Source organism: Artemia franciscana, chromosome 15, assembly GCF_032884065.1.
Source record: "Artemia franciscana chromosome 15, ASM3288406v1, whole genome shotgun sequence".
Taxonomy (NCBI): domain Eukaryota; kingdom Metazoa; phylum Arthropoda; class Branchiopoda; order Anostraca; family Artemiidae; genus Artemia; species Artemia franciscana.
In genome coordinates, this window is record NC_088877.1 from 15,222,113 (window position 1) to 15,294,201 (window position 72,089).

Below are 72,089 nucleotides of genomic sequence, written 5' to 3' on the forward strand. Positions count from 1 at the left end.
AATATCCTCCCACGTAGTCCCTTTCTCTCAGCCCCCAACCAAAAATCATCCTGAAAAGGTCTGTACACTTCCAAATAATCATTACTGTGTGTAAACGCTGGTCAAAGTTCGTAACTTGCAGTTCCTCCCCTGGGGACTGTTGGGGATTAAGCGAGCCCCAAAGACATAGTTATTGTGTTTTTCGACTATGTTGAACAAAATAGCTATCTAAAATTTTGATCCGTTGACTTTGGGAAAAATATGAGTGTGGCAGGGGGCCTAGGTGCCCTCCAATTTATTTACTCACTTAAAAAGGGCACTAGAGCTTTTAATTTCCGTTCGAATGAACCCTATCATGACATTCTAGGACCACTTGGTCGATAGGATCACCCCTGGAAAAAAAAACAAACAAACAAATAAACACGCACTCGTGATCGGTCTTCAAGCAAAAAATCTTATGACTTTTAGGGGCTGTTTCCGCCTATATTCCAAAACAAGGCAAATTTTCTCAGGCTTGTAACTTTTGATGAGTAAGACTAAAAACTTATATATTTATAATCAGCATAAAAATCTGATTCCTTTGATATATCCATTGGTATCAAAATTCCGTTTTTTAGAGTTTTGTTTACTATTGAGCCGGGTCGCTCCTTACTGCAGTTCTTTACCACGAACTGTTTGACAATCGAAAAAAAAAATTAGTTTTTTCCACTGAGAATAAGGAGTAACATCAAACCTTAAAACTATCGGAAGTTATAACGTACATGAGGGGGGCTACTCCTCCTCAATATCTCGCTCTTTACGTTAAAGTTTATTTTAGAACATCTAAAAAAGTTCACTGTTCTAATTAAACGGCCTTTGTGTTTCAGGATTAGTTCTCTGAAGATTTGGACAATAAGTCAAATTTCTAGCTTAAAAAGTTAGGTATTGAGGAGGAAGAGGTCCCCCTCACATACGTAATAGTTTTTGTTCGTTATTAGTTTTGATATAAGTTTGATATCAGCCTCTTTCTCCATTGAGAATTCTATCTTTCCATGGAAAATCCCTCCATGGAAAGTTATTCCCAAGCAAAATACCCCACTAAGAAAGTTTCTGACATACAGATCCATTCTAGCTGAAAATCCCCCCCCCCTTATTGACGGTTCCGGGGAAAAAAGCTTTCTTAGTGCACTTTTATTTGAAAAGACTTTTTTTAAAATCATACCAGAAATCCCCTCCTCCGTGGAAAAGCTTTTCCGCAAAAACCCCATCCCCCTGGTAGAATGTTTTGCAGATAAGTTGCTCTGGATAATTTATTTTTTAGAAAACTCCCAAAGGAGAATTTCTCCCATGAAAAATCCCTGTCTCCTACCAAAAGATACTCTAGACAGCTCCAACCCATTAAAATTACTCCCCCCCGACAATTCTCCTTATTATCTCCACATGTAAAGTAACAAAGAGAAAGAGAAAGTACTCTACAAAGAGAAAGTAAGACTAATAAAAATAAATTCTTATTGGTATTCTGGCAAATTCCCCCAGCGTAATACTTTTCCTGGAAATTTCATCCCCCAGAAATTTACCTACCCATAGAAGTTCTCTCCATTGAAATTCATCCATGAAATAAATCCCCACCCACAGAAAATGTATGCGTACCTCCCAATAACAAATACTATACATAAATAATGGGCAAGTTTTAGAAAAAAAACCTTTTCTCAGGTGATTCGGGGGGTCAAGTTAGCTCCAAAAGCATAATTATTGAGCCTTTCAATTGTTTTGAACAAAACAGTCACCTTAAAATTTTGATCAGGCGACTTTCAGGATAAATGTTGGTGGGAGAGGGGCTAATAGCCCCCTAATTCTTTATCACTTAAAAAATGGCACTAGAAATTTTTATTTCCGTTTGATTAAGCTCTTTCCCGATATTCTAGGACTATTGGTTCAACGTGGTCACCTCTGGGGAAAAAAAAAAACAAAAAACAAATAAACACACCTCCGTGATTCTTTCTGAACGTGATCTTAGAACACTGAACAGCAATAAAAGAAGACAAATACAGAAAAGAGAATAATGAGGACCTATTTTTTTCCCCAAGACAGTGAACAAACAAAACCTATTTGAATATTTCGGGCCTATATCTAAGGGACGTCTTCAGCAAAGAAAATAATAAACAATAACACACTTACAATAAAAGTTCTTGGTTAAAAATTCATTTTTTAAAATAGCCTAGGTGTCATTACTTCTTAACGAAAAGTTCAGCCGAGACTGTGTGATGAAAGCTAACATTTTACAAGCTAAAAAGGCTCAATCATTTCACTAACTGTATTAATTAAAAATTGGAATAATTTCTTATTGCGATGTTTGCCTTCTCTGCAGCTAATCTTGTAGTTTTTTTGGGATTGGGCTTGTTTTTGTTGGTTCCTATTTTTGTTATATTTTGAATTAGATTATTTGCTATAATTAATTTTGTGTACATAGTGTTGAGTGTTTTCACTTAAACACTTAAACAAGGCATAATTTTCACTTAAACACTTTACGAGAGTCACGGTTCACGCATAAATTACTGCTAAAAACGTTAAAATATATACTAAAGACAAAAGACACAGAAGACATGTAATTTCATCTGAACGAAAATCACTCGGAAATTTTCTGTCCCAGAATTTGTCAACTGATGATTTTTTGCAGATTGTTAGGATGGAACGGAATTTATTACTCCATGATTTCCGTATGTCAAAAGAGAGACTCACTAATAAGTTTGCAAGGTCTCAAATGGTCAACCCAGTTTACAATCCACCGATAAGTCCTGGAACAGCGATTGTACAAATTTCATCTAAAAAACTTAGCTATGTTGAAGAAAAAGTCCTAGAATAGGAGCCAAAATTCTCGTTTTTACCGAGACAGGTTCCAGTTGTAGACTTAATAGCACCTTTAGAGTCCTCTCTCCGAAAAATATAGTGCTCTTGTTTCAAACCAAATTACAGTAAGATCTTGTTTGATTAACGCTCTTTACAACACTTTATTACAGCTTCCTAATTCTCCAAATAACGCAATGGAAAAACCAAATGACACAAAAGTTTTCAACAAACTCCGCAGTGATTCCTCAATAATAATCACTAAAGCCGATAAAAACAACTCCTTTTTAATTATGAATAAAACTGATTATGATAGTAAAAACCAGTCACATTTAAATGATACAAACACTTATGTTAAATCAACCCATGACCAGGCTGATCAATTTGCTCAAAAAGTTATAAAAGAATTAAAAACTCCGAAACAAAATGGCAGAATCAATCCACAGTTGTACAATAAAATTCCCCCTCTCGGGGTTTTCTGCTCAAATTCTTATGGATTACCAAAATTGCACAAAGAAGGCATCCCTCTAAGACCTATTGTAGCTAGTACAAAATCACCTGTCTCAAACATTAGAAAATGGTTATGCACTGCATTTAAACCATTGCTTCAATCCCAAAAATCTTATATAAAAAAATTCAGTTGATCTTGTAGAAAAATTGAAACAAATAGACATTTCTGAAAAATCCATATCAAGCAGGTTTAGCATTTTTTTCCATGCATACTAGTATTGATGTTTCAAAATCTGAGCAATTATTACAAAAGAAACTTGAAAACAATTATCATCTAATCGAAGAGTCAGCGATAGGTCTAGACAATTATGTTATCATGCATTTGGTTAAATTTTGTAAGAAATATTCCATACACTTCCAGTTTCGAGATTCATATTACAATCAGGTAAGGGGCCTTCTTATGGGAGCACCTTTATCAGGCCTACTCGCAAATATTTTCGTCAAGCATCTTGAAAATTGGGCATTGGATTCGTATTTACTTAATCATGTGTTTTGGGGACGTTTCATGGACGACGTAATTTCAGTTTGGAATTTTGGCGAAAATGAACTTAAAGGTTTCTTAGAAAATTTAAATACTTATGATAGAAGCCTGGAATTCACTCAAGAGACCGAAACAGATGGAAAAATACCTTTTCTAGAAGTATTGATAATGGGTAGTGTGAAGAAACTTGATTTTACGGTTTACAAAAAACCTTCGCATAATAATATATCCCTTCACTTCAAATCTAACCATCCTCCACAGGTTAAAAGAGGCTTGGTAATATATCTTATGGAAAGAGTACTTAATATCTGTTCAGAGCCGTTTCAAACAGTTCGTGGTAACGAACTGTTGTAAGGAGCGACCCAGCTCAATAGTAAACGAAACTCTAAAAAACGGAATTTTGATGCTAAAACATACATCAAAAGAATCGAATTTTCATGTTGATTTTAAATATATAAGTTTCATCAAATTTAGTCTTTTTCATCAAAAGTTACGAGCCTGAGAAAATTTGCCTTATTTTGGAAAATAGGGAGAAACACCCCCTGAAAGTCAAAGAATCTTAACAAAAATCACATAATCGCATCCAGTGTATCAGAGAACCCTATAGCAAAAGTTTCAAGCTCCTATCTACAAAAATGTGGAATTTCGTATTTTTTGCCAGAAGACAGATCACGGGTGCGTGTTTATTTATTTTTTTTTTTTCCGAGGGGTCATCTTATCGACCAAGTGGTCCTAGAATGTCGCAAGATGGCTCATTCTAACGGAAATGAAAACTTCTAGTGCCCTTTTTAAGTGACCAAAAAATTGGAGGGCACCTAGGCCCCCTCCCACGCTCATTTTTTCCCTAAGTCAACGGATCAAAATTTTGAGATGGTTTTTTTCTTCCGCTTAGTCGAAAACTATATTAACTATGCCTTTGGGTATGACTTACTCCCCCACAGTCCCTGGGGGAGGGGCTGCAAATTACAAACTTTGACCAGTGTTTATACAGTGTTTATACAGTAATGGTTATTGGGAAGTGTACAGACGTTTTCAGGGGGATTTTTTTGGTTTGGGGGTGGGCTTGAGGGGAGGGGGCTATGTGGGAGGATCTTTCTTTGGAGGAATATGTCATGGGGAAGAGAAATTCAATGAAAAAGGTGCAGGATTTTCTAGTATTACTATAAAAAAAAACAATGAAAAAATAAACATTGAAAAAGTTTTTTCAATTGAAAGTAAGGAGTATCATTAAAACTTAAAACGAACAGAGATTATTACCCATACGAGGGGCTCTAAGAATACTTTAGCATAAAGAGCGATGTATTTAGGAGGAGATAAATACCTCGCTCTTTATGCTTAAAGTATCTTTAGTAATTTCAACTATTTATTCTACGGCCTTTCTGATTCAGGGGTCATTCTTAAAGAATTGGGACAAAACTTGAAATTTAGTGTAAAGAGCGAGGTATTAACAGGGGGAAAACCCCCCTCATATACATAATAAAAAGGTAAGAATATAAAAGTTTGTTATGTAAGTTAATTCTTAAGTTATGTATATTTTTTATTAATACAAAATTTAGTTAAAAATTAAAAGTTCTAGTAGCCTTTTTAAGTAACCAAAACATTGTAGAGCAACTAGGCTTCCATCTCCACCCCTTATTTCTCAAAATTGTCTGATAAAAACTAAGAGAAAGCCATTTAGCCAAAAAAAAGTATTAATATGCAAATTTCATTTTTATAATTTATGTGCGGAGAGCCAAAATCAAACAAGAATTAATTCAAAAACGTTCAGAAATTAAATAAAAAAAAACTATTTTTTTTTAACTGAAAGTAAGGAGCGACATTAAAACTTAAAACGAACAGAAATTACTCCATAAATGAAATGGGTTGTCACCTCCGCAATCCCTCGCTCTTTACGCTAAAGTTTGACTCTTTGCCACAATTCTACTTTTTAAAACAATTAAAAACTTTAGCGTAAAGAGCGAGGGATTGCGGAGGTGACAACCCATTTCATATACGGAGTAATTTCTGTTCGTTTTAAGTTTTAATGTTTCTTTTTACTTTCAGTTAAAAAAAGTTTTTTTTTATTTAATAATGGAAGAACCGAGCGTGCTGAACCTGAAAGAACCTCAACACAACTATTCCATTTTATTTCAAAATCAAAAGACTCGTTCGAGGCCTTCGGCCTCGACCTCGTTGATTGAAAAAGCATTAAAATCTATAAATAGCTCCATATCTTTCAATTCAGCTTTAAGCAATCATATTTTGGATAATCCAAATCATTATGTTCTATTTGACGAAACAATTCTAATTAGCAATGATCTAGGAATCAAACAAACTGTCCGCGAGGCAATCGAAATCAAACGAAACTTAAATAATAATACATCCATAAATAGAGACTTGGGTGAATACACACTCAACCTTAGGTACACAAAATTAATAATGGAAAATAATCTAATTCAAAATAAAACAAAAATAGGAACCAATAAAAACAAGCCCAATCCCAAAAGAACTACAAGATTAGCTGCAGAGAAGGCAAACATCACAATAAGAAATTATTCAAGTTTTTAATAGATACAGTTAGTGAAATGAATGAACCTTTTTAGCTTGAAAATGTTAACTTTTATCACACAGTCTTGGATGAACTTTTCGTTAAGAAGTAATGATGCCAAGGCTAATTTTTTTTTTTAAAGAACGGATTTTTAACCGAAAACTTTTATTGTAAGTGTTTTATTGTTTATTATTTTCTTTGCTGAAGACGGCCCTTAGATATAGGGCCGAAATATTCAAATACATAGGGCCGATTTATTCTCTATCGATGTAACACGATTGGTCACTGCACTTGAATTCGTCTTCATCTCCAAAACATTGTGCTGGAGTGCCTAAATATTCGTATTTATGGACTAGACCATTTTTGGAATTCAAATTATATTCTCAGCATTTTATCTCTGACAATCAGCGATGACGCTACCATCGGAATTACTCGTCAAATTCACCACGGGTCCAAATATTCAGCTTCAATACGGTTACGTTTACCTCTGCCTTTCTTTCCTGTAGTAATGGTATGAAAATAAGACTATTTGCCTACCTTTATATGGGATTTTTAACCCACGCTAGTTCACAGCGTGCAATGTACATATGCCGTTAGAAGGGGGCGGCTAACACCCAAATCAGGAACTTTTCTTAAAAATAAAATCGCCAGAAAATACAGGATGCAAGAAACTCCTTCTTATCCAATTATCAGTTAAATTTATTTCACGTTACCACGAGTATTTACAGAGTCTAAAACTACATTGCACTCGCTGCGTTAGGTTAAATACAGTCAAACAAGTTCACTCATTGACTGCTGAATGAGAACTTGAAGGAGTATTTCGACTCATATAGTTAGTTTTAAGTGCTTACTTACATGGAGCCTTATTAAAGTTCATATCAAACTGTTCGTGGTAACGTAATTAGTAATAGTAATTAGTAATGGTTAGTGGGAAGTGTACAGGCGTTTCAGGAGGATTTTTTGGTTGGGGGAGGGGCTGAGAAGAGGGGGATATACTGGGGGAACTTACCATTGAGGAATTTGTCATGGGGGAAGAAAATTTCCATGAAGGGAGCGCAGGATTTACTAGCATTATTAAAAAAAATGAAAAAATAAATATGAAAAAGTGTTTTTCAGCTGGAAGTAAGGCGCAGAATTAAAAATTAAAACGAACAGAATTTATTACCAATATGAGGGGCTCACCTCCTCCTAATACCTCGCTCTTTACGCTAAAGTATTTTTAGTAATGTCAACTATTTATTCTACGGCTTTTGTGATTCAGGGGTCATTCTTAATGAATTGTGACAAAATTTAAGATTTAAAGTAAAGAGAAAGGTACTGACGAGGGGGCGAAACTTCTCATATATGTAATAAAAACATGAGAATAAAAAGTTCCTTACGTAAGCTAGTTTATAAGTTATGTATATCTTTTACTTATAAAAAGATTAGTAAAAAATTAAAAGTTCTAGTTGCCTTTTTAATTAACCAAAAAATTCGCGGTCAACTAGGCTTCCTCCCCCGCTCTTTTTTCTCAAAATCATTCGATCAAAATTATGAGATAGCCATTTAGCCAAAAAAAAAAATAAATTGCAAATTTCGTTTTAATTATTCCTCTGCGGAGAGCCGAAATCAAAACATGTATTGATTCAAAAACGTGCAGAAATTAAATAAAAAAAAACAAGTTTTTCAACTGAAAGTAAGGAGCAACACTAAAACTTAAAACGAACAGAAATTACTTCGTCTATGAAAGGGGCTGCTTCCTCATCAACACCCCGCTCTTTACGCTAAAGTTTTTTACTGTTTTAAAAAGAAGAGTTGAGAGAAAGAGTCAAACTTTAGCGTAAAGAGTGGGGCGTTGATGAGGAAGCAGGCAACTAGGGACTTTCCTTCACCCCTCTTTCTCACAATATCGTCCAATCAAGACTTTGAGAAAGCCATTTAGCCGAAAAAAAGTATTTATTCTACGGTCTTTGTGATTCGGGGGTCATTCTTAAAGATTTGATATAAAATTCAAGCTTTAGTGCAAAGAGCGAGGTATTGACGAAATTTAAATTTCGTTTTATTTATTCACGTGCGGTGGGCCAAAACCAAAACATGTATTAATTCAAAAAAGTTCAGAAATTAAATAAAAAAAAACTTTTATTTAAGTTAAATAAAAAGTTTTTTTTTAACTGCAAGTAAGGAGCGACTTTAAAACTTAAAACGAAAAGAAATTATTCCGTATTTGAAAGGGGTTGTCCCCTCCTCAACGCCTCGCTCCTTACGCTAAAGTGTTTTTATTTTTTTAAACAGCAGAGTGGTGACAAAGAGTCAAACTTTAAAGTAAAGAGCGGGGTAAAAAGGGCTTTTTAAGTAAAAACGTCAGAAATTAAATAAAAAAACTAGTTTTTTTTAACTGAAAGTAAGGAGCGACATTCAAAGTTAAAACGAACAGAAATTACTCCGTGTATGAAAGGGGCTGTTCCCTTCTTTACGCCCTGCTAAAGTTTTTTACTGTTTAATAAAGTAGAATTGAGAGAAAGAGTCAAATTTTAGCGTATAGAAGAGGGCGTTGAGAAGGGAATAGCCCCTTTCATACAAGGAGTAATTTCTGTTCGTTTTAATTTTTAATGTCGCTTCTTACTTTCAGTTAAAAAAATAGTTTTTATTTTATTTAGTTGAATAAAAAAACAAGTTTTTTCAACTGGAATTAAAGAGGAACATTAAAACTTAAAATGAACAGAAACTATTACATATATGAAGGGGTAGCTCCTCTTCAACACCTCTCTCTTTATGCTAAAGTTCTTTTAGTACTTAACCAACTTCTTATTGTTTTAATTAAAGGAGCACTGCGTTTCATGTAAATAATTTCTAAGACCGAACTATCCTTTCGCCGTTATTCAGAAAGTGTCATTGCCTACTATTTTAGTTTTGTGTTTTGTTTTAGGTTTTGTTTTTTTTATCAGTTTTATTCTGTACTGAGGACGGTCAAGCGAAGGTCTTGACCGAAATATATGCATAATTTTTAAATTTTTTCACTGGCTGTTTATAGTCCTTATTTTCTTCCTTCCTTCAAAATTTTATGTTTTATTTTGTTTCAGGAGTCGTTCTTAAAGAGTTGAGATGGTCAAAATTTAGTGTAAAGAGCGAGATGTTGAGTAAAAGTTACAAAATGGCCATGTCAAAATTTTGATAAAATGATCTCGAGAAATAGGGCATCGGTGGGGGTCTAGTTGCACTCCAATCTTTTTGGTCTCTTACAAAGAGCACTAGAACTTTTACTTTCCGTTGTAATGAGCCCTCTACCTATATTCTAATACCACTGAGTCGATGAAATCACCCCTGAGAAAAAAAACAAATAAACAAAAATCCATGATGTTTTTCTGGAAAAAAAAGACATATTTTCCAGATAGGAACTTGAAATCTGGATTTTATGGATTCTATAATAGTACTTTCTGGCCCCTTTGAGTTTTTACTTTGATTTTTTTGAAAAACTTCTTTTACAGAAAGTTTTTTTAAATTAATTTCTCTTCGTTTCTGGTTCCCATAGTTTCAAATCTTTCAATATTCTTCATTTCATAATCAAATTTCTTTCTCAAAATTAAAGTATCAAAACTACCATCAAAGTAACAAAATCATAGGAAAAAGTTTTTAATAGCTCTAAAAAAATGATTTTTAACAAAAAGTTTGGCGGAATTTCACTTAAGTAAATAAAAAATCCAATTTTTCTGTTGAAATTATGACTTACTGTCAAGTTCCAACAAACTATTAAGATTTATGTACTTTTCAGAAGACAAAATTTAATTTTCAATGTAAATAGGTTATATAAATCAACATGGTTTGGACTTTAATAGTAGTTTCAGTTTTCTTGTATATTATTTTAAATTTGACTATAGGACGTTCAGTATAAATTCATTTCAAAAGTTCAAATAATAGCAGAAAAACGCAGATGCCAATTGAATTTCGAGTTTGAAAAGATAATATAAAAATAAGAAACTATATTTTCACATTGAAATAAGTTGAACTTACTCGTCTGCAAAATGAACACATACATTTAAGTATAAAAATTATCTTTTAACTTTTACGATCTCTCTTTTTTTAAATACATTTTTTGTGAGTTGGTGCAGGTAAAAGTTACTTAAGATGCTAACCTAGCCTTAACTTTAGTAGTGGTTAAAGTATATCGTTTTCTAAATTTAATTTGTTCCAATTGATAGCGAAAATCCTTTTGTGGGACCAATTTTTGTTTTTGCGATGAACGTCATTTTTGTAACGAAACCCAAAAAGCAATAAAAAAAAGGATTTGCCATAAATTTGTTGCTTGTGCTGAATAACCAAGTAGACAAATATATCAGAGGAAATAAGAAGCATGTAAGGGTATTTCAGTTCTTTGCGTACACGTCGTCGTAAAGAAACCAAAACAATCCCAAAAAAGGAAATTTTCCAAAATAGTACACATTTCAACTGGACACAAAAATACTACACTTTAATCGCAAGAATAGTATTTCTAAAACTTACTAAAATTTAATTCTAGTTTGCTGCATGATTAATTAAAAAATAGGACATTACCCCAATGAGTTTTGTCAAACAGTTTATAGCGTTAAACTGTAATTTTATTTGTTTCATTCAACATCATTATTAAATATAATTCATGCCGGCTTGTCGCGGTTACAAACAAAGCACAAATATGCTTGAAAAACGCAACCAGCTCACAACTACTTAATTATATGACTAAATAAATCATCATTGAAATAAACTCAAATGAATAAAAATAAAAAATAAATATAAAAAATAATTACAGAATAATCAACAAAAAAAAATCGAAAGAGACAATAACACTTAAATTGTCCTCTCTCGTAATCCAGTCCCACATCCCACACTCACCAACTCCCCGCAAGGAGAGGCTTCTTTAACCGGTTTTTAATTGTGGCACACTTTCTGCTTCCCAAATGGAGTCTGGAAAGGTGTTCTAGACCACCGGACCCGTGTGCTTTGCCATATGGCTAGAACGAACTGTACTTCTTGGCGACTCTTAAAAAGAGAAATAGAGCTTTCAATTTCCAATCATATGAGCCTCCACCAAAGTTTATACAGTCGCCCCTTCCATGAAAACCTATTTGGTAACAGTAGGGAATTGGCATAAATATAGCCCATTACTAAGGGGCTGGAGGTGACGTCATCCCTGGAGGATCAGATATTTTAGCTTTGGACTATTTTTAACAGAATGGCTTTCTCAAAGATTGATGCGATACGTATGGGAGAAAAGGATACAAGGGGATGGGCAGGTTACCCTCCGATCACTTTGAATCCTAAGTAAGAGTTACAACCCTTTTCATTTCCAGTCAAATAAGCTTTCCTCAAAGTTATAAAACCATAATTCTATAAGAAACTTATTTACGTTAGCGGTGGGCAATTACCGCAACTTATAACCTTTGCCCTGGGGGCTGGGAGGAGTCAAACCCGAAGATACCGTTACAATGTCTTTGGACTTTTTTAAACAAAATGGTTGTCTCAAAATTTTGATTGGATCAATTTCGACAAAAAGGATAAAAGGGATTTTCGGGCTGGTTACCCTCCGGGACCTTTCGACTTTTAAATAGCGAGCTAAAATTTTGAATTTTCAGTCAGGTGAGCCTCCTTCAAAGTTTATATGAACACCCGTTCCATAAAAACCTGATATTTCACCGGATCGCGGCTTAAGAACCCTGACCCCCGGGTTTTGGGTGGTTTTGCTAATCCTGGAGGCATTGTCCCATTATCTTTGGACCATTTCATACATGATATTCATTCTCACGAGTTTTATCAGATGCATATGGAGAAAAGAAAGTATGGAGAAGGGGCTAGTTAATTTTTGATAACTTTTGACTTCTGCAAAGAAACTAGAACTTTCAATTTCAAATCAAATGATCCTGCTACAAAGTTTATACGAACAGCCTTCTTAAAACACCTTAGACATCGCGGACCATAACTTGCAACACTTTTCCTCGGGACCTCGGATTCAGAGTCAATCTTGCAATCATTGTTATCTAATCTTTGGACTATTTTGAACAAAATAACAATCTCAAAAATTTGATATGATGCCTTTGGGGAAAAGAAGGCAATGAAGAGAGGGGGGCCCCTGAAATCACTTTTTCTCTTAAAAAGGCAAATAATTAAAAAGAGCTAATAATTCCTGATCGAATGAGCCCACTTCAAAGTTTGTACAACCGCCCTTTCCATATGAAGTACCTCTTGGGAAAAGATAGTAAATAAATAATAATGAAACATTGAGACTTTGGGGTTTAGATACAGGCAACGGTATAACGTCGCCTCTCATTATTATTCGTTTTTGATATCAATTATTTGTTGATAAGGACTTTTGCTAATTTGCTCTTAGATTATTATTTGATTTTATTGGTGCTCGAATTTGCTCATGATATAGATTCTCAATTTTTATTTCGAAGTTTCTTTTATGGAAATACCTTTTTTTAAATTGATCAGAGAAAGCGTTCTAGGATGGTCTGTAGAATTTATTAGGATGATCTGCAAGAACTCTGGAATGACCAAGGTCATTAAGTTGAAAATTTCAGGGGTTTTACGAGGAGAATAAACTAAAAGACAATATGTATATATAAGTGCTTAAAAGGATGTATCTGAAGTATCTTGAGAGCTCATATTGGCAAGAAGATGAAAATTTATTAGAATGTTAAAGGGGATATTCAACTCAACCGAAAACCACTACCTACATCCATATTGTCAAAATAGCCTATCCACAACACCAGAGGAGTGGCTAACGGTATTCAATTGAAACTTTAGGGAATGGTTAGGTGGACTTTGGATTAATTCAGAGGCATCATATATATCAAGATTTTCAAAACGGAACATCTTCAATATCCTTGAAACATTTAAAAGTATTAAGCTGAAACTTTCAGAGAATGATGAGGAAAACTTTCAGAGAATGGTGAGGAGAATGATTTTTATAATGATTTTATTTTATTCTATGTTTTCTCAGTGTTTTAAACTATTACAGCATACTTTTACAAACGCGCATGGTTTTCAAATATAACCCAAATGACACAATTCACTTTGAAAAAGTTTAAAGTTAGACGAAGGAATAAGTAGCCAAACTCTTGTTTGTGGTAACTTTGTTGACTTGGGTGTTGAATTTTGTCTTGATTATTCATTTTGTTTCTACTCCTTTCAAGGTATTAAATAAAAAAAGAACAACTTCTTTTAGCTGAAAGTAAGGAGCGACATTGAAACTTAAAACGAGCAAAAATTATTCCATATATGAAAGGGACTCTTCCCTTCTTAACGCCTCGCCCTTTAGGATATAGTTTTGTAATGTTTTAAAAAGTAGAGTTTTGAGAAAGAGTCAAACTGAACGTTTTTGAACTAATGAAGCTTTTGATTTCGGTTCACCGTACATGAACAATTAAAACGAAATTTGCATATTAGTTTTGCTTTTTTTTGGCTAAATGACTTTCTCAAAGTTTTGATCGGACAATTTTGAGAAAAAAGGACACGGGAGGGAGCCTATTTATCCTTCATTTATTTTTTGATTACTTAAAAAGGCCACTAGTACTTTTAATTTTATTCACGAACGTTTTACCAGTATTAAATGTACGTAACTTACAAAGTAACTTAGATAACGAACTTCTATATTTTTCATTTTTATTACGCATATGAAGAGGGTTCACCCCCTCCTCAATACCTCGCTCTTTACACTAAAGCTCTTTAAGAATGACCTTTGAATCACAAATACCGTTAAATTAGAACAAACAACTCTTTTGAAATTACTTAAAATACTGTAGCGTAAAGAGCGAGGTATTGAGGAGGGAACAAAATCCTTCATATGCGTTATAATTTTGGTTCGTTTTAAGTTTTAATGTTGCTCCTTACTTTCAGTAACAATTTTTTTTATTATTTAATTTCTCATTGTTATTTTAAATAATGCTGGAAAATTCAGCACCCCCTTCATGGAAATTCTCTTCTCCCATGATAAATTCCTCCATGGAAAGATTCTCTCACGTAACCCCTCCTCCCCCCCCCGCCCCACAAGAAAAAACGGAAAACGTCAGTTTACTTTCCAATAACCAGTACTATTTGTAAACAATGGGCCCTTCCCCCGGGTACTGTTGGAAATCGTCCTCAAAGATATAATTATTAGATTTTTCGACTACGCTGAACAAAATGGCTATATTAAATTTTTCATCCGGTGACTTTGGGGAAAAATGAGCATGGGAGGGGACCTAGTTGTCCTTCAAAATTTTGGTTTCTTAAAAGAGCACAATAACTTTTAGTTTCTGTTAGAATGAGCCCTCTCGTGACATTCTAGGACCACTAGGGTTGATACGATCTTTCTGAAACAAAAAAAAAACACGACGCGCATCCGTGATCTTCCTCCTGGCAAAGAATACAAAATTCCACATTTCTGCAGATAGGAGCTTGAAACCTCTAGAGAAGTTTCTCTGATACACTGAATCTGAGGGTGTTATTTTCCTTAAGGCTCTTGAATTTTAGGGGGTGTCTCGCCCTTTTTTTGAAAATAAGGCAAATTTTCTCAACGATCAAATTTTCTTGATCGTTAAGATTAAACTTGATGAAAGTTATATATTTAAAAACAGCATACAAATTTCAATTATTTTGATGTATATATTGGTGTCAAAATTCGGTTTTTTTAGAGTTTCGGTTACTGTTGAGCCGAGACGCTCCTTACTACAGTTTGGTAGGCCACTACCAACTGTTTGATATCGATCCATCTGTATCAGTGTCTGCTATCTTTATCTGATGATTTATTTTAGTTTCTGTTATTTTCTATTCATTCGATTTACAATTTGAATTATTTTTGGATTTTATTTTTGCTCGTCTTAGATTTTAATGTAACATTATATTTTTCTTCGAAAAGTGACTTTTTTTTTTAACAAATAGCAGCTAAAGTCGAACGAAGACCAAGGGATAAAATGATGGAAGAATGTCAAGCTCAACATAACATAAATATTTCGTTTATTAGTTAATTTCTGTTTGGTCGGAGCGTTTCTCTGGGCGGAGTTATGTCATATAATTCAGTTCTTGTTTGAGACTATATATTAGGCCCTAGCTGCTTGTCCGCAATCAAAAGGAGAATTACTATCAGATAGTGAAAATGTATGTATTCTTAGCTTGTTATTTAACTCATGTTTCTTAAAAAGAGTGTTTTGATAGATAAGTAATCAGTGGGTTTCTACTGGCCAGTGAAATAGGTGTTTAACAAGTTTTAAACTGCTAATGCTGTTATGTGTTGGTTACACTAACTAATGTACAAAAAGAAAACAAATCTCTCTTTAAGTAAGAATTCAAAATAAAAAACACTTTTTTGTACAAATTTTCTCCCCGTGCACTTGAACTCAATATTTCCGAAGAATTCAGCCTTTTAACACATTACAGTGATAATAAAATCGTTTGGAGAGTTTATAGAATTTGAGCATGAGCCAAACTCTATTCCTCTATTTGCTCTTATACTATTTGTCAGTAATTATGGATTGTATTTCTATTTCCAACTTTTTGGTTGCACCAAATTTCAAGATTTCGAAGGATTTGGGAAAGATAATATACCATCCCCTCTTTTCCAATTTTGCTTTTTAGCAATTTATCAGGGCCTGAAGGAATTTGAAGAGTTCGGGTCTTATTCAATACTAGACATATTTTAACATATACTTTCACCGATCTAGAAGATCAAGGTCGGTCAAAATATATAATAGTTGCCTAAAATTTGTTTGAGCAACTAAAACCTCATTGTTCGTAAATTGAGATGTCATTCAATTTACTGTAGGTAGAAACGGGGTTTGACTCATAAGAAATCACGTTTTTAAGTTATTTATATTTTCGTTTTAGTTATTGGGCCTCCTTTGAAAAAACCTTTCTATAAGATAATATGGTATAATCCATGACCGTAGATTATGTTAATCAGTGGTGTCGTTGAGGGGGAGAGGCTATAGTGGGCAGTTGACCCCCCCCCCCAATAATTTGATGAAAAAATATTAAGTAGCTTCACAACTTTTGCTCGTTATAAGTCTTCACTTCGTTCTTTACTTTGAGCAGATGATTTTTTCTAATCAGTTCATCCTCGTTTTAATGAAAAAAAGCGCGAAAAACAGGGGGTCGATTACACTTCCTAATATGTTCGACAATTGTGTTCATACAAATATACCGCCTTTAAAACCTTATCAACAAGTAAATGGGTAAGCCTTGATAATGGGAAAATTAAGAAAATGTTCTACAGTTCTTTTCCGCCATGTTTGATCAGGTAGCCTATCAGGTTTCCTTGATAGGTAAGGGTCTTTTACTTTCTAAAATCTATCAGTTCAACATAAGGTTCTCTTGTTTTAAAACTGTCAAAAAAAAAGAAGATATGAATACACCTCTCTACATCCTCAAATAGGGAAGAAATGAAATAACTGAAAAACAAGAAATCATTGAAATCTAGGAATTATTTTCATTGAAAAACATTAAAAGAAATCACCAACAAAGAAAATAAGACTTAGTGCTCTTTTATAATAATATTCGTACTATAGCTAGATAGGTCAAATCGGTTGTACTTTAGTCATTGAAGTTATTAGGGGGTGGGATCAGCTCCAGGAATCATTTAGTTATTTAAATTTTCCAATTCCAATATCTAGATTAAAACTCCAATATAGGTTCTAATTCTCTTATTTTTAATTGAAACGCCTAGTGAGCGCTGATGAAGTCCCATTCTTTACGTTTTGGATTCAGATACTATCCCATATATGTAGAGCTGCCTCTATGTACAATACCATGCTGACTGATCACTATTTTCAAAAAAGCCCTAGCAGTTTCGATAATCCTAGAAATAAAATCCTTTTTGAAGAAACTTCCCTTATAAGCAATGATTTAGGCATAAAATTAAATAAGGATTCGGGGGAATTTTCACTTATTACCTTATATAAAAATTTAACTAAAAATGATTTAACTAACTATATTTAACAAGCGCTAAGAGCCAAGGTCGGAGGAGCCAAGAGCTCATATGGTGTGAGCTCTAGCAAAATTCTAAGAATCAATAGATTGTTTTAAAAGGAAAATCCGAGGCTTAATGCCGGTCTGGATTTAAAATAAGAGCTCTGAGTGACGAGATCCTTCTAAATATCAAAATTCATTAAGATCCGATCACCCACTCGCAAGTTAAAAATACCTCAATTTTTCTAATATCTCCTCTCCCTTCAGCCACCCAGACATTCAAATTGGGGAAAACGACTTTATCAAACTAATTTGTACCGCTCCCTGACATGCTTACCAATTTTCATCGTCCTAGCACGTCCAGAAGCACCAAACTCGCCAAAGCACTGAACCCCACCATCTAACTCCCCCAAAGAGAGCGGATCCAGTCCGGTTACGTCAGTCACGTATCTAAGACATTAATAAGCATTTTCCAAGATTTCTGGTTTCCCCCTCCAGCTCTCCCCAATGTTAACAGATCTAGTCGGGATTTGAAATAAGAGCTCTGAGAGATGAGTTCCTTCTAAATATCAAATTTATTTAAAATCCAGTCACCCGTTCTTAAGTTAAAAATACCTCAATTTTTCTAACTTTTCCAAATTAAAAAGCCCCAGCTCCCCCAAAGAGTACGGATCCGTACCAATTATTTCAATCTCGTATCTATAACTTATGCTTATTCTTCCATCAAGTTTCATCCGGATATCTCCACTCTAAGCGTTTTCCAAGATTTCCGGTTTCCAAGATTTCTGTTTCCCCCCTCTAACCCTCTATGTCCCCATATCCGATTCGAATTGAAAATGGAGTATCTGAGACATAAGATTCTTCTATATATCAAGTTTCTTTGAGATCCAATCACCCATTCGTAAGATACCTCGATTTCACGTTTTCCAAGAATTCCGGCTACCCCCTCCAACTCCCTTCAATGTCACCTGATCTGGTTGGGATTTAAAATGAGATTTTTAAAGCACAAGATCCTTCTAGATATCAAATTTCATTAAGATCTGATCACCCGTTCGTAAGTTACAAATACCTCATTTTTTCTAATTTTTCCGAATTACTCCCCCCCCCAACTCCACCAAAGAGAGCGTATCTGTTCCGGTTATGTCAGTCACCTGTCTTGGACTTGTGCTATTCTTTCCACCAAGTTTCATCCTGATCTCTCCACTTTAAGCGTTTTCCAAGATTTTCGGTCCCCCCCCCTGTAATAACACTGGACCCGGTCGGGAAAAAAAAAGAGATCTAAGTTTCGAGGTTGTTCTAAATATGTAATTTCATTAAGACATGATCACTCTTTTGCAAGTTGAAAATACTTCATTTTTTTTTTATTTTTAGAATTAACCCCCCCCCTCCCCAACTCCCCCAAAGCGAGCAGATCCGTTCCAATTATGTCAATCCCGTATCTAGGACTTGTGCTTATTTCTCCCACCAAGTTTCATCCCGATCCCTCCACTCTAAGCATTTTCCAAGAGTTTAGGTCTCCCCCCAACATCATCTTCACCGGATAAGGTTGAAATTTAATATAAGAGCTCTGAGACATGATATCCTTCTAAACATCAGATTTCATTAAGATCCGATCACTCCGCCGTAAGTTAAGAATACGTCATTTTTCTAATTTTTCAGAACTAACCATCCCCCCCACTTTCCCAAAGAGAGCGGATCCGTCCCGGTTATGTCAATCACGTATCTAGGACTTGTGCTTATTTTTCCCACCAAGTTTCATCCCGATCCCTCCACTCAAAGCGTTTTCCAAGATTTTAGGTTCCCCCCTCAATTCCTCCAATGTCACCGGATCCAGTCAAAATTTAAAATAAGAACTCTGAGACACGATATCCTTCCAAACTTGAAATTTCATTAAGATCCGATCATTCCATCGTAAGTTGAAAATACCTCATTTTTCTAATTTGTTCAGAATTAACCTCTCCCCCTCTTAACTCCCCCAAAGAGAGCGGATCTATACCTGTTATGTCAATCACGTATATAGGACTTGTGCTTATTTTCCCCGCCAAGTTTCATCCCGATCCCTCCACTCTAAGTGTTTTCCAAGATTTTAGGTTCCATCTCCCTCAATTCCTCCCAATGTCACGGGATACAGTCGGGATTTAAAATAAGAGCTCTGAGACACGATATCCTTCCAAACTTCAAACTTCATTAAGATCCGATCATTCCTTCGTAAGTAAAAAATACCTCATTTTTTTCTATTTTGTCCGAATTACCCCCCCCCCCCCCCCAGATGGTCAAATTGGAAAAACAAATATTTCTAATTTAATCTGTCCGGTCCCTGATACGTCTGCCAAGTTTCATCGTCCTAGCTTGCCTGGAAGTGCCTGAAGTAGCAAAACTGGGACGGACAGACAGACAAACCGACAGACCGACAGAATTTGCGATCGCTATTTGTCACTTGGTTAATACCAAGTGCCATAACAACCAGTAAAAAATTCCACTCTGGCTGCTAAAAAGGCAAGACCAGCCTTAAGAGCTTGTTTGTAAATGTTTTTTATTCCGTTTGGATAAATTGTCTTTTTTCACTTCGCTTGATATACGGGTCCTGGTTGGAGTTCCTTGAAGTAATGATGCTTTGAATGTTTTGAAAATGTTTTAGTTTTAAAGATTGTATTTTAATGTGAGTTCTCTTATGTTCGTTTTTTTTTTTCATTTGTTTAGCTGAAGACGGCCCTTAGATATAGGGTTGAAATATTCATTTAAAGTTGGGTTCCACTGTCTCATATAAAAAAAATTCCCTATTGTTCTGCTTGTTGTTTATGACGGAAAGGCAGTGTGGTCATCGTCAATATTTATTCTTAATCAAACATTGCTCAGCGAGTAATTTAATAATTCACATACTTTTCTCGAATACCTTAAATTAAAAATACTGTTGCTATTTCAAATGCATGTAAAATTTGCATGGGGATCCTCCTAGAAGAAAGTTTCTGCAGGAGAGAGGGGGGGGGGAAATTGGTCCGCATGATTTTTATATTGGGCCGCACGCTTCTTTGTTATTTTTAATTGTAAAAAATGAAAAAACAACTCAATTTTTTGGGTGCCATTTGCCACTTTATCACTGCCTGATAAAGTTAAATTTATAAAGAGCAATTAAATTTAAAATATAGTTAATAAATGGGCCAATAATTAGATCTCTATGACGCCCATGTATCCAGCCTAGCTTTTTAATTCCAGAAATATCACCTGAATTGCGCTTTTATGTATCTTGTGACAATTTATGATGGATTAATCGAGTTTAATATATAAAAAAAAGATAACATATACGAATTATCTTTTATGAGTCCTTAAACTGCTCTTTAAACTGTTTCATTACCACAATAGCGACAAAAAAAAAAATAAATACATAGGAGGGCATATCACTGCTAGGGCTTAAAAATTTTTCTGTATAAGGTTTCAACAATGATAATATAAAGGATGTACATTTTGATTTGCTAAAATGTCATTTTCAAATCACATGCAATTGAATGATGCGATGCACTGGCCTGTTGAAATAGTGCGTAAATTTTGCGAATTTTTTTTCCTATGATGGGCGCAGGAGTTGAAGGAAGTGTAAGGGGGGAATGCACTTTGATATTAACGGTAAAGCTGGCAAAGAATTCGAGCTAATTAAACTCACCATCACCCACCCGAAAGTGTTTACAGTAAACTACTATCGTCTGCATTAATTCATTGCTGACAACCTTAGTAAAAGCTATCTTTACTTTTAACCATTTGGTATATCTCCTCCCCATCAGGTGGAAGAGCTCATGCACTTGTAGTCCCAGGATCGGAAAAGCCTGGCTGCTACACATTCTGTAAATTATTTATTCAGAATAAGGACGTCCGTAGGCTCAGTGATGTAAGATGGCCAAACTTCCGGTTCCTTAACCATTCAAACAGTTCGTGGTAACGAACTGTAGTAAGGAGCGACCCGGCTCAATAGTAACCAAAACTCTAAAATAGGAATTTTGACACTATTGTATACATCAAAAGAATCAGATTTTTATGCTGATTTTAAATATATTAGTTTCATCAAATTTATTTTTTCCTATCAAAAGTTAAGAGCCTGAAAATATTTGCCTTTTTTGGAAAATAGGATGAAACACCCCTTAAACGTCATAGTATCTTAACACAAATCACACCATCCCATTTAGCATGTCAGAAAACTCTTCTTTAGAATTTTTAAGCTCCTATCTACAAAAATGTGGAGTTTTGTATTTTTTACCAGAAGACCAATCATGGGTGCGTGTTTATTTATTACTTTTTTCCCCAAGGGTGATCGTATCGACCCAGTGGCCCAAGAATGTCACAAAAGGGCTCATTCTAACGGAAATTATAAGTCCTAGAGCCCAAGAAACTGGAGAGCACATGGGCCCCCTCCCTCGCTATATTTTTCCCGAAGTCAACGGATGAAAATTTTGAGATAGCTATTTTCTTCAGCATAGTCAAAAAATCTAATAACTATGTCTTTGGGGACAGCTTAATCCCCCAAAGATCCCAGGAGAGGGGCTGCAAGTTACAAACGTTGACCATTGTTTAGATATAGTAATAGTGGGAAGTTTACGGACGTTTTCAGGGGGATTTTTTCTGGTTCGGGGGAGGGGGTTACTTGGGATGATATTTCCATGGAGAATTTATCTTGGGGGAAGAGAATTCTACGAAGGGGGTGCAGGATTTTCTAGCATTCTTTAAACAAAACAAGGAAAAAATAAATATGAAAAGGTGTTTTCAACTGGATGTAAGGAGCAGCATTAAAACTTAAAACGAACAGAAATCATTACGCATACGAGAAGGTTCATCTCCTCCTAAATACCTCGCTCTTTACGCTAAAGCATTTCTTGCAATTTTAACGATTTATTCTACGATCTCTGTGATTTAGGGGTCATTCTTCGTAAATTCTTCAAAGTTCGTAAAAATTTAAAAGTTCTAGTTGTCTTTTTAAATAACAAAAAAAAATTGGAGGGCAACTAGGCCTCTTCCAAAACCTCTTTTTTCTCAAAATTTTTCTAACAAAACCATGAGAAAGCCATTTAGCCAAAACAAAATTAATATGCAAATTTGGTTTTAATCAATCATGTGCGGAGAGCTCAAATCAAAACATGCATCAATTCAAAACGTTCAGAAATTAAATGAAAAAAACAAGTTTTTTCAACTAAAAGTAAGGAGCGAGATTAAAACTTAAAACAAACAGAAATTATTCCGTATATAAAAGGGGCTGTCCCTTCTTCAACGCCCTACTCTTTATGCTAAAGTTTGACTCTTTCTCACAACGGTACTTTTGAAAACAATGAGAGAGTTTTGCCTAAAGAGCAGGGTGCTTAGGAGGAGACAGCCCTTTTAATATATTCTCACATCAAAGTTGATTGCTGGAAAAGCTGATTTTTACAGAAAAAATAAAACAAAAACTTTTTCAACTTCAAGTAAGGAGCGACATTAAAGCTTAAAACGAACTGTAATTACTCCGTATATGAAAGGGGACTTTTCTCTCCTCAACGCCCCACTCTTTACACTAAAGTTTTTTTATTGTTTTAAAAATTATAGTTGTGAGAAAGGGTCTAACCTCCTTTTATTGATTTTTTCTTTTGATATTTGATATTTCAATTGAATTTTTCCTTTTTTATATTATATCTGATATTTTATATTGATATTTCCTTTGGTTGATTCTGAAAAGTTAGACCTTTATTGGAGACAGCAAACGCACCCAAGGGCACCCGCAGATAATTTAATCAGGGGGAAGGGTCTAGAATAAAGGAAACTCATATTCAAACCAGATTATTAGATTTTAGAAGAAAATCCGATGTATTTATTCGTGATTAACCCTCTTTTGGATGTTCTTATTCTTTTTCTGTAACTATGTGAACTATTTTATTTACTAATAATTAGGATTTTTAATTTCAAATTCGAAACAGATACATGTTTGGAATCCCCAAAAGGCTGATTCTTCGAATTACTGTTATCAATTTCTAGGTTAATTTCCTTTTTTTATTGATAAGGATCGTTATATACCTTTTTATATACTTTGAAGAATTTGATTTTTTTTTTCCTCCTACTTTGTCGTGTAAAAAAAACTAAAGGGCCATTAAATCAAACAGTTCGTGGTAACGAACTGTAGTAAGGAGCGATCCGGCTCAATAGTAACCAAAACTCTAAAAAATTGAATTTTGATATCAATAGCTACATCAAAAGAATCGCATTTTAATGCTAATTTTAAATATATAAGTTTCATCAAGTTTAGTCTTACCCATCAAAAGTTACGAGCCTGAGAAAATTTGCCTTATTTAGGAAAATAGGGGGAAACACCCCCTAAAAGTCGTAGGATCTTAACGAAAATGACACCATCATATTCAGCGTCTCAGAGAACCCTACTGTAGAAGTTTCAAGCTCCTATCTACAAAAATGTTGAATTTTGTATTTTTTGCCAGAAGACAAATCACGGGTGCGTGTTTATTTGTTTGTTTGTTTTTTTTTTCCCCCAGGGGTCATCGTATCGACCAAGTGGTCCTAGAATGTCACAAGAGGGCTCATTCTAACGGAAATGAAAAGTTCTAGTGGCTTTTTTAAGTGACCAAAAAAATTGGAGGGCATCTAGGCCCCCTCCCACGCTCATTTTTTTTTAAAGTCAACGGATCAAAATTTTGAGATAGCCATTTTCTTCAGCATAGTCAAAAACCATAAAAACTATGTCTTTGGGATGACTTACTCCCCCAGAGTCCCTGGGGGAGGGGCTACAAGTTACAAAATTTGACCAGTGCTTACATATAGTAATGGTTATTGGGAAGTGTGTAGGCGTTTTCAGTAGGATTTTTTGGTTGGGGGAGGGGTTGAGAATAGGGGGATAGGCTGGGGGAGCTTTCCATCAAGGAATTTGTCATGGTAGAAGAAAATTCCCATGAAGGGAGCGCAGGATTTACTAGCATTATTAAAAAAAAAAACAATGAAAAAAGAAATATGAAAAAGTTTTTTTTCAGCTGGAAGTAAAGAGCAGCATTAAAACTTAAAACGAACGGAAATTATTACCCATATGAGGAGCTCACCTCCTCCTAATACCCCGATCTTTACGCTAAAGTATTTTTAGTAATTTCAACTATTTATTTTACGGCTTTGGTGATTCAGGGGTCATTCTTAATGAATTGGGACAAAATCTAAGCTTTAGTGTAAAGAGCGAGGTACTGACGAGGGGGCGAACCCCTCATATATGTAATAAAAACATGAAAATACAAAACTTCTTTACGTAAGCTAATTTATAAGTTACGTATATCTTTTACTAAAAAAAAGATTCGTAAAAAATTAAAAGTTCTAGTTGCCTTTATCTTAATTAACCAAAAAATCGGAGGGCAACTAGGCTTCCTCCCCCGCTCTTTTTTCTCAAAGTCATTCAATCAAAATTATGAGAAAGTCATTTAGCAAAAAAAAAAATAATAAATATGCAAATTTCGTTTTAATTATTCCTCTGCGGAGAGCCAAAATTAAAACATGCATTGATTGAAAAACGTTCAGAAATTAAATAAAAAAAAACAAGTTTTTTTTAACTGAAATTAAGAAGCAAAATTAAAACTTAAAACGAACAGAAATTACTTCGTATATGAAAGGGGCTGCTTCCTCACCTACATCCCGCTCTTTACGCTAAAGTTTTTTACTGTTTTAAAAAGAAGAGTTGAAAGAAAGAGTCAAACTTTAGCGTCAAGAGCGGGATGTTGGTGAGGAAGCAGCCCCTTTCATATACGAAGTAATTTCTGTTCGTTTTAAGTTTTAATTTTGCTCCTTACTTTCAGTTAAAAAAAACTTGTTTTTTTTTATTTAATCACAAAATAGAACTCGTTTTGCTTCTAAGAAGGGTCAAAACCTATTGGCAGGCAGCTGGCCACGGACCAACACACATTTTTCCATGGTATTTTCGACTCTACTGTTTTTTTCTCGTAAGTACTTTATGGCCCCAGATTTCTGCTCATGAACCCACCCCAAGAAAAGAATGTTCTTTTAGCAGTAGAAATACTCTTAAATAGCAATCAGAAAACAAATGAAAAAATTAACACTCTCGATCAATTAAATCTAAACAGATTTCACACCGTCTTAAAATAAATGGGCACCGGCTGGCCCCACTAAAAATTTGGAATTATAGAGTAATTATAATGAAACCAAAGTAAAGAATAGGAAAAAAACAAGGAAAAAATGTGTGTTTCCCAATTGTTGGGTGCCTCCCATCAGATTCTGACCCTTAATAAGGAAAATATAAGTTCTAGTTGGTGACTGAGTGAGCCCTTTGCAGTTTTCCACAAGCATTTTTTCTTTATTATTTGGATGGAGTAGCATAAAAAAAAGAAAAAAAAATCTATCAAAATCTTCAAAGTTGTGAATGGTAGGTAACTAACGATCCTTGTCAATAACAAAGGTATAAAAACCTAAAAATTGATAACATTCAATCAAAGAGTCAGCTTTTTATGGTGATCCTAAATATATGTTTGTTTACTAGTAATTAGTGCAGTTATTAGCACACAAGAAAGTTCGTATAATTTCAGAAAACGAGAGTAAAGCAAATTAATAAGGAGCGTTTTCGTAAAACTATGCCGTCAACTTTTGCTTGTATTATATGAATACCCAGGAGCTGATATATGAAGCCACTATAATCAGAAATGTTTCACCCAAACGGAAGTTTTGGGAATTTCTGTATTTTCCCCTGGACGGATACGTTTTCTGTGTTTTATTATTATTTATATATTTTCAGGAGTGATTGTAAATATCTAGTTGTCACTTTGAAAAAGACTTAATTTTTTACAACTATGAACCAAAAAAGTGTCGAATATATTGGTTTTTGTATCTCAAAATTAGGTTAATAATATTGAATAAAAAAAATTATTTGAATTTCTGTATCTTAGTTTGAATTTTTTGCTTTGAACAAACTACTTTGATAATGCGTTACTTTTTATAAACACAGAATCTAAATGCATTAAATATTTTAGTATTTGATAACAAAGTTCAAATCTGTTGATATTGTTAAAAAAAATATCCATCCAACCCTTTGCATTGCTCAACACAACTGAAAGCTGGGAGTTTATATCCTAGTTTTTTCAAGTAGGCTATTGCTTTGTGTAATTTCTCTAATGACCTACTTTTTTCATTTTTAAGTAATTTTACTTTAATTAATATACTTTTAGAAAAAAGTTTGTCTCTAAGCTTCATTAAATAAAAAAAAAAAAAAATTCAACTGAAAGTAAGGAGCAACACTGAAATTTCAAACAAACAGAAATTGTTAGGCATATGAGGAGACTTGCCCCCTTCTCAACACCTTGCTCTTAACGCTACAGTTTTTTGGTACTTTAAAGAAGTTACTCATTGTTTTAATTAAACGGCCCTTTTGTTTCAGGAGCCGTTTTTACAGAATTGGGAGAGAATTGTGGAAAGAGCGAGGTGTTGAGGAGGGGGATACCCCCTCACATAAAAATTAATTTATTTTCGTTTTAATGTTGTTCCTGTCATTCAGTTGAGAAAAATTGTTTGTTTATTTATTTAATTTTTGATCGTTTTTTAAATAACGCCAGGAAACCTGGCTTCACCTCCAAGGAAAAATGCCCCAAATTCCTATCCTCTGGACAATTCAATCCTGGGGAAGATTTACCCCAGACACTTACCTTTAGCGTCTTCACATGCAAAAATGGAATCGATAAAGAGAAAGCAGAAAAAGAAAGACATATAAAAAAAAATTGTGTAGGAATTCTGGCAAATTCACCCAGTGTAAAATTTCCTTTGAATAGTTCACCCCCTGGAAACTTCCCACTACATTGAAAATTACCCTTGTGCGACCTCCCAGCAGAATATTCAGCCCCCTCCCCACGCGAAAAATGTATGCATATTTCCCAATAAAACAATAGGCAAATTTTATAGCTTAAAAACTTTTCCCCAGGGGCTGTAGGGGGTCATTTTATCTCCAAAGACATAGTTATTGGGCCTTTCGAGTATAATGAACAAAAAAACTTGCTCGAAATTTTGATTGGATCATTTGGGGAAAAAGTAGCGTGGAATGGGGCCTAGTTGCCCTTTAATTTTTTGGTCACTGAAAAATGACACAAAAGCTTTTCATTTGTGTTAGAATGAACCCTGCAACGAACTTCGAGGCCCACTGGGTTGATATGATCACCCCTGGGAGAAAAACAAATAAACACTTATCCGTAATCTTACTTCTGGCAAAAATTACTTTTGTAGATATGAGCTTGGAACCTCTACAGTAGGATTCTTTGATACGCTGAATCTGATACACAGAAACTTTGAGAGAGTTTTTGCCACTTTTTTCAAACGTCAGACAATTTCTCTCAGGCTCGTAGCTTTTGATGAGTATGACTTAACTTAGTGAAACTTATCTATTTGAAATCAGCATAATAAGCCAATTCTTTTGATGCGTTTAATGGTATCAAAATTCCGTTTTTTAGAGTTCGGTTACTATTAAGCCGGGTCGCCTCTTACTTACATGCAGGCAGGAGGATTTGTGAGTATCTCTAGTTCTTCTGTAAACTATTCTAAGGCATAGAAAATTGCATAAAGACAAGTCTACAAGTGTTATAATATACGGAAGCAATAAGTCTTTTTGTAATTTTGGCAAAGTTCCCTTTGCCAGGAATCCTTGACGTTTAAAATTTCCTGTATTTTGTTTCATTTTGCATGCAATTTTATTGCTTTTTTATTTGAGTTTTTCCCTAAAAGTATTTAAAAATAAACTTCTCCTACGAAAAAAATATTCTGAAAGATATTCCCTGTACTCTACCACCACTGCTATTTTGGCGTCTCCCCTTCCCATGGAAAATTTTCTACCGGCGCCCTTGATGAAATAGGCAACTCTTAGAATACAATATTGATCCTCCCACAAACGCAAGTAATTCCACTTGAAAGCTAAAAGTTTCTCCTTAATAGTCTGAGCGCCAGATTCTGTATCGTGCACCCACCCATGCCGGAAGGTACAGAAATACTGAGGACGGATCCTAGGGTAGTCGACCATGTTGAAAACGAATATCGTAGGTAGCGCATTTTCGCCGTTGGGGCGTTTCTGAGATATAGGCCAAAAACGCCAAATTTAGCTTATAACTAAGTGTGACGATTCAGGATTTTTTTGCGACTTATTGGGATGAGAAATCTGGCGTAATGTTATATCAATCGAAAGAAGAGATCTAGATCTACAAGAATATGATTTTTAAATTAAAAAAACCAAACACTATTCTTTTTCTCTATTTACTGCAGTTTCAAAACAAGTGCTGTAAAATTCAACAAATATCTCAAAGAAAGGCTAAAAACTCGAAATTTCTTCAAGGTAATAATTTTTTTTTTCCTATTCGAAAAGAAAGTGCATTGGATTCCGTACAATTTGAGCTAAAAACATATAAACTATTTTTATTTTTAAAAGGTCTGCGATTTTTTTTTGTAGTGTCACTGAAATGATCACTAGCCGTATCGTGAAAAGGGACATAATATTTTTTTTTCAAAGGGTAGGAATACTTCAAACTTCCTAAAAGTTTAAAATTTTTAACTTTTACTTAAAAATAAAACTAGATTTAAAAAAAATGTTGACTAAAAAAAGTGTTTTTTTTTTTTTTTTTCTTAGAATGGACGAATATGTTTTCTGGTGTACAAAGGCGTCTGCAATTACCTTTTAGGGACCTGATTTGCCAGTAATACGACTGAGCTATTTACTACATAAAAGAATTCTGCTTCACAGATGGATTCAATCGGCGCATTGGAGTTGTCTTACTCGGCCTGCCCGTAAAATTAGGTAATAGTAACTGATTAGGGACCTGTTGTAATTAAAAGTAAAAGGTATTAAATAAAACTTTCACAAATATTCCTCATTTATTCTTCGAGAATTCAGATGGGGCAAGGTCAGACTCCCTGCATGCCCTCCTCGTTCCGCGACAGGAGCATAAGCTGCAGCATCCTTTCATTTTTGAGCAGCTACAGTCTTTCCTGCATCTTCCACTTTTGCATCTGCAGTAAGATTACAGGCTTGATGCTTCTTTACAGTTTGAGACGACCGCATCTACTCCCCCTTCAGCCACCTTCCATCCAAGGAGAAGTGGATCTGGAATGCTCATCCGAGCCTGTAATAACGACGAGATTATCTATGTAGCGAATAAGGCTCTACGTATGCATGGCTCTAAGGTGTTGTCAGAAGGTGGAAGTCTTTTCAAATCTTGTTTTTGGCACCGAACATAAGCCCTTAAACTGGCCAGTGAATTGAATCCGGCCTGTTTACCGTATTGTTTACAATGACCAGGAACTTTGATAGGTCGTAAAATTCTCTAAACGCGTCGACTGAAAGCTTCCCTTCTGCATCCTTGACCTGCTCCGTCACAGACACCATTTTTGAGGCATAAGTTGGAGACACCGCAATGTTTAAGAAAGAAGCTTTCCCGACGCCGAAGAAAAAGTGCGTTGTGTCACAACCTGGCAGACAGTGCACGAACGGTAACATAATCTGCTCGTCTTTGGACAAGTGGACTCTATCAGCCGGCTCGTGTACTGGGATAATGTAAGTTGGGAACTTCAATAAAAGTTTGTTCAGTCCTTCAGCTTGAAGCTCTTCAAAAAAATGAACACAGGCTACTGCCACGTCTGTGTCGTCGGCATGCAAAACGATGCTACGATGCTACAAGCGTAACGGCTAGCGTACATGACATGTGTCATAAGGGGTTGGTCAGCCTCTTCGTGGCTGGAGGACAAGCATTCCTCGTAGTAACAGTGTTCTGGTAAAGTTGGACTGCAGCCACGCTTGACCACTTTAATCTCTCCTTGAACCCACCTGAGAGAAAAAGGTTGAGTGCGTTCGGAAGCTGGTCACTTATCTGCTCCAAGGTTTCACACAAAATTTCGAGGAGCCGGCTTTTAGACGCTGACCTTGCAAGTAAGGCATCCCATTCTTCAATTGTGCTAAGAGCGGAAATCTGGAGCTTTTCCCCTTTCCCTCGTTGGAGTCTGCATGCTGATTTCAAGGAGATCAACTCTCCGGTGTCCGTGAGCTTCCCAAACAGCCCGTTGTACCGATGTGCGACAATGTGAACTTCAGGAATACCCACTGGAAGATAATTCAGCAATGATAGAAGCGATCTTTCTGCGAAGGATTTCACTGTTTCAAACCTGGTAGGCCGATATGACCTTATCTTGGACATTAGGTCAATGATGTGTACTGTAGCTGATGTTGTTTCTTTGGATTTCACAGTGGCCGGCAAAGATGAAAGTCCTCCTTTTTTCTTAGCCAGTTCAACAGCACAGCTTTGTTCCCCGCCCTCATTTTTTAGCCAGAGGATGTCTTGGTTGATTGTTGCGGAAGATGTTCAAAAATGGATGGAGGAAAAAGGAGAATCTATTTTGTGAGGATCTTTGCAACGGCTTTCTCCTTTTCTTCGCCGTAGCTCAACTGAGCAGTAATTATTCTCTTCAAGACTGTTACTTCAGAGCTCAGGAGATCGGTTTTGGGGACACCATTCACTTTCTGAGTTTTTTTCTCTGAAGGGAAAATTCCAAGTACAACCTTTTTCAAATCGTCTTTCCTGTTGCACAGAAAGTCCTCAATCCTTTTGTGGCTACGCAAGTAATATCAGAAACATTCTTCTCATCGTCCACAACTTCTGACGTCACAATATTCACTAGGTCGAAGTCCACTCTGCTGAACGGATTGCCACATGTAGTGAAAATGTCTCGAACTCTATCTCGTGAAAGTTGTAATCGCGTCGTCGTCGACTGATTGTCTTCGTGATATTTCAAATTCTCTGTGGATACGTTGACTCCTTGCAGGAAACCATTGCTGATGGCAGCGGAAATCGGTAAGGTAAGAATCCAAGCTTCAGTCTGTCTCTCATCCATTTGTTCTCCTATTATTCCGGCCGTCGTCTTTGCATCCTTGTTCACTGTACGTTCCAGTATCTGATCGGAACAGGTGGCCGTAAGCCTGGTGTGCGTTCTCTTCACTGCGAAGTATCCTTTCATGAGCCTTCTGTGTACATCAGAAAAGGTTTGTGGTAAACGTCGCATGTCATATAAGTACTGTATGATACATCTTGTATACTGAGGAAGGTCAGCCACCACCAAGTATGGCAACATCCGAGCAGTTGCTCTCAAATGAGACTCCCAGTCACAGTCTCGTTCAGTATGATTGAATTGCATCGCTATTTCAAGTATTTCGAAGAACTAACTTCAGAAAGCAAACGTGGGTGACGCATTTCGAGGGGTTTCGAAGGCATTCATTATGGGAGCCAAAGTGATTAAGGTATCGTTTGCCTTCTGAAGTGCAATTTGCGCGTTAGCACAGTTTGCCAATGAAGTCCTGAATAACTCAATGGCACTACCCAGCTGGTTCAGACGGGATAAGTCTTCTTGTGCCTCGGAGTAATACTCTTCCAAGGACTCCCAGTAGAGGGCTAGCAAGACCTCGTACAGTATGAAGTAGGTAATGATATCTTGGTAGTAGGATTTCCCTTGAAATACCTTTTCGCATGTACCAGGTAGCAGCAGCTTTGCCTGCACTATAATCTCTTTGAGTCCGGAGCTGTCCATTATCTTACCAACTGCCTTGAGTTAGTTGAGCAGGATGTGGAAGCCTCCCATCCGTAGAATTATGTTTTTGAAGTCATCCGGGTATTTAATTTTCACTCCCTGTGCTAGCTGATAAATGAAGAGATCTTGCGTGACCACCGTATCGTCACATCCAACAGCTTTACTTATCGCCGTGAACGTTCGCAGAGATTTTTCGCCTGTTGCATGGTTGTTTGGTGCTTCATGAAGCAAAAGCAAGATATTAGACTAAATATTGACAAATCAATTTCAAATCACAGATGTTCCATTTGACAAGCATTTTCACTAGAACTTGAAGTTCCAATACTAAATCTGATTGATCAATGTAACATGCCTTTTATCAGTCCTTATAAATCTAAATTAGTCAGTATCACCTAGTTTCTTGTGATATTTAATTTTGTAAATTACTTTCATTAAGTCTCTTACTTCTGCAAAAAAAAATTACACTCATTTTTCCAGCCAACTTTACAACACCAAAAGTGCTTTCGATTTCTTTAAAAATTGTTTTTTGATCTTCCAAATTTGTGTCATATTCTTCATTATAATCCATCAGCAAATCAGTATTTGCGTCAAAATCACATGTTGAATCAACCTGAAGTAACTGTTTTTTTTTGTTTTTTTTTATCTTGGCCTACCTGACTCACTTTTTTTTTTCATCTTCTGCTTATCAATTTCTTCTGCTTAGCTTATCAATCAACTTCCCGCTAGGTAGCAGGTTACTAAACAAAATTCATATTATTGGGTACACTCGCTAAAAAAGTTGCAGACTCCCCGGATATAATAACTTAAACTTTTTTTCTTAGCTCAGTGTGTTTGGAATTAAACGGGCTTTCTTTTTTAATTTACAAAAAAAATACTTTATCTTGAAAAAATTTCGAGTTTTTAGCTTTTCTGTTAGAAATTTGCTGACAAAAATCTAACTTTTTTTTAAACTGCAGTAAAAAGTGGACTATTTTTCATTTTTTTTACAAACAAAAATCATATTCGTGTTGCCCCAAATCTCTTCTTTCTATTGATGTGAGAGTACGCTGGATTTGACCAATCATCTCTAAAAAAAATTTAGAATCATCGAACCCCATTATTGGCTAAATTTGGTGTTTTTGGCCTATATCTTAGAAACGCCCCAACGGCGAACATGCGCCCTACGATATTCGTCATCAGCATGGTTGACTACCAGGGGATCCACCCTTCACATTTTTGTACCTTCCGACATGGGTACTAATCGAATTAAGCGAGGTACAGAATCTGGCACTCTGACTATAAGCTCTTAACCTTTCTCTGCTGAAAGTTGGCCTGCATCTTCTGATATTTACTCAGTAAATAGGAAGTAGACAGAATCCCCAATAATCACTTTCCGGCTATTTGGTGCGGTAACAAGCAAAGACATTAATTTATTTTGGTTCCTTGCGTTCAACGCTCGTCCACGATTGGTTAGAGAACTGCAAAGAGGCAGTTTTTTGGAAGCAATCAAAATAGGATTTTTATTATTTGTTTTAGTCTGATTTAAAAACTAAATCAAAAAGTTTAATGTAATGGCAGGTGTCGTAATTGGGTTATTGTGCTTTCATTTTTCCTTGTTACATGCTAAGGTTGAGCTAATGAGATATACACCTATATTCTCTTAGGGTAAAACCCTCCGTACTGAGTTACATATACCTTGACGAAGAAGGTAACTAAAAGTTTGATATTGTGCATTTAAGATATTATCCCTGTAAGTATTTTTCTTCTGTTCGACTATACCCATAATAATTCCTGTCTCTGGACTAGCTCCCTGTTTAACAGCCCAAGGTGCCTGCTAGGTCATATTAGATTGAGGTAGAACCAACGCAGAGGGATTCTGAGGGCAAATTTTACCCTAGGAAAACCATGCAATAAGGCTAGCCTGCAGTTTTAACGTTTATAGCCATTCATGGTAAAGCTTTACTTTCGTCACAAGGTTTCGAAAATAAGTATTACTGCATATAGCAAGATTCTCATGATCGGATATTGTTTCTTTGTCATTATTACAGAAACACATCTGTTTTTCAGCTTTCTAGAATCCTCCCCAACGAGACTAAAATGTGTTAAGTGGGCAGGGTTTTGAAGCCAAGGGTAATGTTGGGCTTGGGCAATGACATAAAAACAATATGCAGTCATCAGAATCTAGCTATGTGTAGTAATTCATGAAAAAAACTCACAAAAAAATAAAATATCCTCTCATCAAACTTTTACAGAAACTTGCCCTTGACTAACCGCAATTTCTGGGAAAAATAGGGTTGCAATGATGAAAGATCATGACAATAGCAAACAAGGCTTAACCAATCAGACCTCGCCCCGCTGCCCGCGGGGCTCATGGACTAATACGCTTCGCTCTATAGACAATGTTACCTGTAAGCAAAATCTGACGTTGCACTGCCTACCTTTCGTAATATTTAACTAATCGCTCTGATTCGCCGGTTCAAATCAAACAGTTCGTGGTAACGAACTGTAGTAAGGAGCGACCCGGATCAATAGTAGCCAAAACTCTAAAAAATGGAATTTTGATACCAATAGCTACATAAAAAAAAATTGCATTTTAATGCTGATTTCAAATATATAACTTTCATCAAGATTAGTCTGACCTATCAAAAGTTAAGAGCCTGAGAATATTTGCCCCATTTTAGAAAATAGGGGAAAACCCCCCCTAAAAGTCATAGAATCTTAACGAAAATCATACCATCAGATTCAGCGTATCAGAGAACCTCATTGTAGAAGTTTCAAGCTCCTATCTACAAAAATGTGGAATTTCGCATTTTTTGCCAGAAGACAAATCACGGATGCTTGTTTATTTGTTTTTTTGTTTGTTTGTTTTTTTTCCAGGGGTGATAGTATCGACCTAGTCGTCCTAGAATGTCGCAGTAGGGCTCATTCTAACGAAAATTAAAAGTTCTAGTGCCCTTTTTCAGTGACCAAAAAAATTGGAGGGCACCTAGGCCCCCTCCCACGCTCATTTTTTCCCAAAAGTCACTGGATCAAAATTCTGAGATAGCCATTTTATTCGCCATAGTCATAAAAAACCTAATAACTATGTCTTTGGGGACTACTTACTACCCCGCAGTCTCCCTGGGAGGGGTTGCAAGTTACAAACTTTGACCTGTGTTTACATATAGTAATGGTTACTGGGAAGTGTACAGACGTTTTCAGGGTTTTTTTTGGTTTGGGAGGGAGAGTTGAGGTGGGAGGTGGGGGGGGGAGGGTTACGTGGGAGGATCTTTCCATGGAAAAACTTCTAATGGGGGAAGAAACTTTCAATGAATGGGGCGCAGGATTTTCTTTCATTATTTAAAAAAAAAACAAGGAAAAAATAAATATGAGAAGTTTTTTCTACTGAAAGTGAGGAGCAGCATTAAAACTTACAACGAGGAGAAATTATTACACATATGATGGGTTTACCTCCTCGTAATACCTCGCTCTTTACGCGAAAGTATTTTTAGTAATTTCAACTATTTATTCTACGGCCTTTGTGATTCAAGGGTCATTCTTAAGGAATTGGGACAGAATTTAAGCTTTAGTGTAAAGAGCGAGGTATCGACGAGGGGTGAACTCCCTCATATACGCAATAAAAATATACGAATATAGAAGTTCTTTACGTAAGTTAATTCGTAAATTACGTATATTTTTTACTCATGAAAATGTTCGTAAAACAATTAAAAGTACTAGTTGCCTTTTTAAGTAATCAAAAATTAGAGGGCAGCTAGGCTTCCTCCCTCTCTCATTTTTTCTCAAAATCTTCCGATTAAAACTATGAGAAAGCCATTTAGCCAAAAAGAAAATTAATATGCATATTTCGTTTTAATTTTTTATGTGCGGAGAGCCAAGATCAAAACATGCATGAATTAAAAAACGTCCAGAAATTAAATAAAAAAAAACAAGTTTTTTAAATGAAAGTAAGGAGCGACATTAAAACTTAAAACGAACAGAAATTACTCCGTATATGAAAGGGGCTTTTTTTCCTCAACGCCCCGCTCTTTACGCTAAAGTTTTTTATTGGTTTAAAAAGTAGAGTTGCGAGAAAGAATCAAACTTTAGCGCAAGGAGCGGGGTGTCGAGGAGGAAAAGCCCCTTTCATCTAAGGAGTAATTTCTGTTCGTTTTAAGTTTTAATGTCGCTCCTTACTTTCATTTTATAAAAAACTTGTTTTTTTTAATTTCGTCACAGGCCAATGTCATAACAGCTACTATTGCAATTGTTCAGAAACAGCTGGCTAATTTAAACTCGAAAGTGAGAGTGAACCCTCTTGGATATTAGCATTAATGGAAGCGTGAGTTTTTTTTAATTATCTTTTGACTTCCTACTATACAGAAATCACCAGTGATGACTGGAATTAGTATTTAAAATATAATTTCATAGTTTAGACAAAAACATAGTTGAACTTGTGACGAAAGTAAATTTTTAACGCCATTCATTTTCAAACAAAGTTTTTCAGTTGAAACTTATCAAACAGTTCGTGGTAACAAAATGTAAGTAAGGAGTTACCCTGCTAGTAACCGAAACTCTAAAAAACGGAATTTTCATACCAATAGATACATTTGGAAATCGTGTTTTTATACTGATTTTAAATTTATAAGTTTCATCAAGTCTACCCATCAAAAGTTAGGAGCCTGAGAAAATTTAACTCATTTTAAGAAATAGGGAAGCACCCCCTAGAAAGCATAGAATCTTAATGAAAATCACACCGTTATATTCAGCGTATCAGAGAACCCTACTATAGAAGTTTCAAGCTTTTATCTGTACAAATGTGGAATTTTGTGGTTTTTGCCAGAAGAATGATCAAGGATGCGTGTTTATTTGTTGTTTTTTTCTTTTAATCTTTTCCCAGGGGTAATTGTATCGACCCAATGGTCCTAGAATTTCGTGACAGGGCTCATTCAAACGGAAATTAAAATTTCTAGTGACCTATGGAAGCAATCCAAAATTGGAGGGAAACCAGCCCCCCTCCCCCTTACATTTTTTTCAAAGCCACCGGATCAAAATTTTGAGATAGCCATTTTATTCAGCATAGTCGAAATATTTAGTAACTATGTCTTTGAGGACGACTTAATTCCCCAGAGTCCCTAGGGAAAAGGCAGTAAGTTACGAACTTTGCCCGTTATTTACACATAGCCTTGCATTGGTTTTTTGGAAGTAAACAGAATTTTAGGGGGGATTTTTCTGGTGAGGGTTTGAGGGAGATAGTTGCGCAGGAGGATCTCTCTGAGGAGGAATTTTCCATATGGGAAGAGAAATTCTATAAAGTTGGCTCTAGATTTCCAAGCAATATTTAAAAAACAATCAGAAATTAAATATAAAAAAACAACAAGTTTTTTCAACTGAAAATAAGGAGTAACATTAAAAATTAAAGCGAACAGCAATTATTATGTATATCAAAAGGTTTGTCCGCTTGTCAATGCCTTGCTCTTGACGCTGAAGTATTTTTAGTAATTTCAAAAGAGCAATTTGCTGTTATTAAACAGGCTTTCAAACAGTTCGTGGTAACGAACTGTAGTAAGGAGCGACCCGGCTCAATAGTAACCAAAACTCTAAAAATTGAATTTTGATATCAATAGCTACATCAAAAGAATTGCATTTTAATGCTGATTGTAAATATATAAGTTTCATCAAGTTTAGTCTTACCCATCAAGAGTTACGAGCCTGAGAAAATTTGCCTTATTTAAGAAAATAGGGGGAAACACCCCCTAAAAGTCGTAAATGACACCATCAGATTCAGTGTATACGAGAACCCTACTGTAGAAGTTTCAAGCTCCTATCTACGAAAATGTGGAATTTTGAATTTTTTGCCAGAAGACAAATCATGGGTGCGTGTTTATTTGTTTGTTTGTTTGTTTTTTTATTTTTTTTCCCAGAATCATCGTATCGACCAAGTGGTCCTAGAATGTCACAAGAGGGCTCATTCTAACGGAAATGAAAAGTTCTAGTGCCCTTTTAAAGTGACCGAAAAAATTGGAGGGCATCTAGGCCCCCTCCCACGCTAATTTGTTTCCCAAATTCAACGAATCAAAATTTTGAGATAGCCATTTTGTTCAACATAGTCGAAAACTATAATAACTATGTCTTTGGGGATGACTTACTCCCCCACAATCCCTGAGGGAGGGGCTGCAAGTTACAGACTTTGACCAGTGTTTACATATAGTAATGGTTATTGGGAAGTGTACAGACGTTTTCAGGGGGATTTTATTTTGTTTGGGGGTGGGGCTGAGGGGAGGGGGCTATGTTTGAGGATCTTCCCTTGGAGGAATCTGTCATGGGGGAAGTAAAATTCAATGAAAAGGGCGCAGGATTTTCTAGCATTACTGTAAGAAAATAATGAAAAATAAACATGAAAACGTTTTTTCAAACGAAAGGAAGGAGTAGCATTGAAACTTAAAACGAACAGAGATTATTACGCATATGAGGGGTTTAAAAATACTTTAGTATAAAGAGCGAGGTATTTAGGAGGAGATAAATACCTCGATCTTTATGCTAAAGTATTTTTAGTAATTTCAACTATTTATTCTACGGCCTTTCTGATTCAGGGGTCGTTCTTAAGGAATTGGGACAAAACTTACGATTTAGTGTAAAGAGCGAGGTATTAACGAGGGTACAAACCCCCTTGTATGCATAATAAAAATATAAGATTATGAAAGTTTGTTACGTAAGTTAATTCTTAAGTTACGTATATTTTTTACTAATAAAAACGTTCGTTAAAAATTAAAAGTTCTAGTTGCCTTTTTAAGTAACCGAAAAATTGGAGGGCAACTATGCCTTCTTCTCCACCCCTTATTTCTCAAAATCGTCTGGTCAAAACTAAGAGAAAGCCATTTAGCCAAAAAAAAGAATTAATATACAAATTTTATTTTAATAATTTATGTGCGGAGAGCCAAAACCAAACATGCATTAATTCAAAAATGTTCAGAAATTAAATAAAAAAAAATTTATTTTTTTAGCTGAAAGTAAGGAGCGACATTAAAACTTAAAACGAACAGAAATTACTCCGTATATGAAATGGGTTGTCCCCTCCGCAATCCCTTGCTCTTTACGCTAAAGTTTGACTCTTTGCCACAATTCTGCTTTTTAAAACAATTAAAAGCTTTAGCGTAAAGAGCGAGGGATTCCGGAGGGGACAACCCATTTCATATACGGAGTAATTTCTGTTCGTTTTAAGTTTTAATGTCGTTCCTTACTTTCAGCTAAAAAGATTAGTTTTTTTTTATTTAATGTTACTCAAGGGTCATTCTTAAAGAATTGGAAAAAAATTTGAACTTTAGCGTAAAAAGCGAGGTAATGAACAGGAGGAAAACCTCCCTCATATTAAGTGTACGAGGATTTCACCCCCTTGCCAATACATTGCTCTTTAAACAGAAGTTTGAATATTGTTAAATAATGGCAGATATAAGCAATAATTTGTCTCTTTTATTTTCAGGCTAATCAAAATATTTAATTTTACCTTAAGCAGCTTCATAACTATGATTTTTATGTGAGAATAAATCAAAAATATTGTATGTCTACGGCTTGTGATTGTTATTAAATTTAAATAAAATGAGTTTTTTTCCAACTGAAAGTAGGGAAGGGCATTAAAACTTAAAGCTAACTTAAATTATTACGTATATCTTTTAAAGATCTTTTCTATGATTAATTTCAATCATTTGAGAATTACTCAACTTGTGACTTTAATTTTCTTAAGAACAGTTTCGACCTCTTTGGCAGTTTTGTTACTATGCCTTAGAAAATTAGTTCCGCAAATATCGCTAATTTAAGTTACGTGGGAGAATCTTCCCATGCAGAAATTTCTTGTGGTGGAAGAGAATTTTCCATGGAGCTGGATTTCCCGACATAGTTTAAAAACGATCAACAATTAAACTAAAAAACTAGTTATTTCAACTGAAAGTAAGAAGCAAGATAAATAAACAGAAAATATTACGTATATGAGATGGTTTGCCTCACCTCAATAGCTTGCACTTACGCCAAAGCTTCTTTTTTTTGCTTTTAAAAGGGGCTATTGTTCTAATTAAACATCCTTTTTGATTCAGGAGTCTGTCTTAAACAACTGGAACAAAATCAAACTTAGGCTATTATAGAACTACTGTTAGATAAAAAAAAGAAGTAAAATTAATATGTAAATTTCATTTTGATTTTCCATGTTCGGTGAGCCCCTGCATTAATTCAAAATGTTCAGAAATTAAATAATTTTTTTTTTTTTTTAACTGAAAGTAAGGAGCGACATTAAAACTTCAAACGAAAAGAGATTATTCCGTATATTAAAGGGACTATCCCCTCTTCAAAGCCCCGTTCTTTACGCTAAGGTTTTCTATTGTTTTATAAAGTAGAATTGTGAGAAAGAGTCAAATTTCAGCGTATGGAGTGAGGCGTTGAGGAGGGTACAGCCCATTTCATATACAGAATAATTTCTGTTCTTTTTAATTTTAATGTCACCCTTTACTTTAGGTTAAAATAACTTGTTTTTTTTCTAATTCTAATTTTAACATCTTCACTACAACAACTGTCTTTACCAATAATACAGCCTAGGTAAGCGATGCTGTCCAAATGATTGATCTTCTTGTTACCCACCATTACCTCTTCAAGTTCACTTTTTTCTAGCCTTAGCGACTTAGTCTTTTAACATTAACTTCCAAACCTATTCTCGCACCCTGATCTTGGAAAACATCTAAATTTTTATTTATTTTACTTATAATTTCACCTAGGATGCTTAAATCTTAAATATGACCTTAGTCTAGGTCAGTTTTACTTCGCCGTTTCATCCTTGGTTGTCTCATTACCTTTGCTGTGACCTTTTGGATAAAGTCTATGAAATTGATCCATGCGGAATTCTTATCAAAAAAAAAAAAATTCTCCAACAGTGAGATTAGGTAAAAAAAAAATTTTCAGTGCTGTTATTTGCAGACGGCACTTCTCTAGTGGCGAATATGGCACATAATTAATAGAAGTTTCTGGATTTAACAGATGATTATCAAAAGATGAAGTGCCTTCAGGTAAATGTTCAGAAATCAAAATTGGTTATTTTTAACAAGAGGAATGATAAATCTGAACCTAAATTTTGGATGAAGCTGGAGGAGATACAGGTTGTAGATAAAATTAAGTATTTTGGATATATTTTTCAAAGTAACGAAAGATGGAATTCACATATAAAGGAAACGTTAAACCGGGGAAAAGCAGCAATGTTTACAGTTTTCCGGAATAATGTAATAGGAATAAAAAAAATTGTTGCTACATAAAAGGGTCTTTTTATCGAGAATAATGCCTTTTTACAATACGGAGCAGTGATTTGGGGGGATGAGAAAGTAGCTCAGCTAGACACTATTCAATTACTGTACTTTAGGAGATTGTTTGGGGTGCATTGAACAGCTCATTACCAGTGTTTAAATGTTGATCTAGCAGACTAGTCTCAATGATTAAATTTCGTTTGAGAGTTGTCCAGCTACCTAATGACAGATTGCTTAAGGCAGCTTATGAAGATTTACTCTCGTAGTTGAAAAAAAGGTCATGACCACTAAAAATAAAAGACATTTTAGAAAAAACACGGTTTTCTTTTGTTTGGAATGAGGGTAGAGGACCTATGGATATAAATACAAATTGGGAGAATGAGATTAAGATACTACTAGATAAAATCAATGATACAAAAATGGAGTGAGGAGATAAAAAAAAAAATCAGAAATGTTAAATTTTATCAGTTTGTGGTAACGAACTGTAGTAAGGAGTGACCCAGCTCAATAGTAACCAAAACTCTAAAAAACGGAATTTTGATACCAATAGTTACATCAAAAGAATTGCATTTTAATGCTGATTTTAGATATATAAGTTTTATCAAGTTTAGTCTTACCTATCAAATGTTACGAGCCAGAGAAAATCTGCCCTATTTTAGAAAATAGGCTGAAACACCCCCTAAAAGTCATAGAATCTTAATGAAAATCACACCATCAGATTCAGCGTATCAGAGAACCCTATTGTACAAGTTCCAAGGTCCTATCTACAAAAATGTGGAATTTTGTATTTTTTGCCAGAAGACAAATCACGGATGCGTGTATATTTGTTTTTTTTTGTTTTTTTTTCTTTTTCCCAGGGGTGATCATATCGACCCAGTGGTCCTAGAATTTTGTGAGAGGGCTCATTCGAACGAAAATGAAAAGTTCTAGTGCCCTTTTTAAGTGACCAAAAAAAATCGGAGGGCACCTAGGCCCCCTCCCACGCTCATTTTTTCCCAAAGTAGTCGGATCAAAATTCTGCATAGTCGAAAAACCTTATAACTATGTCTTTGGGGACGACTTACTCCCATACAGTCCCCGTGGGAGGGGCTGCAAGTTGCAAATTTTGACCAGTGTTTGCATATATTAATGGTTATTGGGAGATGTAGAGACGTTTTCAGGGGGATTTTTTGGTTGGGAGGGGGGGGGGTTCAAAAGAGGGGGCTATGTGGGGGAAATTTTCCATGGAGGAATTTGTCATGGGGGAAGAAGATTTCCATAAAAGGGGCGCAGCATTTTCTAGCATTATTTAAAAAAACAATGAGAAAATAAATATAAAAAAGTTTTTTTCCACTGGAAGTATGGAGTAGCATTAAAACTTAAAACGAATAGAAAATATTACGCATATAAGGGGTTCACCTCCTCCTAATACCTCACTCTTTACGCTAAAGGATTTTTAGTAATTTCAACTATTTATTCTACGGCCTTTTTGATTCAGGGGGCAAAATTTAAGCTTTAATGCAAAGAGTTATTGACGAGGTATTGACGAGTGGGCGAACCTTCTCATATACGTAATAAAAACATACGAACATAGAAGTTTGTTACGTAAGCTAATTCGTAAGTTACGTATATCTTTTACTAATGAAAACGTTCGTAAAAACTAAAAGTTCTAGTTGCCTTTTTAAGTACCCAAAACATTGGGGTGCAACTGGGCCTCCTTCCCCCCTTTTTTCGCAAAATCTTTCGATCAAAACTATGCGAAAGCCATTTAGCCAAATAAATAAATATGCGAATTTGCTTTAATTATTCATCTGCGGAGAGCCGAAATCAAAACATGGATTAACTAAAAAACGTTCAGAAATTAAATAAAAAAACAAGTCTTTTAACTGAAAGTAAGGAGCGACATTAAAACTTAAAACGAAGAGAAATTACCCGGTATATGAAAAGGGCTGCTCCTTCTTCAACGCCCTGCTCTTTACGCTAAAGTTTTTACTGTTTTAAAAAGTAGAGTTGAGAGAAAGAGTCAAACTTTAGTGCAAAGAGCAAGGCGTTGAAGAAGGAGCAGCCCCTTTCATATACGGGGTAATTTCTGTTCGTTTTAAGTTTTAATGTCGCTCCTTACTTTCAGTTAAAAAAACTTGTTTTTTTATTTAATCAGGATTTTAAGGTGGTCTATGGGCAGGAGCTCTACTTTAAGCTGAATTTACCAGGTAGTTATTTGACGTCGTGGAGGCAGCTCAGAGCTAACTGCCTGCCAATTAGTTAAAGATTAAAAAGATATTCTAAAGAAGGATGTTCCGATAAAGAAATATATACTTGCCGGCTTTGCAGAGTTGAAAGAATTATTTAGTGCATTGCTTAAGCTGGTGCCAAGAGCTCTCCTCGATAAGGGAATGGATATTGGGAAAAATGAGATGATGTTTCCAAGTGTCTTAAATAGTACGTTGCCTCAGTTTATTTGTAGAATAGTAAGGTATCTGGAATTTTTTTTCAATAAAAGAATACATAAAAAACAAATAGATCCCAGTTTAAAGTAAATGTAATGTTTTAATTATGTACTTTCCCAAGTTTTAAGTGTTCTTTTCAATGACCGTGTTTTCAGGTATAAAGTACTGTTATTCAGTTAATATAGTGGTTCATTTAAGTGTTTTATGATGATCGCTGATCTGTTATATGTGCCTTTCGTTTATGTTATTTTAAAGTGTTCATGGCCGTATATTTGGCTTTAAAACACACTAACCTTGTCTATCATTTCCTGAAGATTTAGTTTGTTTTGCAATAAAAAAAAAGTATATCAATCTCAGTTAATTTTTCCCTTTGATTTTAATTTAAAATCAAAGGTATTCACAGATTCCCCTTTTATTCATGTTACTGCAAAAAAAGTGCAATTCTGATGAAAAATACGGCGTAAAATTTTTGTGACTACAATAAGTACAATTTTGCGACTCTTTTACAATCTTTAATTTTAAATTTTTGTCTGTTTATAAACAAATTCTGGTAATAAAATGTTTCATATTTACATGTATATTATAACCTAATAAATAAATCATCTAAAGTATATAGTAATTTTTGTATTAAAGTATTTTTTGTAGTAATATGCTTTTTATATAGTAAAGTATATAAAATTATTGTTTTACATTTATATGGAGTCGCTAGGAAAATAGTGGCGAATGAAAAATATTTAAGAAGCCCTAATCTAGGAGAAGGACTGTAAGTTTCTCGCAAATGGGTTTTCAGCAAAAGCTCTTTCCTTAGTAGAAGAGAATACCAAAGGTTTTCCCATATATATTTGGATTCAATAATTTATTTAAGGATATTCGTAAACTTAAATAAACTTTGTAAAAAAAAAAAAAAAAAATTATCAAATTTTGTAATTTCTCCAGAAAGGTTTATTTTTCACCTGAAGATGCTTCTGGCTATGGTGGCAGCAACTGAGACTGAACTGAAACAATTAAAAATAAGTATCACTCTGCTCTTGGAATATTGTAGTTTTAGAAATGTCCAGATAATGGTTAGAGGCCTTTTCAATACCCCCAAAAATGAGCTACTAACATTAGATTTTTATTTCTACATCCGTCTTTCATGCATGATTTCCTTACAGATGAAACCAATCATACTATTCCTTGCTGTTACAGCTGTTGCCACAAGAGCTAATATATTTCTAGACTCATCCATCAATAGTCCTTCTGACCGATCGTGGAACGTTCTTGCACTTGTTCAAACTATAACAACCGAAGTAGTTGCAAAAACACTTTGTTATTCTGTTGTTCCAACGGATATTTTTCCTGTTATACAGGCTTTTACTCCAATCACTACCACAATTGAGGTAACAATTTCGACAATTGAGAATCCAGGGAATTGCAGGAAGAGGAGGTGGGCATTTGAAAATGCTATTGATGGCAGACTTTCTGGCCCGAATGATATAATTGCAACTTCTGCTGACGCCAACCCAAGGTAAAAATTTTATAGAGAGAGAGAGAGAGAGAGAGAGAGAGAGAGAGCGAGAGAGAGAGAGAGAGAGAGAGAGAGAGAGAGAGAGAGAGAGAGAGAGAGAGATAGAGAGAGAGAGAGAGAGAGGGAGAGAGAGAGAGAGAGAGAGAGTGAGAGAGAGAAAGGATTTATTAACCCCCCCAAAAAAAACGCTTACATTATATTTCAACAATCACCAGCTAAATCCGTTGGGTTGTATATAATGGTTGTTTTCATCCTTGTAATTTACTAATATATACATATATATATATATATATATATATATATATATATATATATATATATATATATGTCTAATGTAGGAAAACAGTCTTCCTTTTCTTCTTCTTTTTTTTATGTGTTTGTGCTGTTGCACTAGTGATTTCTCTTTTCATTATAAATATATACTAGCTGTTAGGGTGCAGTTAGGCTTGGGGGGCGCTTCGCGCCCCCCCAAGCCCCCCTGAGCACGCAAGTCGTTACGCGCCATATTAGTTACGCGCCATTGTAGTTGTGTCCTTGTGTCCCACCTGTCAATATAGATATATATATATATATATATATATATATGTATATATATATATATATATATATATATATATATATATATATATATATATATATATATATATATATATATATATATATATATATATATATATATATATATATATATATGTTTTCAACTACGTAAAACTTGCGAATATACAACATTCTTCGCTGTCCCATTGTCTGTGCATATAAATAGATTGTCAGGTTTACCGACTCTTGAACATACCACATATAATTGTCCATGGGAAAAACAATCCGTATTCAGATCTATACCTCATGACTCTAATGATTGCCCTTGAGCTTTGTTGATGGTGATTGCTAATCGAACATTCCCTGTGTCCCAATCGTCATTTATATATCCCCCTGTGCCCCCCGGTGTCCCCGTTGTAGTTGTGTCCCTGTGTCCCGGTCGGCATTTATATTCCCTGTGTCCCGGTCGTCATTTGTGTCCCGGTGTCCCAGTCTGTAATTTCTCTTTGAGTGTCCCGCTCGTCAATTTATATTCCCTGTGTCCCGGTCGCCATTTGTGTCCCGGTTTCCCGGTCTGTATATGCATTCGTTTTTGAAATGGTATATGATGAAATAAATTTTTAATTTTTTTCCTTTTTTTCTTTTTAGTTTTTTTTTGGTTTTACCTTTTTTTTAGATTTTTTAGTTTTTTTTCTTTTTTCTTTTGAGTTTTTTTGTAGTATTTGCCTTTTTTAGTTGATTTTTATTTTTATTTATATTTTTTAGTTTTCTTTTTCTCCTTTATTTTTCAGTTTTTTTCCTTTTTTTAGTTTTTTTTTCTTTTTAGTTTTTAGTTTTTTTAGTTTTTTACCTTTTTTAAATATTTTTAGTTTTTTTTAGTTTTTTAGCTTTTTTAGTTTTTTTTTATTAGTTTTATTTTTTTTGTAGTTTTTACCTTTTTTTAAGCCAAGGTTCGAGCCTGGAACCTCTTGAACCTAGAACCTGGAACATAATGCCTTACCAAATCAGCTACATCGGCTTGAATGCATTCGTTTTTGAATTGGTATATGATGAAATAATTCAGACGTTATGCGGACAAACACGACGTCACTCCACAGACAGACAGACAACTTATTTTTATATATATATATTCCCTGTGTCCCGGTCGTCGTTTGTGTCCCGGTGTCCCTGTCTGTATATACATTCGTTTTTGAATTGGTATATGATAAAATAAATTTTTAGTTTTTTCTTTTTTGTTTTTAGTTTTTTTTTGGGTTTTTACCTTTTTTTAGCTTTTTTCTTTTTTTTTTCTTTTTTCTTTTTAGTTTTTTTGTAGTTTTTACCTTTTTTAGTTTTTTTTATTTTTATTTATATTTTTTTAGTTTTCTTTTTCTCCTTTATTTTTCAGTTTTTTTCCTTTTTTTAGTTTTTTTCTTTTTAGTTTTTAGTTTTTTTAGTTTTTACCTTTTTTTATTATTTTTTGTTTTTTAGTTTTTTGGTTTTTTTATTAGTTTTTAGTTTGTTTTTGTAGTTTTTACCTTTTTTAAGCCAAGGTTCGAACCTGGAACCTCTTGAACCTAGAACCTGGAACATAATGCCTTACCAAATCAGCTACATCGGCTTGAATACATTCGTTTTTGAATTGGTATATGATGAAATAATTCAGACGTTATGCGGACAAACACGACGTCACTCCACAGACAGACAGACAACTTATTTTTATATATATATATTCCCTGTGTCCCGGTCGTCGTTTGTGTCCCGGTGTCCCTGTCTGTATATACATTCGTTTTTGAATTGGTATATGATAAAATAAATTTTTAGTTTTTTTCTTTTTTGTTTTTAGTTTTTTTTTGGGTTTTTACCTTTTTTTAGCTTTTTTCTTTTTTTTTTCTATTTTCTTTTTAGTTTTTTTGTAGTTTTTACCTTTTTTAGTTTTTTTTATTTTTATTTATATTTTTTTAGTTTTCTTTTTCTCCTTTGTTTTTCAGTTTTTTTCCTTTTTTTAGTTTTTTTCTTTTTAGTTTTTAGTTTTTTTAGTTTTTACCTTTTTTTTATTATTTTTTGTTTTTTAGTTTTTTTGTTTTTTTATTAGTTTTTAGTTTGTTTTTGTAGTTTTTACCTTTTTTAAGCCAAGGTTCGAACCTGGAACCTCTTGAACCTAGAAGCCGCAAGCCTGTTTCTTGCTGTTCTTGTGATTCCTCGGCACGCTTTCTTTTCTTACTTTCTCTATCAGCCGCAAGCCTGTTTTCTTGCTGTTCTTGTGATTCCTCGGCACGCTTTCTTTTCTTACTTTCTCTATCAGCCGTAAGTTTTTTGGCATAGACTCTTTGAGCAGCTTCCTCCGCTGTTGCCATTGTAGGTTCTTCAGTCATTTTACAATTAAACATTTTTCCATCCACGATCTTCTTACAATTAAAAATTTGTCTTTTAACGAGTTTCTTAAATACTTTTAATGACGTCATCGTCATAATAAACATGACGACAACTAACTTCATGACGACATGACGACATGATGAAATGACGTCACTCGACAGATAGACAGACAGACAGACAGACAGACAACTTATTTATATATATATAAGTACATATATATATATATATATATATATATATATATATATATATATATATATATATATATATATATATATATTTACCTTAGACCTTAGTTCCTCCAGAGCCATCGGTAGCACATAGGGCGTCGACAAAGCCTCTCCATTCGTCTCGCATTGGTGCTGCAGTGATGACGTCTTCCCATTCAGGTATTAGTGAGGTGCTGGCCGTCCTCAGATCTCGGTCATATGTTCGCCTCAATGTATTTTTTGGGTGGCCTCTCTTTCCTCTATCGTATGGCTTCCATTCATAGAATGTTCGAGGAAGGCGGCTCTCTTCCATACGAAGAACGTGTCCCAGGTATGTCCACCGCCTTCTTTTCAGCAAATCAATGACTGATGGTTGATCTGTTTTTCTGTGTATTTCTGCCTTTGTAATTTTTTTGTTGCCAGCTTGTATTCAACATTCTTCTGAGGCTCTTATTTTCAAAATGCAAGGATCCTTTTTTCAAGCTGGGTGTTTATTTTCCAACATTGACTTGCGTAAAGGAGAATTGAGAGTACATTGCTATTGAAGAGTCGAAGCTTTTGTCGCATTGAATATTTATTACTTCTCCAAATTGGCTTCAATGTATTGAAGGCACTTGCAGCTGCACCTGCAGTTCAATTCTACGTTTAATCTCAGTCGAGACCTCTCAATCACAATTAATCCAGCTGCCCAGGTACTTGAACTCCTGCACTTGTTCTAGATCCTTGTTTTTGCAATGGAGAACAAGTGGCGAGGTTTTGATGCCCATGCTCTTCGATTTGTCAATGTTTATTTTTAGCCCAACATTCTCTGGATTCTCAGTATAAGTGTCCAGTAGCTGCTGCAACTGTTCTTTAGACTCTTCGAGAAGAACAACATCGTCCGCGAAGTCCAGATCGAACAGTTACTTGTTGCTTACTTTTACTCCGTAGCCTGATGCGAATGTCAGGGCATAATCCATTATAATTATAAAGAACATGGGAAAAATACACATCCTTGACAAACACCAGACATGATCTTGAAAAATCTGGTTGTACCGTTTTCGGTCTTTACGCAACATTACGATTCTTCATATAACGCTATAATCATATCTACTATTTTCTCGGGAATTCCTTGGTATTTCAAAACTCTCCACAAGCAATCTCTGTCAACTGAGTCAAATGCCCTTTCAAAGTCAATGAATAGAAGGTACAGCTTCTTGTTCCATTCTTTTGATTCTTCGACAAGCATTCTCAGTACAAATATTAGATCAGAACAGGATCTCTCAGTTCTGAAACCACGCTGCTCTTCTTGTAGAGTTGTGTCTAGTGCTTTCCTAAGGTCCATATTTTGGTGAAGAGGGAGAGCCAAATGGAATTGCAGGTACTAATTGATTACTTCAGCATTTCTGCTTGAATGCCATCAATACCTGGGGCTCGTCCATTTTTTAACTTCTTTGCTGCATGCATGATCTCCTCAGCACTCGGAGGATCTGTATTGATGTCTAAATACATAAATGGATATCATGTACGTTTGCTTGGTCACAAGTTCTCGGTCTGTTCAAAAGTTTTTCGAAATGGGAAGCCCATTTCTCGTCAATTTTTTCTGGATCAGATATAATTGATCCATTTTCGTCCTTGACAAGGGTGATTCGGCTGCCTTTTCCTACCCTCTCATTTTTCAATCGGTAGACAGTCTTGGAGTCACCCTTCCTAGCAGTTTTTTCAGCTAAAGCTGCTTTCTGTTCAAGGAACTGTCTCTTGTCCTTTCTTGCAGTCTTTTTTATCTCTTTATCTTTTTCTTTGTATAATTATTTTATTGCGAGCTCTGAACTCCTTGTAGTGTCTATGAGTATGGATTGCTTGAGTGCCTTTCGTTCGTCAATCAGTTTCCATGTTACGTCAGAGATCCACCTTTCCTTTTGTTTCTTTCGAAAACATAGCTTTTCTTCGGTAATCGTCGTGTATGCACTTTTTATTTTCTCCCATTTCTCTTCGACGCTTTCTGAGTCATTTGCCTCAACAGCCAAGGCATCAAATTTGTTCCATAAAGATATACAGAAATCTCAGCAAATTTTTCGATCCTGTAGCTTGTCCGTGTCGTACAGTTTCTTCAGATCCTACTGTGTCTTCTTTTTGGCACGTAGTTTGATCTGTATGTGGGCGATCATGAGCATGTTATCCGACTGGGCGTCTGCCCAGTCGGCAGACTATATATATATATATATATATATATATATATATATATATATATATATATATATATATATATATAATAATATAATTATATATATATATATAAATAATATATATATATATATATATATATATATATATATATATATATATATATATATATATATATATATAATATAGCAGTAACAGTTTTATCTAGGTCAAGACCTGTAATCCTTTGCCAAAGATTGCGAAATCTCGGGGATTAAATTCACTTAAAAAACTTACTGGTTTGATAATGAGATATCCGAATTAGTGCAAGTGTGTTAACCATGCCACTCTTGACCTGGCTAACATTTTATGCCACCTTTTTACCTTATTTATTTTTTCATTGTTTTTTATCATTATGCTAGAAAATTCTGCGCCCCCTTCATTGAATTTCTCTGCCCCCCTTGACATATTCCTTTAAAGAAAGATCCTCCCATATAGCCCCCTTCCCTATCCCCCCAAACCAAAATAAACCCTTGAAAAACGTCTGTAAAATTCCCAATAAAAATTACTGTATGTAAGCACTGGACAAAGTTTTTAACTCGCAGCCCCTCCCCGGGAACTATGGGGGGGGGGTAAGTCATCTCAAAGACATAGTTATAATGGTTTTTGACTATGCTGAACAAAATGACTATCTCAAAATTTTGATCCGTTGACTTTGGGAAAAAAATGAGCGTGGGACTTTTAACACCAGAACTGTTAATTTCTATTAGAATGAGCCCTCTTGCAACATTCTAGGACCACTTGGTCGATACGAATACTCCTGGGAAAAAAACAACAAATAAACACGCACCCGTGATCGGTCTTCTGGTAAAAAATGCGAAGTTCCACATTTTTGTAAATAGGAGCTTGAAAATTTTACAGTAGGGTTCTCTGATACGTTGAACGCGACAGTTTGATTTTCGTTAAGATTTTATGACTTTTTGGGGGTACCCCTATTTTACAAAATAAGGCAAATTTGTTCAGGCTCGTAACTTCTGATGATGAAGACTAAATTTGATGAAACTTGTATATTTAAAATCAGCATAAAAATCCAATTCGTTTGATTTATCTTTTAGCATAAAATTCGCTTTTAGAGTTTCGTTTACTATTTATTTAGAATATTTTAAAATTAGTAATTAAATTACTATTTTATATTTATATGCTATAAATTACTATTATCTATATATATATATATATATATATATATATATATATATATATATATATATATATATATATATATATATATATATATATATATATATATATTAATTTTCTCTTTAAACGGGCAATAACAGTGCTTGCGTCCATTTATATTTTTCTCGAAAACGGCTAGCTTTTTTTTGGAATATTAGCACCTTGGGATTAAAACGGCTAAGGGTGAATATGTCATAGGTTAATAGGTCAAGAGTTTGAGAAAAATTAGTTAAGAGACCCAATTTTGGAAAAAAAATCCGTCATTGACGTCATATTTATGAGCGCTTTTCAAGAGAATAAATAACAACATTTCCAAACCCATCCCCCCACAAAAGTGAATGTATCTTTTTATTTTCATGACGGATGCAACTTAGCAAAAGGAACACGAATAAGTATAAAATAATAAGTGTAATAAGTCTATTACACTTTTATTTACAATAGTTATGGACTACGTACTCAGACAGTCTACGGGCTATGGAGTAAACGTCAACAACAAACAGCTCGCAGATCTTGACTTTACAGATGATATAGTACTTCTAGAAGGCGCCAAAGATCGATTACAGCTGCTATTTGAGGAAATCTCAGAAAAAGCCCGAGAGGTCGGATTGTCGATCAACGTCGACAAATCAAAAAGTATGTCCACATCTGGCTCCCCCCTAACTCTTCAATGCTCCGATAAATCTGTTGAACAGGTCCAAGAATTTAAATACCTAGGAAGCTGGATAGAAAATGCTGGAGATGTAACATTTGAAATCAAGAGGCAGAGGCAGTATGATCGGGACCTGAAAAAGGCAAACATTTCCCTCACTCCGCAATGGGAAGATATCACTGCAGCCGCACAGCTTGGGGATGAATGGAGAGACTTTGTCGACGCCCTATGTGCCACCGATGGCTCAGGAGGATCTAAGGTCTAAGGTCTAAGGTAATAAGTCTATTTACAAAAGGTATTTTAAGCGGTTTCATAATGCCTATAGGATAAGTGAAAAATCTAGACCAGTGCTTTTCAATATTACTTAGACACTATACCCCTTTTTACCTACAAAATATTATAGGCACCTCTTCTCAGCTACCGGTACTAAGTAAAAGATAGGATATAAATAAAACTACCAGTCCGAGCGAATCACTCTACATAGCATGCTTGCACAGCTTTCTTGAATGTCTTACATTCGGCAATAGATTCTGGTCATATACTGGCAGATTTATTTTTGTATGTTCGTAAAGCTTTTCATTCCTAGACTCATCAGATTCTTCTTTGGAAACTATCTTATATTGGTATAAGATCAAACGCTTTTTCTTGGTTTTATATATATCTTTCTGGTAGGGTTATTTCAATTAATCCGTTTTTCCGGAGCCCTTCTGAAGTATCTTATGGCTTCCCTCAGGGATCTTTTCTTGACCCATTTTATTTCTGATTTATTTTAATGACCTGATTTCAACGGTAAATAAATCCAAGCCTCTGGCATGCTGCAAGCTGTGTCTTCTTGATGCTCGATCATGTTCCAATAGTAGTATTAAGGAAAGTTTTTTAGTTGTTTTCGCTGCTGACACCACCTTTGGGAAGACAGAATATAACATCAAGTATAACCTTATGACAATATTCGAGAGAGTTATTTAATGGTTTAATGCGAAGTACTTGACCTTGAATGTCAGTAAGTCACATTTTCTTATTTTTTCTCGAATTGGTATAGCTATCCCTCAGCACATACGAATTCAGGTATCACAAGGCTCTTTGTGTAGGCCAGAGAGTCAGGTGGTACTGTTTCTTGGTATCCTGCTTGATAAGAACCTTTCATTTAGAAACCATATACCCATGATTAGGGTTAAGGTCTCACGGAGTTTATGTATCATTCTAAGACTTCGACACACATTTCCAGGATCTATTCTGAAGCTTCTTTTTTTCTGCCTTGTCCAGTCATATGTGTCTTATTGCCCCATTGTATGGATTTCTACTTTTCCGTCAACACTGTGGTCTCTTTATGTCATGTATAACAAAGCACGGCGTCTGGTTTTGACATCAACTGCTCCTCACACACACCGATAATAAGTCTACAGACTATCTACATTATTTCTTGTGCTTCTTTCGTCTTTCATCAGCTTCACGGCAGTATTTCAAAATGTCTTCAAAAACTCCTGTGTTTATTTCTGATTCAGCTCCATTTAGCCTTCGTTCTTTATATAATATCTGCATTTCACCAGCCCCTATTATTCGACCAGATTTCAATTCCCTCATTGCTTGTCAACAGGTTTAGAATTCACTATCTTATTCAGTACAGAGTTCCCAATCGTTTGGGACTTTTAAAAGGATTCTGAAGGATCATTTATTAAAGAATCTTTTAATTAAAAATCTGTAAAGACCCTTTTAATTAATCTTAAAATTGAAATTTTTGTTTTATTTTTCTGGTTTTTTTTTCTTTTTTTCTCCTTTTCCACTTCCTCTGAGGAGATAATGTCCTCTGACTGTTTGTTAATGGTGTATAGTTGTCTTCTCTGCGCTTTGACTCCCGGGCCTCAGGTATGTTCTCTTTTTCATCTTATATGTTATTTAGCTATTGTTCTTTTTTTTTGTTGTTACTTATAGTGTGTTTTTTTTTGTATCCCCATTGTATCCCTGGCCATGGAGCCTTTCGAGGGGGAATAAGAGTGTCGTATTTTCATTTTTTATTTATTGGCGAATAAAACTCTGAACTTTGAACTCATTTATTGAATTTTTCACCTTTAGGATCCTTAACGTTCTTAGAGTCAAAACTGTTCCCACTTCCAAGGAAAAAATTCTAAGTGTAAAGACAGGGGAACGTGCATAACTTAAAGTCATTTTTCCAAGGGCTATGTGGATTGTGTCATTCGCAGAAGAATAGTTAAGGTTTCTTTCAACTATGCTGGACATAATATCTACCTCAAAATTTTGATATCTTTGGGAAGTTTTTGATTCCCTTGGGAAATTTTGATCCTTAGGAAATTTTGATATACTATTAAGATTTTTAATTTGAATTTAAATTTTCATAAGAAAGGCAACAGAACTTAGGCTTGGAGAGGGGCTCGTTAGTTTCTAATCACTTTTAAATCGCAAAAACTGAATTAGAACTTTCAAACGAACCCTCTCTAAGGTCTGTGTGACAATCCCTTCCGTAAGAAATGGACAAGTGAACAGAAAAATAGTAAGCATAAATCCAACTTCTCTCTTTACTTAGGCATAGAACTCGCACTTCCCATAATAATTACAAACAATATCTATTGTAAAGCAGCATTTAAAAAGGAATATAAAGAATATTAGAGATCCGTTTTTGTTACTTTAACTAAAATTCTTAGTCAGCATATCTAATTATATTCCTTTCAAAAATAATCGTTCTCTTTCTTTATACATCCTTTGACCTTTTTTTTACTCTTGTTCTTAGTCAATGTTTTCTAATTTCTTTATTTTATTTTTTCATTCTTTTTTTAATTACTTTCTGTTCATTATTGTTTTATTCCGTCTTATTCTATTCATATTCTTTCAATTTTAGAGCAGTTACATTGTATAAAGATGAAAAGGTTGGTCAAGAGCCGCAAGGGCGAACTTTCTTCGGGAGATTTAACATTCTGAAGAACTTCTTGTCTACTGCCACTGTCATTAAAGTCAGAACTGTTTCAACAGTAAAAATAACTGTGTTTGCTACTTGCACACCTCAGTATGGTACTATCCGTCAGTGCTAGGAACACATAAATTTATGCATTTCAGGTGGATTATTTACTCAATAAATCCATTATGAAAACTTGAGTTAATACAGATTTAGTTTTTTAGTAGTTGATTTACTGCCACTGTCATTAAAGCAAAAACTATTTCAACAGTAAAAATAACTGTGTTTGCCACTTACACCCCTCGGTGTAGTCCTATCCATCAGTGCTAGCAGCACATAAATTTACGCATTTCAGGTGGATTATTTACTCAGTAAATCTATTATGAAAACCTGAGTTAATGGAGATTTAGTTCTTTAGTAGTTGATATACTGCCACTGTCATTAAAGCAAAAACCGTTTCAACAGTAAAATAACTGTGTTTGCAACTTAAGCCCCTCGGTGTAGTCCTATCCGTCAGTGCTAGCAACAAATAAATTTATGCATTTCAGGTGGATTATTTACTCAGTAAATCTATTATGAAAACCTGAGTTAATACAGATTTAGTTCTTTAGTAGTTGATTTACTGCCACTGTCATTAAAGCAAATACTGTTTCAACAGTAAAAATAACTGTGTTTGCCACTTACACCCCTCGGTGTGGTCCCATTCATCAGTGCTAGCAACACATAAATTTATGCCTTTCAGGTTTATTAGTTACTGAATAAATCTGTGATAATCTGAGTTTATGCAGATTTAATTCTTTAATAATTGACTTGCTGGCACTGCTTACTGGCACCGGCACTGCTGTTAAAGCAAAGGGTGCTTTAACACAAAAATAACTTAGTCTGCCACTTGCACCCCTCAGTATACATTCAGTGTCCATCAGTATCCATCAGTGTTACAAGCACAAAAGCGTATGTATTTCACTTTGATTATTTATTAAATAAATCTGATGTGAAGATTTGAGTTTATACAAATTTACTTCTTTAGCATTTGATTTGATATAATAAGTTGTTGCGCTTATCAAGGTCAATTTTTTGTTATGACGCTAAAATAGCTGAACATTAAAGTAGTCGAACAAACTATTTAATTTTCATGAAACTATGCAGAAATTTTTAAGCTGATTTTACCGGTTGAGAATGTAAACTGAATGAATATAACTGATGAACACATTGATCACGTGGTAACAAACTATGAGCAGATTTATTCGTGCTAATACTGGTCGTAACTCCAAAATAAACAGTTGTGTTTACGCTACGTGGATAAAAATTGTCGGTCTTACATGATTATTAGCTAAAAAAATTGTTTTTTTTTAGCTGAAAGTAAGGAGCAACATTAAAACTTAAAACGAACAGAAATTACTCCATGTATGAAAGGGGCTATTCCCTTCTCAACGTCCCACTCTATACGCTAAAGTTTGACTCTTTCTCTCAATTCTACTTTATTAAACAGTGAAAAACTTTAGCGTATAGAGCAGGGCCTTGAGAAGGGAACATCCCCTTTCACGCACGGAGTAATTTCTGTTCGTTTTAAGTTTAAATGTCGCTCCTTAATTTCAGTTATTTTTTTTTATTTAATTTCTGAACCTTTTTGAATTAATGCATGTCTGATTTTGGCTCTTCGCACATAAATTATTAAAATAAAATTTGCATATTAATTTTTTTTTTCGCTAAGTGGTTTTCTCTTAGCTTTGATCAGACGATTTTGAGAAATAAGGGGTGGGGAAGGAGGCCTAGTTGCCCTCCAATTTTTCGGTTTTCTTAAAAAGGCAACTAGAGCTTTTGTTTTAACGAAAGTTTTTGTTACTAAAAAATATACACGTAACTTAAGAATTAACTTACGGTAACGAACTTTTATATTCTTATGTTTTTTTATGTATATGAGGGGGCTTGTCCCCTCGTTAATACTTCGCTCTTTACACTAAAGCTTAAGTTTTGTCCCAATTCTTTAAGAATGACCCCTGGATCAGAAAGGCCATAGAATAAATAGTTCAAATTACTAAAGATACTTTAGAATAAAGAACAGGGTATTTAGGAGGAGAAGAACCCCTCATACGCGTAACAATCTCTTTTCGTTTTAAGCTTTAATGCTACTCCTTACTTTCCATTAAAAAAACATTTCATGTTTATTTTTTCATTGTTTTTTTTATAGTAATGCTAGAAAATCCTGTGCTCTTTTCATTGAATTTCTCGTCCCCCATGACATATCCCTCCAAGGAAAGATCCTCCCACATAGCCTCCTCCCCTCAACCCGCCTCCCCAAACCAAAAAAATCCCCCTGAAATTGTCTGTACACTTCCCAATAACTAGTAAACAATGGTCAAAGCTTATAACTTGCAGACCCTCCCCTGGGGACTGTGGGGTAGTAAGTCATCACCAAAGAAGACATAGTTATTAGGGTTTTTGACTATCTGGCAAAAAATACGAAATTCCACATTTTTGTAGATAGGAACTTGAAATTTTTGCAATAGGGTTCTCTGATACGCTGAATGCGATGGTGTGATTTTTGTTAAGATTCTTTGACTTTTCGAGGGTGTTTACCCCTATTTTCCAAAATAAGGCAAATTTTCTCAGGCTGGTAACTTTTGATGACAAAGACTAAAGTTGATGAAACTTATATATTTAAAATAAGCATGAAACTCCGATTCTTTTGATGTATCTTTTAGTATCGAACTTCCGTTTTTTAGAGTTTTGTTTATTCTGATACGCTAGTAAACAATGGTCAAAGTTTGCAACTTGCATACCCTCCCCCGGGGACTGTGGGGGAGTAAGTAATCCCCAAAGACATAGTTATTAGGGTTTTAGACTATCTGGCAAAAAATACGAAATTCCGCATTTTTGTAGATAGGAGCTTGAAATTTTTGCAATAGGGTTCTCTAATACGCTGAATGCGATGGTCTGATTTTTGTTAAGATTGTATGACTTTTAGGGGATGTTTCTCCCTATTTTCAGAAATAAGGCAAATTTTCTCAGGCTCTCAACTTTTGATGACAAAGACTAAATTTGATGAAACTTATATATTTAAAATCAGCATGAAAATCCAATTCTTTTGATTTATCTTTTAGGATCAAAATTCCGTTTTTTAGAGTTTCGTTTACTATTGAGCCGGGTCACTCCTTACTACAGTTCGTTACTACGAACTGTTTGATTTCTGATCTGTAATGCTCATTAAGTTTAAAATTACAAGCCAAAAACTACAAGCCTTATTTTTGTTAGTTTTAGAAAAAGAGGGGAAAAGCACGCCCAAAAGTAGACTCATTTAAATGAAATTACACTGTCAAATCTAGCTTATCAGGGAGCCCTTCTCAGGGTTTCAAGCTCCTGTCAAAGCCACAATAAATGATGTTTTCTGTTACTTTGTGCTGCTACAAAACGATTGTGAACCAAGAAGAATATAATTTTGTCTTATTTCAATGATTTAATGTGTTTTTTAAGATGCTCTGTGATTGGATAATGATAACTAAGATATTTATTCAAAATACTGTCAATCACAAGCCCTGAAATACCAAACTAACATCTTAGGGTGAACAAAAAAATAAAAAAACAAAACAAAGAGTCAAAGACATAGGGGTTTGAAAAAAATCATATGAAAGTGACTAAAGAGCCCATTAAGGCAAACAGCACCAAATAAATAGCCATTTGGTGCTGAAAATTAGGTTAAACTATCATGCAACAACATTGATCATAAAAAAGAAAAAATTTCACACGTCAAAAACACTAAAATCAATAAAAGTAATAAAACTAATAAAAATTTTGAAAAGGTCTATAAAAATCCCAAAGAGAGGGGAAAGACATACTGGTAAGGATAATAAGAAGTAAGAAACCATTGAAATATCTGATTAATGTTAACCATTAATGTCTGATTAATGTGGACTAAAAGCAGCAAAGGGCGTGATGAGTTTTATCTTTTTTAAAATGGATGAGATATGTCCTTTGGGACAACATTGTTTGTGTGAGGGCATAAAATTGCATATTTGGAAAAAAACACAAATCTCCTAGGCATTTCTAGCCCACTTTTCAGAGGCAGTAATCTTGTGTTTCCTAAGTAAATGCCCATAAAAGATATTTTTTTTTCATCTAACCTTTCTGGATGAAATGGGGTGACATAGTAACCTCGGAGGGGGCTCATTAGATAAGAATTTGTAAATTTCAGAGCCTGGATTTATTATTCTGTTTATTTTACTGTTAGTAATTTTACTGTTATAACTTGTTTATAAACAAGTTAACTATTCTGTTGCGAAATAACACTCTTATTATTTAATTAAATTAAAGAAACTAGTTTTTAACTGAAAGTAAGGAGCGACATTAAAAATTAAAACAAACAGAAATTACTCCGTGTATGAAAGGGGCTCTTCCCTTCTCAACGTCCTGCTCTTTACGCTAAGGTTTGACTCTTTCTCTCAATTCTACTTTATTAAATAGTAAAAAAATTTAGCGAGAGCCTAAAACTGTGTATAGTGGAGGTTTCAATAGAGTCCAAGAAGAGATTTGCCAACAAAGGGGAGAGAGATGCCCCCATAGCCAAACCAAACACCTGTTTGTAAAATTCACCTCTAAAACCAAAATAAAGAGAATATTTATTTTTCAAGGATAGCTAACTTCATAAAGACTTCAATCTCCAAACATCTTGTATCAAATCAAAGTGGTTTTGTAATTTAATCCTTAACAAATCTTCGCACTTTTTCACATTACAATTCGAATACATGGAAACCACATCGAAACTACAGAGAATTGAATTCTCCTCCAATGGGACATTTTTTAACTTATTAGTAAGATCAGTGGAATTTTCTAAATAGGATTTTTGTGTTCCCAAGAGTGGACACAATGCCACAAACAATCGCTTTCCTAATTTTGCCACAGGTGATGGGATAGTTGATACAATGGTACGGAGGGGGCTCCCATCTTATGAATTTTGGGTAGACCATAGATCTTGGATGCGGAACAACCTCTTGGATAAAATTGATCATAAATTTGTGGGATAATGTGTAAATTATTTTTCAGCGACTCCAATTCCTTTCTTATCGATTTTACATATTTATCCGTAGGCACTCAGTTTTTTCTAAGTAGTGGTATCAGAAATAAGTGTATTCATTTTACGATCATAATCACCAGTGTCCAAAATTACAATGGCGTTGCCTTTGTCTACCCTAGTAATAGTAAGGACCTTATCCTTTTTCAAATAAGAAAGCATTTTAATGTCAAAGTATTTTAATGTTCCTTGCGATTTCAGCTCTAAGCTCCTGAGGAGCCTCGACTTTATCAATAAAAGCAATAATTTCTGACTCTGCCTTAGAAACTATTTTTGAATAAGAAATTGATGTTGGAAAACGGAATCTAAAATCCTTCGACAAAACTACCTCTTGTTGACTACTAAGAGGCTTAGATTACAAATTCCTAGTGGTAGGACTCAGACAAAAACGAGGATAAATAATATCCGAATCCTGGAACTTCTCAAACAAAAGTCTATTGAGCTTGTCGACAAGAACGAACCTTTGACAAATGGAAATCATGTTGAAAAGATATAACGGCCATTTCCTTAATTTCGAGAAAAATGTTAGATGGAAGGTTATTCTTCAAAAAGTTTTCGACAAAATTTCCAAATACAGGCGAAATATCCGCGTTGTTCTAGTCTTTCATCTCTTTTTTCTCTACTGTCCGCAGTTTCGTTCGAGGTTTTTTTGTGGAGTTTTATCTCTCTTTGTTGTTTGATAATATTAAGCTTTTGTAACAAAATGTTTGGTGTTTTAGAAACGCTTGTTTGTTTAATGTTTTAAACGTTCAATGTTTAGATTGTTTAAACGTTTTTGTTATAAGACAAAAAAAGGTAAGCTGTATGATATTTGCCAAACAACTGGGCACTTATGTTTATACAATGACTCTGAAGTGGCTTAAATGATTTCTCAAATATATTTTTTGTAAAGTTCGCTTGCTAAAAGTAAGTACATATTGCATATTAGCACACATTGCCATATCTAATAGTCTGGACTTGCGAAAATGAATTTTTTACTTAATTATTTACCTACTTATTGTTTATATTTTTGCATACTCACTAACATGCTTACTTATATATAAGCCTTTCTAATGGAGTAAAAATAAACTTCAAGCAAAATATCGTTAGGTATTTTTTTTGGCAGCATTTTGTATCTTTAAAAAGATGTCAAAGTTTTATTTTGTAATTGTCAAAGCGAAATTGTCACTAAGTCAAGCAAGATTATAATTTTGATACCTATCCCTTTAAAAATATTAGTTAGGTAAAGCATCAAGTTGAAACTTCTTGGTTATGCTTAAAAGGATAATGACCAAACCAAAATGCATTTTCAACAACGGACTTTCAAATATTTGGGCTTCTACATTATGAAAATCGAGCTCTTGTTTACTACTGAGCGAATAGATAACTTCGAAGACCACACTGACTTTCCATGACGAAAGTATAATAGTTCGAAATAGGGATGAAACTTTTTATTGACAGTGAACAGATATAAAATTTTTTAACTGGATATTTCGAACACTTTATATGGGCCAATATGGGCAAAAGTAGCACTCCAGCAACTGACCGCGATGGCAACCTTGACTGTGTGTTCAAAAGAGCTTATTTACAATGTCTCAGGGATATTTTTAATGAATGGAAGTTAGACTTACAGGTACTGGTGACAAAACGAAAGTTGGAGGGTGGGGTATGAGGATGTAAAACGTTGTGTTGGGAAAGAAACAAAGTACGGGACAATTTGTGCCTCAAATCCACCATAAGATACAAAGAACATTTCTTACGTAGACTTTGGTCCTATTAGTGCAGGTAGAACCTTCTGATTCTCTACTTTCGGTCTGAGTTTATTGCTTGGTAAGGGATAAATCCTCCGATGCATCCCGTTTTCCCCCAAAAAAGATATCTCCAGACACCCATTTTGAGCTTGGTTGACTCTGGCCGAGATTACAGAGTCAGACCACATGCCCACGTTCAAAACGATATAAGTCAGCGAAAATAGGACTCGAATCCCTGTTCATACAGACACACGGCTGCAAGTCCAGTGGACTAACCACTCGGCTAGTAAGGCCCAAAACAAAAATTTGCATAAACAGAAGAAATAAAATATTCATATACTTACCAGGACAATAGAAAGAGACACGGAGTAGGATCACTAATAACACTAAGGAACCTACCAGGGAAGGAGGGTAAGTGGTAACAGGATATTTTATTACTAGCCTAAGAAGATTTAAATAATCTCATTAATGTGTTTCAATATATTTTCAATATTTAATTGCTCTTTGGGGGGCGGGATGTATCCATCGCTTAAGATAGAGGGAGAGGTAGTTTAAATTAATCTCTAGTAGTTTTCATTCCTTAGAATATTTCTGGCTTAACCCTATAATATAGGTCCTGCGAGGTCAGATCTGCCTTGTGATGACTAGTTATTTTATTAACATAAGAGAATACAATAATTTGCAATAAAAAGCGAAAATCATAGATAGAAGTGATGTCACAAGGGCTCTTATAAAATATTTCAGAGTGGGGGAGGGGCAAGTGCTACCAGAAACTTTGTTTTTACTCAAATTGTAAGGTGATTCATTCGTCTTTTCCTTTTGGACTTTTTACGCGTTTTAATTTTTTTATTGCTTCATGGAATTGGAGTTTTGCTTTCGGTTTTCCCTGCTTGTGCCCATGGAACACTTCTTAGCCTTAAAATATTATTTAAACCCGCTATGAAAACCAAGGAAATGATAATCCTGCATTCAATTTTAGTATTCCAGTAAAACCTGCTTCTCCTAATAAATAATTGAAGAAGACAACTCTCTTATGAAAGAACATTATTCCAGAGGCTAGATTCCCCCCGACAATACCTAAATGCAAAATTGAGTTGGCAAAAGGAAAGTAAGACAAAAAAATTCTGTATAGGAATTCTGTCTAACACCCCCAGTGTAAAATTTCTCCTTGAAAGTTCAGCTGTGCAAATTTCCCTTCCCACTAAAAATTATCCCCACAAAAATCTACTCTGATCACAATATCCCCCCTGAAAAAAAAAATGTTTATATACTTTCCAGTAGCAAATATTATACGTAAACACTGGGCAAATTTTTTAAGATAAAAGACCTATCTCCAGGCGCAGTGGTGGTTCATTTATCTCCATAAGCATAGCCTAGAGACCTTCAAATATGCTGAACATATTGACTGTCTCAAAATTTTGCTCAAACAATTTTGGGGATAACGAGACGTGGGAGGGGGGCTAGTTACCCTTCAATCTGTTTGGTTGCTTAAAAAAGATACTGGAACTTTTAATTTTCTTTCAACTTTAATCAATCAACTTTATCACTTCAAACTTTAATCTCTTGATGTTTAAGAACCATTGGCTCGATTACTTCACCCATGGGGAAAAGAAAAACAACAAATAACCGAATAAACACGCATCCGTGGTCATTCCTCAGGCAAAAAAAATTGAAAATGTTTGAAATTTTTTTTTTCAGACAGGAGCTCAAAACCTATAAAGTATGATTTTCTTCTATGCTGAAACTGATGGTATGATTTCATGAAAATTCTTTGACTTTTAGGGAGAAGTTTTCCCCCCAATTTTCCAAAAATAAGGCAGATTTTCTTAGACCCGTAGCCATTTATTGGTAACACTAAGCTTGACGAATTCTATATATTTGGAATTAGCACAATCAGTTGATTTTTTATATATCTATTAATTCAAACATTTCTTTTTTAAAAGTTTCGATTACTATTGAACCGTATGGCTCGTCATTTTCAGTTTGTTACCACGGATTGTTTGATTAAATCAACAAACAAAAATGCTTTTTTAACTGACAGTAAGGAGAAAAATTAAAAGTAACAGAAATTTTCCACATGTGAGGGGGCTTTTCCCTCTTCAGATCTTAGCACTTCACTCTGAACTGCTTTTAGTGCTTTTAAAAATGCTTCTTAGTTTAATTAACCTGTCCTTGTGTTTAATGAGCTGTTTTTCCAAAATTGTGGTAAAAATTCAGACTATAGCGTAAAAATGGAAGTATTGAGAAGGGGACAGTCCCCTAATATACTGATTAATTTCTATTATTTTTAATATTTGATGCTGCTCATTGCTTTCAGGAGAAAAAAATATTTTATTATTTAATTTCTGATGATTTTTTGAATAATGCAATGAAATTTGGCCCCTTCTTCTAGAATCTTCCTCTCTTCACGGAAAATTCTTCCACAAAAAGTTCCTCTGCCTTGAAATGACTTAAATTGAATAAGCAATTCAAGCTTAAAACGAACAAAATCTTTTACTATTAAAGAATAAATGAAACCCAAAACGAACAGAAATTAAATAAACATTCATAAGAAACAAACACATACCAGGCACTAATATAAATAATTAATAAATTTTAAAACGAGTAAAACTTAAATTGTACAAGTGAATCAGGCTTAAAACTAACAAATATTACTACAAACATAAACAAGGCTACTCCTCCTAACTGCAAAACTCTAAAGCCTACTGTGTCAATGGCCCTATACTTAATTAAATGAAAAAAGTTTTTTCAACTGAAATAAAAGGAACAACACTAAGATTTAAAATGAACAGAAATTATTCAGTATAATATACGAATTACGTATATCAAGGGCCTTGCCCCCTCCGAAACGCCTCACTCTTTATGCTAAATATTTTTATAACTTTTCAAAATCTTCTTGTTGCTCTAATTAAACAACCCTTGTGTTTAAGGAGTTGTCCTTAAAGAATTGGAAAATAAATCAAATTTTAGTATAAAAGGTGAGGTGTAGAGAAGGGTGCAACCTTCTTCATATACGTAATAATTTCTGTTCGTTTTAGTTTTAATGTTGTTCCTTACTTTCAGTTGAGTAAAGTTGTTTCTTCATATTTAATATCTCGTCGTTAAGAACCTATTTAACCTTTTTAACAAACAACATTGAAAAAACTATTTTATGCATTTACTTTCTTACTTTTTAAAAGCTCAAAATTGTATTCCTCTGAAAAAATAGGTATTTTAAACAGTTTAGTTTTTACAGGACGATATTCACAATTTTTATGGGGAGGGAGAATGGTTTTTCCGAGGGGGATAAGAAAAAACGTTTCAAAGTACATCAAAATTCCTTTATTTGCATTTTTGTACCTCTTTCAAACAGTTCGTGGTAACGAACTGTAGTAAGGAGCGACCCGGCTCAATAGTAACCAAAACTCTAAAAAATTGAACTTTGATATCAATAGCTACATCAAAAGAATTGCATTTTAATGCTGATTTTAAATATATAAGTTTCATCAAGTTTAGTCTGACCCATCAAAAGTTACGAGCCTGAGAAAATTTGCCTTATATAGGAAAATAGGGGTAAACACCCCCTAAAAGTCGTAGATTCTTAACGAAAATGACACCACCAGATTCAGCGTATCAGAGAACCCTACTGTAGAAGTTTCAAGCTCCTATCTACAAAAATGTGGAATTTTGTGTTTTTTGCCAGAAGACAAATCACGGGTGCGTGTTTATTTGTTTGTTTTTTTTTTGTTTTTTTCCCCAGGGGTCATCGTATCGACCAAGTGGTCCTAGAATGTCGCAAGAGGGCTAATTCTAACGGAAATAAAAAGTTCTAGTGCCCTTTTTAAGTGACCAAAAAATTGGAGGGCACCTAGGCCCCCTCCTACGCTAACTAATTTCCCAAAGTCACCAGATCAAAATTATGAGATAGTTTATTCAGCGTAGTCGAAAAACCTTATACTATGTCTTTGGGGACGACTTACTCCCCCACAGTCCCCGTGGGAGGGGCTACAAGTTACGAACTTTGACCAGTGCTTACATACAGTAATGGTTATTTGGAAGTGTACAGACGTTTTCAAGTGGGTTTTTTGGTTGGGACGGGGGGGGGTGAGAAGAGGGAGATATTTTAGGGGAACTTTCCTTGGAGGAATCTATCATGGGGGAAGAAAATTTCCATGAAGGGAGCGCAGGATTTTCTAGCATTATCGAAAAAAAAACAATGAAAAAATAAAAACGAAAAAGTTTTTTCAACTGACAGTAAGGATCAGAATTAAAACTTAAAACGAACAGAAATTATTACGCATATGATGGGCTCACCTCCTCCTAATAACTCGCTCTTTATGCTAAATTATTTTTAGTAATTTCAACTATTTATTCTACGATTTTTGCTATTAAGGGGTCATTCTTAAGAAATTGGTACAAAATTTAAGCTTTAGTGTAAAGAGCGAGGTACTGACGAGGGGGTGAACTCCCTCATATACGTAATAAAAACATGAGAATACAGAAGTTCTTTACATAAGCTAATTTATAAGTTACGTATATCTTTTACTAATAAAAACATTCGTAAAAAATTAAAAGTTCTAGTTGCCTTTCTAAGTAACAAAAAAACCGGAGGGCAACTAGGTCTCCTCCCCCATTCCTTTTTTTCTCAAAATCATTCAATCAAAACTATGAGAAAGCCATTTAGCCAAAAAAAATAAATATGCAAATTTCGTTAATTAGTCATCTGCGGAGAGCCAAAATCAAAACATGCATTGATTCAAAAATGTTCAGAAATTAAATATAAAAAAAACAAGTTTTTTTAACGGAAAGTAAGGAGCGACATTAAAACTTAAAATGGACAGAAATTACTTCGTATGTTAAAGGGGTTGCTCCCTCATCAACGCCTCGCTCTTTACGCTAAAGTTTTTTATTGTTCTAAAAAGTAGATTTAAGAGAAAGAGTCAAACTTTAACGTAAAGAGCGGGGCGTTGATGAGGAAGCTACCCCTTTCACATACGAAGTAATTTCTGTTTGTTTTAAGTTTTAATGTCGCTCCTTACTTTCCGTTAAAAAAACTTGTTTTTTTATATTTAAATCAACAACCAAAAATGTGGTATAAACAAGGAAATTCCCTGTTGTTTAATGAGCTGAGGTTTGACCCGTAAAACTTAACTTAAAATTGTTCGGAAGGTCCAGTCTTATTCAAATAATTAATAAAAATTTTTTACTAATGCTTCCCCTCCTTGTATAGAATTTCAGCCTACGTGCCAACGTTGCTGAATAGAGAGTTATTTTAATAAAGAAGTGAAATTTTCATGAGAATTTGTTTTAAAGAAATTTTAACAAAACAATTAGTTCAAAGAAATGTAAAAAGCTCCACCAGTAATGAGCAGAATTTACAGTCAAATAATTTTTTAAGCGTAAAATTACAAAGTATCATCATCAATAAATAAATGAAACCCAAACGAACCGTAAATACAATTAATTACCTTAGACCTTAGTTCCTCCAGAGCCATCGGTGGCGCATAGGGCGTCGACAAAGCCTCTCCATTCGTCTTGCATTGGTGCTGCAGCGATGACGTCTTCCCATTCAGGTATTAGTGAGGTGCCGGCCGTCCTCAGATCTCGGTCATGTGTTCGTCTCAATGTATTTTGGGGCGGCCTCTCTTTCTTTTACCGTCTGGCTTCCATTCATAGGTTGTTCGAGGAAGGCGGCTCTCTTCCATACGAAGAACGTGTCCCAGGTGTGTCCACCGCCTTCTTTTCAGCAGCTCAATGACTGGAAGTTGACCTGTTTTTCTGCGTATTTCTGATTTTGTAATTTTTTGTTGCCAACTTGTATTCAACATTCTTCTGAGGCTCATATTTTCAAATGCAAGGATCGTTTTTTCAAGCTGGGTGTTTATTTTCCAACATTCACTTGCGTAAAGGAGAATTGAGAGTACATTGCTATTGAAGAGTTGAAGCTTTAGTCGCGTTGAATATTTATTACTTCTTCAAATAGGCTTCAATCTATTGAAGGCCCCTGTAGCTTGTTCAATTCTACGTTTAATCTCAGTCGAGATCTCTCCATCACAATCAATCCAGCTACCCAGGTACTTGAACTCCTAGACTTGTTCTAGATCTTTGTTTTTGCAATGGAGAACAAGTGGCGAGGTTGTGATGGCCATGCTCTTCGATTTGTCAATGTTTATCTTTAGACCGACATTCTCTGCATTCTCGGTAATAGTGTCAAGCAGCTGCTGCAACCGTTCTTTAGACTCTTCGAGAAGGACAACGTCGTCCGCGAAGTCCAAATCAAACAGTTGCTTGTTGCTTAATTTTACCCCGTAGCCCGATGCCAATCTCAGGGCATAATCCATTATAATTACAAAGAGCATGGGGGAAAGTACACATCCTTGACGAACACCAGACATGATCTTGACAAATCTGGTTGTACCGTTTTCGGTCTTTACGCAACATTCCGATTCTTCATAAAGCGCTATAATCATATCTACTTTTTTCTCGAGAATTCCGTAGTATTTCAAAACTCTCCACAAGCAATCTCTGTCAACTGAGTCAAATGCCTTTTCAAAGTCAATGAATAGGAGGCAGAGCTTCTTGTTCCATTCTTTTGATTCTTCGACAAGCATTCTCAGTACAAATATTAGATCAGAACAGGATCTCCCAGTTCTGAAACCATGCTGCTCTTCTCGTAGAGTTGCGTCTAGTGCTTTCCGCAGACGCTGTAAAATGACGGAGGCTAATAGTTTGGATGAGACAGGGAGAAGATTGATGCCTCTCCAGTTATGGCAGTTCATCAAGTCTCCCTTTTTGAAGAGTTTCACTATAATGCCTTTGCTCCAATCTCTTGGGACCTTCACTAAGGTCCATATTTTGGTGAAAAGAGAAAGCCAAATGGAATTGCAGGTACTAATTGAGTACTTCAGCATTTCTGCTGAAATGCCATCAATACCCGGGGCTCGTCCATTTTTTAACTTCTTTGCTGCATGCATCATCTCCTCAGCACTCGGAAGATCTGTATTGATGTCTAGATACATAAAAGGGATATCAGGTACGTTAGCTTGGTCGCAAGTTCTCGGTCTGTTCAGAAGTTTTTCGAAATGGGAAGCCCATCTCTCGTCAATTTTGTCTGGATCAGATATAATTGATCCATTTTCGTCCTTGACAAGGGTGATTCGGCTGCTTTGTTTTCCTACCATCTCATTTGTTAATCGGTAGACAGTCTTGGAGTCACCCTTCCTAGCAGCTTCTTCAGCTAAAGCTGCTTTCTTTTCAATGAACTTTCTCTTGTCCTTTCTTGCACTCTTTTTTACCTATTTATCCTTTTCTTTGTATATTTGTTTTGTTGCCAGCTCTGGCAACAAAGTAGGCAACATAAGTAGGGTTGACAACCTTAATGCGTTCTCAAGACCAGGAACTAAATTTGTACTTCACTGAAAACAAAATATATTTTAAATGTTTTCACTTTTCTTACTTTAATAAATTAAAAACTATTAAGCCTTTAAGGAATAATCTCGTTTTGAATTTGACTCGGCCATTTATTGTAAACTCCATTCATTTTGGGTTTCATTTTTTTTTTTATGTTTAATTGGGGTAGTTTTATGCTTGGAAGATTATTTGGCTTTATTTCTGCTCATGCTTGGTTTAATGGAGCTTTTTACTTTTCGTTGAAAAACTTATTTTGCGGAAAAAAGTTTTTTAAATTAATTTTTCTTCGTTGCTTAGTGAAATAGTCTTTTTTTACGGAAAAAAAAAATATTTTGTATCTTTTCGGTTTTTATATCAGAATCCATAGTTTGGTTTGCTATTTGTGTGCTCTAGCATCCTTACATATAGTGCTTTCCAGAAAGTTCAAATCTATACAACTTACCCACATGGTCTAACTTAATAATATAAGCCGTTGTTGAGATTATGCTTTGTCACTCATTTGACAATATACATGCACATACTTCATTCAGATTCAGTTCAAGATCTCTCTAAAAATTCCTTGAAAGCTTCACCTAGAACCCATAGCTTCTGTAGTAGCAATAATTGCTGTAGCAGTTTTAGCATTTGTAGCAGTTTGCGGATAGCGCCTTGGTTTTCTTCAATATCTTATCAAACAGTTCGTGGTAACGAACTGTAGTAAGGAGCGACCCGGCTCAATAGTAACCAAAACTCTAAAAAATTGAACTTTGATATCAATATCTACATCAAAAGAATCGCATTTTAATGCTGATTTTAAATATATAAGTTTCATCAAGTTTAGTCTTACCCATCAAAAGTTACGAGCCTGAGAAAATTTGCCTTATTTAGGAAAATAGGGGGAAACACCCCCTAAAAGTCGTAGGATCTTAACGAAAATGACACCATCAGATTCAGCGTATCAGAGAACCCTACTGTAGAAGTTTCAAGCTCCTATCTACAAAAATGTGGAATTTTGTATTTTTTGCCAGAAGACAAATCACGGGTGCGTGTTTATTTGTTTTTTTTTTTTTTTTTTTTTTTTTTTTTCTTTTCCCCAGGGGTCATCGTATCGACCAAGTGGTCCTAGAATGTCGCAAGAGGGCTCATTCTAACGGAAATGAAAAGTTCTAGTGCCCTTTTTAAGTGACCAAAAAAATTGGAGGGCATCTAGGCCCCCTCCCACGCTCTTTTTTTCCCAAAGTCAACGGATCAAAATTTTGAGATAGCCATTTTGTTCAGCATAGTCGAAAACCATAATAACTATGTCTTTGGGGATGACTTACTCCCCCACAATCCCTGGGGGAGGGGCTGCAAGTAACAAACTTTGACCAGTGTTTACATATAGTAATGGTTATTAGGAAGTGTACAGACGTTTTCAGGGGGATTTTATTTTGTTTGGGGGTGGGGCTGAGGGGGGGGGATATGTTGGAGGATCTTTCCTTGGAGGAATCTGTCATGGGGGAAGAAAAATTCAATGACAAGGGCGCAGGATTCTCTAGCATTACTATAAGAAAACAATGAAAAATAAACCTGAAAACGTTTTTTCAAATGAAAGGAAGAAGTAGCATTGAAACTTAAAACGAACAGAGATTATTACGCATATGAGGGGCTCTAAAAATACTTTAGCATAAAGAGCGAGGTATTTAGGAGGAGATAAATACCTTGCTCTCTATGCTAAAGTATTTTTAGTAATTTCAACTATAAATAGGGTCATTCTTATAGGGGTCATTCTTAAAGAATTGGGACAAAACTTACGATTTAGTGTAAAGAGCGTGAATGAAATGAGTTGTCCCCTTCACAATCCCTCGCTCTTTACGCTAAAGTTTGACTCTTTGCCACAATTCTACTTTTTAAAACAATTAAAAGCTTTAGCGTAAAGAGCGAGGGATTGTGGAGGGGACAACTCATTTCATATACGGAGTAAACTAAGAGAAAGCCATTTAGCCAAAAAAAGAATTAATATACAAATTTCATTTTAATAATTTATGTGCGGAGAGCCAAAACCAAACATGCATTAATTCAAAAACGTTCAGAAATTAAATAAAAAAAAACTAATTTTTTTAGCTGAAAGTAAGGAGCGACATTAAAACTTAAAACGAACAGAAATTACTCCGTATATGAAATGAGTTGTCCCGTCCACAATCCTTCGCTCTTTACGCTAAAGTTTGACTCTTTGCCACAATTTTACTTTTTAAAACAATTAAAAGCTTTAACGTAAACGAGGGATTGTGGAGGGGACAACTCATTTCATATACGGAGTAATTTCTGTTCGTTTTAAGTTTTAATGTCGCTCCTTACTTTCAGCTAAAAAAATTAGTTTTTTTTTATTTAATCTGACATAAGCTGATTGTTTTAACTTATTGCTATTTAGTAGTACTTATTACCATTTCTAAAGCATTGCTGATACGTCCTCTTGACAACCTTTGTGGGAATGGTATGTCTCGATTTAGTTCAATAAAATTTCAAACTTTCCCAAATTTGTAACCTTAAGACCCTTAACTTTAGTAGCAATACCAGAATAGCTGCAGAAGTTGTAGCAATAGAATAAATAGCCTTGGCTTTAGCAGCAGCATTAGTAGCAGTAGTAATAATAATAGTAGCAGTAGTAGTAGCCGTAGTAGTATTAGTAATATGACTAGAACCTATAGCATTAGTTCGCGAATATTTTCTTTCGGTTAGTTCAACATCCCCCACAACAGGCCCTGTATGATTCAGCTTCACACGCCAAACTGTTCCTTTGATATTGCTGATACATATTTTTAAAACCTGTATACAGACGGTATGTTGTGATTCAGTTCATCTTCCCTGCTCAAATTTCCTGAAAACTTCACCTTCATATCCTTAGGCATGTCAAACGGTTCGCGATAACGAACTGTAAGTAAGGAGTGACGTGGCTCAATAATAACCAAACCTTTAAAAAGCGAAATTTTG

The 72,089-nt window shown here is 34.9% G+C and overlaps 1 protein-coding gene across 3 annotated transcripts; it reads left to right on the plus strand.

Moving 5' to 3' along the window:
• Window positions 1-15,369: 15,369 nt before the first annotated feature.
• Window positions 15,370-55,151, plus strand: LOC136036090 (uncharacterized). 3 transcript variants are annotated; one of them, XM_065718080.1, is made up of 4 exons: window positions 15,370-15,404; window positions 40,671-40,759; window positions 44,571-44,923; window positions 54,903-55,151. In XM_065718080.1, the coding sequence occupies exons 2-4, from the start codon at window positions 40,745-40,747 to the stop codon at window positions 55,090-55,092; spliced, it is 558 nt and encodes a 185-aa protein (XP_065574152.1). In that variant the 5' UTR covers window positions 15,370-15,404; window positions 40,671-40,744; the 3' UTR covers window positions 55,093-55,151. The 3 variants fall into 3 exon arrangements, with proteins under 3 accessions (XP_065574152.1, XP_065574153.1, XP_065574151.1); XM_065718081.1 differs by lacking the exons at window positions 15,370-15,404; window positions 40,671-40,759 and adding an exon at window positions 35,952-36,054; XM_065718079.1 differs by lacking the exons at window positions 15,370-15,404; window positions 40,671-40,759 and adding an exon at window positions 40,814-40,849.
• Window positions 55,152-72,089: the final 16,938 nt, after the last annotated feature.

Coding starts and splice junctions, on each gene's coding strand:
- LOC136036090 (XM_065718079.1), top strand. CDS start 40,829: ATGAAGCTGGAGGAGATACAG. Junction 40,850..44,570: donor TGAAGCTGGAGGAGATACAG/GTTGTAGATAAA, acceptor ATTTCCTTACAG/ATGAAACCAATCATACTATT. Junction 44,924..54,902: donor TCTGCTGACGCCAACCCAAG/GTAAAAATTTTA, acceptor TTTCAATTTTAG/AGCAGTTACATTGTATAAAG.